General features: G+C 35.4%; 4 protein-coding genes across 4 annotated transcripts; 3 read left to right on the top strand and 1 right to left on the bottom strand.

The window, feature by feature from the left end:
• The first annotated feature begins 33,029 nt into the window (after window positions 1-33,029).
• Window positions 33,030-34,129, top strand: LOC127098409 (early light-induced protein, chloroplastic-like). The gene is made up of 3 exons (XM_051037000.1): window positions 33,030-33,309; window positions 33,421-33,516; window positions 33,635-34,129. Exons 1-3 carry the CDS (start codon window positions 33,160-33,162, stop codon window positions 33,977-33,979), a joined length of 591 nt encoding a protein of 196 aa, XP_050892957.1. The 5' UTR covers window positions 33,030-33,159; the 3' UTR covers window positions 33,980-34,129.
• Window positions 34,130-39,759: 5,630 nt separating this feature from the next.
• On the top strand, window positions 39,760-40,941 carry LOC127098410 (early light-induced protein, chloroplastic-like). Its single transcript, XM_051037001.1, has 3 exons — window positions 39,760-40,070; window positions 40,182-40,277; window positions 40,397-40,941. The coding sequence occupies exons 1-3, from the start codon at window positions 39,921-39,923 to the stop codon at window positions 40,739-40,741; spliced, it is 591 nt and encodes a 196-aa protein (XP_050892958.1). The 5' UTR covers window positions 39,760-39,920; the 3' UTR covers window positions 40,742-40,941.
• A 2,922-nt stretch (window positions 40,942-43,863) lies between these two features.
• LOC127098406 (caffeoylshikimate esterase) lies at window positions 43,864-45,154 on the bottom strand. The gene has a single exon (XM_051036998.1). The coding sequence runs from the start codon at window positions 45,028-45,030 to the stop codon at window positions 44,068-44,070; it is 963 nt and encodes a 320-aa protein (XP_050892955.1). The 5' UTR covers window positions 45,031-45,154; the 3' UTR covers window positions 43,864-44,067.
• Window positions 45,155-52,448: 7,294 nt separating this feature from the next.
• LOC127096162 (uncharacterized) lies at window positions 52,449-53,694 on the top strand. Its single transcript, XM_051034772.1, has 2 exons — window positions 52,449-53,052; window positions 53,282-53,694. Exons 1-2 carry the CDS (start codon window positions 52,449-52,451, stop codon window positions 53,692-53,694), a joined length of 1,017 nt encoding a protein of 338 aa, XP_050890729.1.
• Window positions 53,695-72,089: the final 18,395 nt, after the last annotated feature.

The following is a 72,089-nucleotide window of genomic DNA, read 5'->3' as shown; positions in this document are numbered from 1 at the left end:
CTCAAAATGGTCTGATTTTTTGCATGAACATAATTATGGATGTTAAGAATACATGTGAATTTGTCTGGAATTTTGGAATGCATTTTCTATTTGATTGATAATTTCTCTCCTGTTTGACCAAAATGTTGACTTTTGTGACACATGATGCCATATGATTTGTGAAATTCTCATACATTATTGGATGGACTTGAAACTTGACATGGGCATTGTAGACATCTTAAGGTACATCATGGCTTTGGCCCCATTCATTTATCATGTGTTGGTTCTATTTTATGATTAATTGAAGTTGGTGCATGTTTTGATGCTTTGTATGAGGATGTTTGAACTTGCTTTGACTTTCTGATTTTCATTGACCTACTTCCTTTGATCCAAATGAGCTGAAATTTGGTATGCCTATCATGTTGTGGATGATGTTTGATCATGATTTATTTGAGGATTTATTGAAATGTTTGTAATTGAATTTGAGTTGAGACATTCTGTTGACTTCTTTGAGGTTCTATATGCCATGCTTTGACCTAATTTGCTTGTGAAATGATAATGATGAATGATATGAATGTGAAACCACTTAGGTTTGCTTCTTGATTGATTTGTCTTGACTTTGGACACTTAATCCTTGCTGTTTTAAACTTTTTATCTCCTTTTGACCCTAGGCTTGTCCTAGTGGTCTTGTCACTCATGTTTAAGCTTGGTTTTTCAGGTTAAGCAACAAATGCTTCAAAGAGATCAATACAAGTTGAATGAGTTTGATTGTTTATCATGAACTAACTTGTTTGTTTTGTAGGTTGCCTAACTCACTTGTTATGAGCTTGTTGCTTTGCACATATGCTTGACTGTATTGTCTGTTGGCTTATGCTGTTTTGTTTTAACTTTGTGTCTGGTATACTAATTGTGCTTGACTGATTTCAGGTACTTTAGTTGCTATTAGTTCCTTGTGAACTTTGCTTTGCTTTGCTTGATAAGCAATTTGCATCGAGGTATAATTTTCTTACTCCATGTAGTCTGGAAGACCTGGCCTGTTACTTGGCCAGGCACCTGTCTGAAGTCCTCCTTAAGAGGCAATGTTTGTGTTTGTTTACATTTGTCCTTGTACATATTCAAAGACCTCCTAAGTGAAGAGACAATTGGCAGAACCCAAGGGATGTGCAATCCATCCCCTGCTATTCTGTGTGTCATCTGCTTTGCTCACACCACTGTGTTGATGCATTGCAGATACCAACCCAAGATCTTGTACAGTTGTACAGTTGAGTCAGTGTCGTATGTGTAGAAGGGTTCCCCCTTTCTGAACCCACACATTCTTGTCTTAAGCTCTCCCAGGCCAGGGATAAGAGCTGTGAAGTCTCATCTTCACTCACCTTTCATCAGCTTCACCCTAACTCTTAGTGTTAGGGTTAAGAGCTAACATTACCCAATTACAGTGGTTTGTTTGTTGAGGTTGATATGACCCCTCGACTAAAACCTAACCTTGATTGAGCCCATTGCTTGCATATAGTGTGTGCTACTTGTGCTTGTGTGTTTGCTTTAGCTTGCTTCCTGTGCAAGATAGGTTTAGTTTGGCTTGCTTCCTGTGCAAGTCATGGTTAGGATAGGCTTGCTTCCTGTGCAAGTTAGCTAGAAACCTTAACTTAGGGATAAATTTGCATGATAACATCTAGGCTCGAGTCGTAGTCTCCCTAGTTGTGTCTCCCTCTGTTATTTGGTTAGGCTAGTCCTATGTCCCTCCGTAGGGGAACTACGTTGCCCTGATCCTCATACCAGATGAGGTACGTAGGCAGGAGATGAGCTGATCTCTCCGGGCGCCCTTTTGTTTTGTTTGTGTGAGTTGTTTCTCCTTTTCTGGTTGGAGTCCGACGTAAGTCCAGCGATTGGCAGTTGGTTTCCTGTGTGTGTTTGTTGGTTCGGATGCTGATGTAAGTCCAGTGATTGGCATTCGGGCTCCACGTTTGCCTTTGCCTGTGTTTGTTTGTGTGCGTGTTAGCCGAGCTACGGATGCTCTGATTCTCCTTCGTCCAAAGGAGATACGTATGCATAGGATGCGATATCCTAGCGAGCATGTGTTTTCCCCAGTCCGAACTACTTCGACTCTGATGTCTATGCCTGATAGACTAAGTAGGCCCAGGATGCGATATTCTGTCGAGTCAGCCTTGTTTGTTTTTTTTTGCGTCTCTTTCAGCCAGTGTGTGTGTGTTTGAGCAGTGTTTTAGCAATCATTTCCCTTCCTTTAGTGTGTGGATCCCGTCGAGTACGACGGATGCGTAGGGGTGCTAACACCTTCCCTTCGCATAACCGACTCCCGATCCCATTCTCTTTGGTCGCGAGACCATGCTTTTTCCAGGTTTACTTCGAGCGTTTCCTTTCCCTCTTTTGGGATAAATAACGCACGGTGGCGGCTCTGTTGTTTCGTTTTCCCGTCGGTTTTTCGCGTAATGCGACAATGGTCACCAACAGAACAAGTCACCATCAGTACCTGTAAATGATCATTCCCGCCCCACTCACGGGTGTAATCTAGGCCAGGGTAAGGTCAAGAGAAACGCAGGATAAATAATCCTTTCAAGAATATCATCATATGCACACCAGGTGTATGCAACGATAATACCCCATCAGAATCTGAACTGCTCGTGATACCATGTTCCGCTAAGTGGCGCCATACCACCCGCTTCCCATGAATCACTCTATTTCTAGGTGTTCTAAAGTTCACTAATAGCCGGTGTATTGGGCCTTTTACCTCTTGTGATTCCCACCCAACAGTGAAACAGATACACAGCCAGCACAATATGCATGAGACAGTAAAGCGCACATAGGATGCAATGCAAGCAGATACGTATGCAAAGCAATAAATAAATAACACACAATAGACAATAAACAAACAAACGCTAGGAAAGGCCCACTAGGGAAAATGTGTCCCCAGCAGAGTCGCCAGCTGTCGCAACGTGAAAAAAGGAGATGCGAAAAAACAACCGGCGAGAAAAGAAAGGACAGAAGAGTCGCCACCGCGCGTTATTTATCCCAAAGGAGGGAAAGGAAACGCTCGAAGTAAACCTGAAAAAAGGAAAGGAAAAGACGAGGTCTCGCAACCAAATCTTGGGTTCGGGAGCCGATTATGCGAAGGGAAGGTATTAACACCCCTACGCATCCGTAGTACTCTACGGGATCCACTTTTGTTGTTCTTGTCTAAAGGGTGTGGGTTTATCTAATGTACTATTTACTAAAAGAGGGGTCAGAAGAAAATGACTCGCACGGATGTCGCATCCACTGCATACGTATCCCATATGAATATGAGAATCAGAGTCTTCGTAGCTCGGCTACCTATGGGTTAAAGAGGAGTGTGCTCGCTAAGACATCGCGTCTTATGCCTACGTATCTCATCTGGAATGAGAATCAGAGCAAGTCGTAGTTCGGCTACCTACGGGTTAAGGGTTGTGTTTTTGGGTGAACGATGTTACTATGCAATCTACCGGATGCTCGACCTTTGGAGACTTACTCGCCTGTAGTAGAAGGAGTTAACGTGTTCTTAGGAGAAGAAAAATCAATGAGTTATTGGTGTTTTAGGGATGCTCATGCAAAAAGGAAGTCCTAGACGAAGGAACAACGCTACCTTAATTGACATGCAAACGAGAGACTATACGAAGCCTAGCAATCCTATGGGGAGACGATCACACCATACAAAACAAACATGCATAAAGTAAAATGCCAACAAGGGGGCTTAAACATACATGGGTAGGGCTTTAGTCAAGAGGGGTCATATCAACCTCGACAAACAAGCCATGAAAAAGGTAATCAAATGGGCTCTTAACCACTGACATTGAACGTCAGGGTGAGCAGATCAAAAGGGTAATGAGGATAAGACCTCATAGCTCTTAACCCTTGACAGGGTGAGCTCATGACAAAGAGTGGGGATTCAGAAAGGTGGAACCTTCTCCACTGACTGACCGGACAAAAGATCTGGGGCTTTTGTTCTGAAGCATCGACAAGTAGTGCGAGCTTAAAGAACGACACACTGAATAACGGGGGATTGATTACTAATCCCTTTTATCCGTCAATTGCCTCTTCAGGGAGGTCTTTAGCACTGATGCCTCTTCTTGGAGGTCTTTGGGCAAAAAAGTAAACAAACAAAAGAAAACATTGCCTCCTACTGAGGTCTTCCATCTAAGAAAGCGGTAAAATGCGGGAAAGATAAAGTATCAAGAGATCTACCACACGGATAAAGATTCGAAGTAATAACAGCTAAGGAAATAAGAAACCCAAAGATCTCTCGAGCTGGCACCATCAAAGAAAGCAAGTCAATACAGGTAATCGGAATAAATCTCCAAATGGTATCCCACAAATAAAGTGGAATGCCAAGCAAGCTATCCTTTCAGGAGTCATGTGAGCCCTCACAAAAAACTCAACAAACAGGTTAGAGTGACAAGATGGGGCGCAATCAAGAGTTGCCCCAAATCAAAATGTAACCACATGAATCATGCCATTAAAATTCACAAAAAGAGCTCACAAATAGCAACCAAGTGTAGGAGGCCTAAACCTCTTGTCAAACACATGCATAAAAAGGGTATCAAAATTCAAAGGTTGAAAGTATAAAGTAGTGGAAATAGGGCAAACCTTATTGGAGAGATCGAATGAAATTGAATTGCCCGGTTGGGTTTGCAAAGCAATCTGAGGGTTTATATGAGAGGGAATTGGTTCTTTGCAGATGAGTTCCCTTCAGTCTCTGGAGGTTGCTCTGAACTCTGTTAGCTCTTCTCTCACTATCTTTTCCCCCAGGATGTTTTGGGAGATGGAAGTCTAGAATTTATAACCTGATTTTTGTGACTTTGTGGGCTCAAAAGAGAGAGGTCCAAGTCCAAGATTTTTCTGTTATATTTTATTTATTTATTTATTTATTTATTTCGTGTTTTTTTTAAAACGTGTGGGCTTCGCCTAGCGAGCATGACAGTTCAAGAAATTCCTTTGAGCGTAGGTGATTCTGGTGGCTTTTCTTGGGACTCGCTAGGCGACCCATTCTGCTCGCCTAGCGAGCATGACAGCTCATGAACAAACTTTTGCTCCTTCAAGATTAACGTTTTGACTGATGAATAGACCCCATTTGAACATGTTGGAAGTATCTCAAGCCATTCCCTTGTGTTGACTGATCACCCAGATAGGACCCACAAAGTGTCTTGGATGATATTCAAGCTTCTTGGATCTCATTCCGATTGACATGATGAAATGCAATGTTTAAATGACCTAAAAATAAATGCATGAATGAGGGGGCAAATTTTGAGGTATTACACCAATTTTTCCCATTTTGGTCCTTTATATAGTGCTCCTTTAGGTCTTGGTGGTTGAGATATTCAAGGAAGACTTGGTTTGAATGAGGAATCCGTGGGAGTAAGTTGTTGGAGGGAATTTAGGCACGTTTGGGTGCTTGTGGATGACTGTTTCAAAGCGCATATTGTGGCCGTGTGAGGCTCGTCATGGGCCTGTGACGGTTGTCACAGTCTGGGTCGTGACGAGCGTCATGAATCTGTGACGGTCGTCACATCAGCAAATTCTGCATAATCTGGTTTTCTTCTTTTTTGTGCTTTCTCATCTGTTTCTTCTTCTTTTTCTTCCTTTTCTTCATTTTTCTCTTTAATGCATGGAGATTTAAATACCTGTAAAAACAACACGAATACTTGCGCAATAATCAGGATATTAATCGAAATGGTGTGATCTTTGAGTGTAAATTAAGGCAATTATCTGATGTGTTTTCGCGTTATCAGTCAACAAAACAATGTTGATCATCTTGACCAACTACTTATTCAATACCTTGAACTTCATTTTATAGGACCGAGAAAATAGCCGTTGGAGTTAGCTTGTTTGAAGAGATGAAGAACTAGTTCTAAGGCAGATTTAAAGTTGTTGCATAATAGATGTTTTAATCATATTTTGAAACCACTCTATTCGAAATGGTAACTATAACGGTTGGAACTAGGTAGGCATGAATATGAGTGAACATCTCAGGCAACATGATGATAAATCAACTTTCTTGAACCATGCACTTTTAATGCAGAGTTGACAAGTCTAAAATATGGGGCTTTGATAAGACAAAACTGCTTTGGTACAATGTACAAATTCAGATGCATTCCATGCCTTCAGAATTTGAGCTGTCATTAGAAGCTAGGTCATGAGAACAGAGTCTGGTGCCTTTAGAGGCGATGAATAAGTTCAGATTCTGATCAATTAAAATCAGACTTAAAAATACTTTTCCATATATTCTTTCAATCAGGACAGATTCTATGCTTGTGATCATGCACACTTGAACAACTATTAGCAAACCCTATTATTCTTTATATACATTATTATCATCAAAACCTTTAAGGGCATAAACAAATCTTGTTCAACACAAGTAAGAGACTTCTTTGCTCAAACACACATGCAAGAGACTTCCTTTTCTTAAACACACAAGTAAGAGACTTACTTTTCTCAACCACACAGGCAAGAGACTTCCTTTTCTCAAACACGGAAGCAAGAGACTTCCTTTGCTCAAGAACACAAGCAAGAGACTTCAAATGATAAGACACTTAGTAAGAGACTTCTAAAAATCTACTTAGCAGGTAAATGGTTGTTGGGTGAATACACTTGATATATAATCAGAGGTGTATCAATAATACAATACAATAAGACTCTTTTAAGACATAATGATTTCTAAGATATACAAGGATGAGAAATCCTAGGTTTTAGGTTGTGCTTTTACTTTGACAGAGTAACTTCTCTTTTTTCTTAATTGATGTTCATTAATTTTTCTTCAAGTCTTTTAGCTCCTTAAATAGAGAAGAAAAAGAGTCATTAAAGATGCAACACAATAGAGTACTTTGAGAAGCTTTAAAAGAGACATTGGGATGTTTCACCAAATTGTCAGGTTAGGTGAAGGCTGGTTTGAAAACCCTTTGCTATAAAAGGATCTAGTAGTTGTATCCCAACAGACTCTAAGAAGAAAATAGAGCTTAAGTCTTCACGTGAAAAAGTATGTTCAAAGATGAACAATGACCTATCATTGTCACCTTGGTCCTTGTGCTTTGACTTAAAAGTAGGCTTCTCCCAAGTTTGGTCTTCAAAGGCTGACTCTTTTTGTCTATGATCTTCGGACGTTGACCTCTTCAGAAGTTGACTTCTTCAGAGTGTGGTCTTCAGCTTTTGATCTATCAAATTTTGATCTTAAGCTTCTCTTTGATTGTTCATAGTCAGAACCAATACTTGTATTCTATATGAAATTTTAGTTTATGGCCCTGCATACTTGAACAAACATTAGTATACCCAATTGTTCTTGAAATACGTTGTTCCAAAAATCCTCACTTTTTGATGATGACAAACATAAGTATTTAAGAACATTGGTTGATAATTTAATTAACTTATTGACTTCAGGGTATGCGGTTTGTAAGTTCCCCATAAGTCATATCCAAGTTAATTAAATTTAAACAATTAAAAAACATATATAATCCTTCAAAGTTTAAGCAAGATAATAATTGTCATGTTTCAGTTGTTTAAATACTTTTATATTTACTCCCCTTTTGTGATCAACAAAAAAAAGGAAATAGAAATGATACTTGAAAAAAAATATTTCATATAACCAAAGAAGATTTGAGTAAATACTAGTCAGAAAAAAATGTTTGGAATTTTACCAAATTTGGATAAAAATAATTTAAAGTCATATTTGATTTCCCTTTTTGAAAAAAATTTATAAAGAGATCCAAAATAGGTTATAATGGTTGGGAAATAACTTCTTTAATTCTCAAGATGGTCAAAATAGGTTCCGTCACCTAAGCTTTGAGAGAAATAAGGCAGTCGAGGCTAGGGAGACGTACTTGAAGTCCAAGAATATATCTCTTTCAAATGTCCATGGGGGCACAATAATCAACACTGATTTTGCTTCATCCTAAACTCTCTATAAAACCTATCTTCCCAAACCATGAAGATCACATATAGTTTCGGCTATCTCTTCTCATAATAGAAAACATGAGTAAGATGTCTAAGAATTCAAAGGATGAAAATTCCAAAGAGATTGACAGAGATGTCATTGAAGATGCATGAAGAAAACTCAAAGATATGTCTAAAAAGGCTGAAGGTTCAAGATAAAAAAAACTGGATCATCTTTAGGAGCTTCTAAAGTGGGAAGAACATCAATTGCAAAGATGAAGAAGCTCAAGAAGAGCCAGGATCCATCTTTTGACTTTGATTCTGATGCTGACAAGGACTGGTTAAACTTCCTTATATGACGTGCTTATTTCCCTTAATAATTTGGAGATGAGTAGGTTATGTAGTGCATCTTGTTCCTCATTATTTGTAACAATTTCATATTAATGATAACCAGTCCTTTTCCTTTTGCATCTATTTCTTTTGATCACTTGCATCCATTTTAGTTGACCCATCAAGAGGAATGTTTTATAGAAGTTTTTTTAATCATTTCAAACAATTTTATGTTGTGTGAGTTTTAAAGAGTTTTAAAAGAAACTATAATCACACAACTATAAAAGAAAAGTTTTAAGGGGAAGCAAAACAAAATTTAAATTTTATCCAAAAACACTGATTTTCAAAGGTAACACAACCATTTTTGTTAAGAGAATGAAAAAGTATGATATAAGTCACACTCCTTTGCTTACACAAACATGATTGGTGAGATCCATTATTATAACACAAAGAATAGTATACAAAAAATTCTCAGAATAATTTTGAATTGGTACCTTCTGACCCAAAAAATCTGATTTTTCAAGTAATTGAATGATTCAGAGTCTAATAACTTAGAAACACATATAACACAAATATGAAAAACAAAGAAATTAGATAGTAACAAACTACATGGTAATGATAGATGGGGATAAGACAAAGTACTCAAAAACACCTGCATCATAAACCACCAGTCATTATCCAACAGCTGAGAAACCAAGTGTCCGAAATCCTTTCAGATTCATGACACATAAGTGCGCAATTGTCAAAAATATTTTTTCCCACTTATATGCTATCAGAGGTAACCAATAAAATTATGAGTATTAGAGGTTGGGTTGCTCATATACTACTACTCATCAGAAGCTTGTTCATAGCTTCTGACCACAGTAGCTTCTGATCATCATCAAACTCCGATCCTCTATTTTACAAGCAAGCACCAATCTTTAATAAAATGCATGTTTAGATTCTTTTTTTATAAAATTAAATCTTTCTATAGTAAGAGGCTTGGTAAATATATCGGCCCATTGATGATTTGTATCAATGAACTGAATATCTATCACACCATTCTGAATATAGTCTATATTAAAATGATGTTTTGTTTCTACGTGCTTGGTTCTAGAATGTTGAATACAATTCTTTGTCAAAAAGATAGCATCCGCATTATCACAAAATATTGGAATACTGCTTCCACTTAGCTGATAGTCTTTCAACTGATATTTCATCCATAGTAACAACTTACAGCTGAGATGTATTCTACTTCTGATGTAGACAAAACAATAGTTTCTTGTCTTTTTCTAGCCTAGGGTATTAGGTTTTCACCTATGAATTGACATGTTACACTAGTGGATTTTCTCTCAATTCTATCCCCCAACATAGTCAGCATCGCATAATCCAACTAACTTATAATCTAGGGATTTTGTATAAAGTAACCCTAGATTGGTCGTTCCCTTCAGATATCTAAAGATTATCTTAACAACTGTTAAGAGAATCTCTCTGGGATTTGAGTGAAATCTTGCACATAGACATACACTAAATAAAATATTTGGTTTGGAAGTTGTTAAAAATAAAGAAGATAACTAATCATACCTCTATACAACTTTTGGCAGACCTTGATGTTGCTTTCTTTGTTGCTCATGTTGTAGGTTAGATGCATATGAGTGCTCATGATCTTGCAATAGTCAAGCTTAAATTGATTGGTTTGTATACAAAGTAAGAACTTCAGCTTTCCCATCATACTCATTTCAAATCCAGCCTACATTGTCTTAAAAAACTCTTGGCAAAGAAAATCATTACTTGAACCAAATATAATATCATAAACACAGACTTGGATAATTAAAATATCATTATTAAGTGTCTTTCTGAAGAGTGTAGTGTCAACTTTCCCTTTCTGAAACCCATATTCTAAAATAAAATTACTTAGTCTCACATACCAAGCTCTAGGAGCATGTTTGAGTCCATAAAGTGATTTCTTTAATTTGAAAACACAATCTAGGTGAACTGAGTCCTCAAACCCAGGTGGCTATTTGACATACACTTCTTCAGAAATGAATCCATTTAAGAATGCACTTTTAACATCCATTTGGTATAAAGTAATGTCATGATTAATAACATAAGAGAAAAGTAACATGTTTGCCTCTAACATTGCAACACGTGCAAAGGTTTCAGAGAAATATATACATTTTTGCTGACTGTAGCCTTGAGCTACAAGTCTAGCCTTATTTCTTACCACTTATCTTTGCTTATTGAACTTGCTTCTGAATACCCATTTTGTTCCAACAATTTTCTTCTGCAGAGGTTTGGTTACCGGATTCTAGACTTCATTTCTTTGAAACTGATTCAACTCTTCTTGCATAGCCACAATCCAACCATCATCAGAAAGCGCTTCATCAACAGAAGTAGGTTCAGTCATGAAGAGTAGTCCTAGCATTGAATGCCTTTCCCTGAAGGTAAACACTGTAGTTTTAGGATTATCTTTGTTTCCAAGAATTAACTCTTCTGGATGAGAAGACTTGTACTTGAAGGTATTCTTGGATTGTGATGTTTATACGAAACCATATTGTGCTTCTTCAGATTATTCATCATCTGGATGAGCTTCTACAGTAGGATCAACTTCTAGGTTACCAACTTTTGAAGTTCTGATAGCATCTTAGAATCCAGCTATTGATGGATTGCTAGCTTCTGAACTTCCAACTTCCTGATTTCTAGCTCCTGATGTGTCTTCAGATACACAAATTTCTGAAAAAATTTGAACTAGCTCTGACATTCTACCGTCAGGCTATTTTTCATCAAATTTAATGTGTATTGACTCTTCAACCATATTGGTTTCAAAGTTATACACCATGTATCCTTTTGAGAATTCAGAGTATCCCAAAAAGATACCCTTCTGAGCTTTAACATCAAATTTCTTCAGATATACTTTATTATTTAGAATGTAACAAATACAACCAAACTGATGAAAATAAGAAATGCATGGCTTTCTTCCATTTAAAAACTCATATGACGTTTTATTCATAATAGGTATAATATAGATTCTATTCTGAATATAACATGTTGTGTTTACAACTTCTGCCCACAAGTACTTTGGTAAGTTGTTTTCATGGATCATGGTTTCTGGCCATTTCTTGTAAATATCTGTTCTATTTTGTTGTGGAGTTCTTGGAGAAGAGAACTCACAGAGAATTCCATATTTTCCACAAAAAATTTCAAATGGCTCATTTTAAAATTCACCACCATGATCACTTCTGACCTTTAAAAATTTAGATTCTTTTTCAGTTTGTACTTGTATGCAGAAGATGCTGAACACATCATATGATTCATCCTTGGTTCTAAGGAATTTAACCCAAGTTCATCAGCTATAGTCATCAACAATGACTAGATCATATTTCTCCTCATTGATTGATACAGTACTAACAAGACCAAACAAGTCAATGTGAATAAGTTCTAAGGGTCTAGAAGTAGAGATAATGTTTTTAGATTTGAAAGAAGTTTTACTGATTTTTCCTACTTGGCATACTCCACAAAAAGCATTTGATTGATAGTTGAGGTCTGGAAATCCTTTGACAAGTTTCAACTTGTTAAGTTTAGAGATCAATCTCTAGTTATCATGGCTTAACCTTCTGTTCCAGATCCATTTCTCATCACTCACTGATAGAAGGCAAAATATCTTATGATCAACCAATTCAGAAAAAATAATTTTATAAACATTTCCCTTTCTCTTACCTTTGAACACTGTCATACCCCAAAATTTGCCCATTAATCTTGCAAGACATTTTTCAAGGCACTCTAACTCATTTTTCAAGGCATTGATCTTAAAAGAACAAAGGCCCAACACACAGGTGGCCCAATCCAGAAAATGGCTCAAACTGGCATGCTCGCTAGGCGAGCAAATCCTTTGCCTAGCGAACCCTTCGCTATACCATTCGCCTAGCGAAGCTTACGAATACGAGAAAATTATGGGCTTCATTCTGAGCCCATTAGGTCACAAAAATTCATTATAAATACCTCAACTTCAATCAGAACCAGGGACGAAAGGAGAGAGATAGAAAGAAGGCACAACAAACCCTGGAGGTTAACCTAGAGAATTCAGAGCAACCCTAAAGGAAACCCTGAAGGAAAACTCATCTGCACAAAGGTTACCTCCGCCCAACTCAATCTGGCGCCAACCCTAAGAGTGACTTGCCAATTCAAGGTTGCAATTCAATTGCAAACAGGTTTGCATTACTATTACCGCTTTATGGGCTTAATTTACATATGATATCATAATCGAATTCATAAATATATTTGAGGTTTTGCCTGTAGATTTAAATATGCCTGAATATCTTGAATGTTTACCCATGTAATTTCTGTAATGGATGCCATATGGTTTGAAGCTTGCTGAAATCGTACCGTTCTAAAATCCAAAACCCGCAGCCGTTCGCTAGCACATCGCTAAGCGAACATGTAGCGAGTGTTCGCCAAGCCCTCGCTAGGCGAGGCAGCAGCGAGCATGACAGTCGCTGATTTTTCCGTTCTGATTTTTGCTTATCTGACATGTTTTATTATAACCATGCATTGTTTACCTAACACTATTTCTGTTATGATGCCTTTTGTTTGGTGCAACTCTCGATTGCACCCTGTTTTGGTATTCTGACCTGTTTGCTGAATGTTGTAAGGGTTCACATATTCCCAGAAAAAATAGCTTGCTAGGTATTCCACTTTATTTGTGGGATACCCTTGTGGAAATTCATCATAATTACCTAATTGATTATAATGTGGACCTAATTACTTAATTGACTACAACTACCTAATTGATTGTAAAATACTGCCTTTGAATATGTGATCTTGGACCTCTCTTTGTTGCCTTACGGTATTACGGTATTATGGTCATGTCCCGCGAATGTGAGGATACACTTAGCAAAGACCCTTCGATTAAATCATCATGTCCCTATAAAATAAATCATTGTCCCTCGGATGTTGCTTGCGAATATATGATTTTTGTCCCTCGATGACCCGTCGTTGTAGCCTACGGTTAAATGATGATCGTCCCTTCGAATGCTAAGGTATCCTTACAAATGTTGCCTTCAATGGCCAATCGATGACCCTACGATGACCCTTTTACATCCAAAGGATAAAACTACTTACTTCTCAATAGTAAGGACAGTTTTACCCTCATAAGGATAGGAAATGCCCATAAAGACCTTGGGTAGGTATAACTCTTAATTGCTGGCTAACAACCTAAAACATTTTTCATACATCACACTTTGCAGAACATCTACTAGAAAATCACCACTTGGTATACATTCATACTAGAATCATTGCCAAGTTATATTTTTCTAAACAGTTTTCAAAATTAAACGAGATACACACTTTGTATACATTCGTACAAGAATCATTACAAAGTTAAACTCTCTTTTCAAAACATTTTTAAGCAATTCACAAACATTTTTTTCAGACAAACATAAGTGATCAAGCAATTAAGAGCCCATGGATAACCATGGATACAAAGGGTGCTAACACCTTCCCTTTGTATAATGTACCTCCCGAACCCAAAATCTAATCAAGGTCTTTCCTGTTCTTTTCCGCCTTTCCTTATTGGATAAAAGAAAAGTCGGTGGCGACTCTTGCTAACCGCGACATTTGCTTTCCAAAGCAAAAACACAAAGTCCAGTTCACCGTATGACAGAACTGGCGACTCTGCTGGGGAGTCAGAGATGAGAAGTTGCCTTAAAAAACAAGATCGCTTATTTGAACTGTCTGATTTAATTTTAAGGGGTTGCTTGGGTATGTTGTGCTTGAGTGAATGATCCTACACCCGGATCTAGTGTACCCTAGGTAAGTAGCAATAGATCATCGCGACTATCCGGCGTATACTAGAATGGTTAAAATGATGGCTACGGTTAATGTGACACTTTGGATGTCCTGATGTTCCTCATGTTTACTTGAGGAAAAATTTGGCATCCGCGTGGTGTCATCCAAGCATTAACCAGACCTTTAGAACCTTAATTGACTCATCCTAGCCATTAGAAAGTAGTGAGATAACTGGCTTCGGTTCCGACTAGGGTTGGTTGAGACTCGATACTACACTCTTTGAGATTGGACTTTAGGGAAGCTTTGGTCAACCACTTGGTGTTGCACTGAAGTGGACTTAAAGGAAGGTCTATGATTGGAGATCCTTTTAGAACCCGGTTACTATTCTAGGACAGGTTGAACCAACCAAACTTCAGTGGGGAGGGTATTTACCTATGGAACTCATGCAAGCCTTAAAACTTAGGAATGATTGTTGTGTGACTGGCTTGTGCTTGTTATTTATTTAACGTCATAACATCATAACATCATGACATCATGGCATTGTACTGACCATTTCAAGGACTTTAAACAGTGGGAACATTTTATACATTGCATAGCATAACATAACATTGCATAACAGGTATTCTAAAGGATCAATGTTCTCACGGTCGTCCTTCTAAACAGAAAAATGGCCCTCGAACAAATTGTCAAAGATCTCCAGGCTCAGAATGCTCAGTTCCAGGAGATGATCTTGAACTTATCCAAGGGGCAGGAGGAACTGAAGGCTCTCTTGCTCGAGAAGAAAAAAAGACAAGAAACCTGTGAGTTACATTAACCCGGGAAGAAGGCTTAAAGGACAGGCTTCAGGAGTCAAGATTAGAATTCCGAAGGATCAAGAAGAGGGGACAGATTCAGAAGATGAGAATGTTGATCCTTTCAGCCAGGAGGATGAAGATGAAGATTATGAGAATGAACAGTACTCTCCAAGAGATGATAAGTACACGTTGCTGGAAGAACGTATGCTAGCTATGGAAGGTCAGAAGGTGCCCGGTCTGGACTTCGAAAGCTTGGGTCTAGTCTCTGATGTGGTCATTCCCCGCAAATTCAAGGTCCCCGCTTTCACTAAGTATGATGGGGCATCTTGTCCTCAGATGCATCTGAGAGCTTACGTGAGAAAGATTCAGCCGTATACCACTGATAGGAAACTATGGATCCATTTCTTCCAAGAGAGTCTGTCTGGCACACAGCTGGAGTGGTATTATCAGCTCGAGAGCTCTAACATCCATACATGGACTGATTTAGCGACAGCTTTCTACAAGCACTACCAATATAATTCTGAATTAGCGCCTACTCGGCTACAGTTGCAGAATATGACTATGGGCTCTAAAGAAAGCTTCAAAGAATATGCTCAGAAATGGAGAGATTTGGCTGGCAGAGTCAAACCCCCTATGACTGATCAAGAATTAGTGGACATGTTCATGAACACACTGACTGGCCCATTCTACAGCCATCTATTGAGGAGTTCCTCGTCGGGTTTCACTGAGCTTATATTAACAGGTGAACATGTTGAAAGCGGCATTCGAAGTGGAAAGATACAGGCGGCCACCTCTGATCCTCCGGAGACTCCTAATGTCATCACTGCTCCTCTGCCTAATCTTGACAAGACTGTCAATGCTGTGGAAGATGCTGATAACAATTGTGACTTGGATAGCTGGGTTTTCCTAACAATTGGTGACGAACTCGACAATTGGAAGGCTGAGGACACTATCTTGATTTCCTTTAGTCAGGAGTAATTGTTATTGCTATTTTAATGTTTCAAAAGCATTGTGTCTATACCCGGGGCACAATAGCTAATTTTTCAAAGGGTTTTGTCATTTTCATAAGCATATTCACATTCAATAAATCAATGGACCTTTTTGCATTCAAATATTGCGCTCTTTATCTTTCCTGTCATCTTTCAAATAAGCTATGTTTTCTTACACACACTCACGTAACAAATAACAGATCCATATCCACTCTGGATCCTGTTGATAATAGTTCTACTACTGTTCATTATGACTTTGAAAATCCGATCTACCAAGCCGAGGATGGAAGTGAGGAAGATTGTGAAGTACCTGGATAGCTCGCCAGACTGTTACTGAAAGAAGAAAAGACTATACAGCCGCATGAGGAGTCAATTGAAACTGTAGATCTGGGTACTAGGGTGGACAAGAAAGAAGTCAGAAGCTTCTTGGGACACTTGAATTACATTGCCCGATTTATCTCCCATTTGACTGCTACTTGCAAACCCATCTTCAAATTACTGAGAACAGTCAAGAGATGATGAATGTCAGGAAGCTTTTGACAAAATCAAGAAGTATCTCCAGGAACCTCCAATTCTGATACCACCAGTTGAAGGAAGACCTCTAATCATGTATTTGACCGTGTTAGAAAGATCAATGGGGTGCGTGTTGGGGCAACATGACGAGTCTGGTCGAAAAGAGCATGCAATATACTACCTTAGCAAAAGGTACCGACTGTGAAACAAGATACTCACAGCTCGAGAAAGCTTGTTATGCTTTGGCTTAGGCTGCTCGCCGACTAAGACAATATATGTTGAATCATACCACTTTATTGATTTCTAAGATGGATCTTATCAAATATACATCTGAGAAACCTGCTCTCTCCGGAAGAACAACAAGATGATTACTGAACTCTGCACGCAGTTCAAAATAAAACACCATAACTCTTCTTCGTACCGGCCAAAGATGAATGGCACCGTAGAAGCTGCTAATAAGAATATCAAGAAGATCATACAAAAGATGACGGTAACATACAAATACTGGCATGAGATGTTACCCTTTGCTCTTCATGGTTATCGCACGTCAGTGCGCACTTCGACGGGGGCAACTCCTTTCTCTTTAGTCTACGGAATGGAAGCCGTCTTACCAGTGGAAGTTCAGATTCCCTCTCTAAGAATCATGAAAGAGGCAGGTTTAGACGAAGATGAATGGATTCAGACTCGACTCGATCAGATAAGTTTGATTGATGAGAAGAGACTTGCGGCTGTTTGTCATGGGCAAATATATCAGAAGCGCATGACCCAGGCATTTAATAAAAGAGTCAAGAGACAGGTGTATCAAATTGGCAACTTGGTAATAAAACATATCATTCTACCACAAGGTGATTCTAGGGGCAAATGGACTCCCACATACGAAGGGCCATTTGTAGTTAAGAAGGTATTCTCTGGTGGAGCCATGATACTTGCTACAATGGATGGCGAATATTTCCCGCATCCTGTGAACGCAGACATAGTTAAAAAATACTACGCATAAAAGAGACCCGCTAGGTCGACGTATCTAGGCAAAAGTAAGGGCATCCCGGCGAACCAAAAGGGTTCGGGCAAAAATTAGGGATAAACATATAAAAATGTACACCCGGCAAGTCGAAAACCTGAAAAGGCGGCTTGGGCAAAAAAGGGTATCCTGGTGGACTGAAAACCTGAAAAGGCGGTCCAGGCAAAAATTAGGGATTAAAGCGTATGACTATGTCCCGTTCTCGGTCAGCTTCACACAAGCCAAAGGGACTGAGCAAGCCAATCACTTCTATCCGACAGCAAGGGATGAGATGCTTGAAGACATAATGACAGTAGTGGAATTAAAATCAATAGGACTTTTTCTGCATAGTTTTCTCCTTGTTTTCCTGACAATTTCCTCTTACTAGGATTTCTGTCTCCTTGAACTCAAATTGCCTGTTTATAGGCCCTCTTTCAAAATCAATGCAATGTTGTTTCCAAAAAATGCTTTTGTTTTACTTTCTCTGTTTTGTTTGCGTAAACTTCCATTGATTTAGTTTGAATTGATATATGCATTTGAATATGATTGATGTTTATCGAAAATACATGCATAAAATAGCAATAGCAATTACTAAAAGACTTTAGGGTCGAGGATAGGGTCTAACCATGCTTTCCAACAAGTCCGGTTACAAATCCTTTCCCTAGTAAAAAACCAGCTATTTCCCAGAAGAGGTCGGCATCACCAGACAGACTGGTCATCTCTTCCATCCCCAGCCAGGCTCTGTTGGATATTTCCACCATCAGACAGAAATCAAGTATCCCCAGCTAAGAAAGGGTCATCAATACAAGTATCTCCAACCAGAATATTGGGATTTATTTTCCCCTGGAAGAACTTTTCCGACGCATAATTCATTCATTACATCATTTCACAGCATACGCACGCATACATTGTTCGCATTTATTTTCAGAAGCATAAAACATCTCATGCATCATGACATGGCATGAAGCTAACTTTATTTTTCAGGTTAATTATCCTCCTGATACAGTCAAGGTAAAGATCCAGTCAGACGGATACTCCTATTGATTACATTCAAGGTTCAGATACATCTTTCAGATATACTCCATGTCAACATTCATTCTGACATCCTCCTAATGATGGCATCTCTAAGCCCATCCCAGACATTTATTGCAAATACAACATATACAAATATCATCGGATATAGCCTAGCGTACGGCTCATTCTGATTCAGCCCAACATATGATTCCTTCAACTATTTCAGAGACGGTCTAGCGTACGACCCATTCGGATGTTCATCTCCTCAGATGCTACCTAGCGTACGGTACATTTTGAAGTGTAGTCTGGCGTACGACTACCCCTTTCATCATCAGATTCAGCCTAACGGACGGCTCATTCTGCTGCTCAGAGACGGTCTAGCATACGGATGTTCATCTCCTCAGATGCTACCTAGCGTACGATATATTTTGACGTGTAGTCTAGCGTACGACTACCCCTTTCATAATCAGATTCAGCCTAACGGACAGCTCATTTTGCTACTCAGATACGATCTAGCGTACGATCCGGTCTGACCTTTATTTCTCCAGATACAGCCTAACGGACGACTCATTCTGCTACTCAGATACGATCTAGCGTACGATCCATTCTGATCTTTCATCCTCAATGAAGTCACCCGCCTAAGGGACAACTCACTCTGCTATTCAGATACGATCTAGCATGTGATCCATTCTGATCCCTTATCCCCAGCAACGTATGACACACTCTGACTCCCCAGCGAAGTCGACAGCCTAATGGATGACTCACTACACGGCCTAGCGTACGACCCGGTGTGGCACCCATGTCCTCAAATTGGTCTGATATTCGATGCACTCTGAAGCTCTCCTCATCAAACCTCCTGGATGGCATCTGCAAGCCCATCTCCGTCAAGACTAATTAACAAGTGCAAATTTTTAGGGCATTCTAAGTGTTCAATAATCTTCCACCTCCAGGCCACGAATGGCATACATACCATTCTAACTCTCTCGGTTCAAGAAAATTGAACAGGGGCAGCTGTCATACCCCCAAATTTGCCCATTAATCTTGCAAGACATTTTTCAAGGCACTCTAACTCATTTTTCAAGGCATTGATCTTAAAAGAACAAAGGCCCAGCACACAGGTGGCCCAATCCAGAAAATGGCTCAAACTGGCATGCTCGATAGGCGAGCAAATCCTTCGCCTAGCGAACCCTTCGCTATACCATTCGCCTAGCGAAGCTTGCGAATACCAGAAAATTCTGAGCTTCATTCTGAGCCCATTAGGTCACAAAAATTCATTATAAATACCTCAACTTCAGTCAGAACCAGGGACGAAAGGAGAGAGATAGAAAGAAGGCACAGCAAACCCTGGAGGCTAACCCAGAGAATTCAGAGCAACCCTAAAGGAAACCCTGAAGGAAAACTCATCTGCACAAAGGTTACCTCCGCCCAACTCAATCCGGCGCCAACCCTAAGAGTGACTTGCCAATTCAAGGTTGCAATTCAATTGCAAACAGGTTTGCATTACTATTATCGCTTTATGGGCTTAATTTACATATGATATCATAATCGAATTCATAAATATATTTGAGGTTTTGCCTGTAGATTTAAATATGCCTGAATATCTTGAATGTTTACCCATGTAATTTCTGTAATGGATGCCATATGGTTTGAAGCTTGCTGAAATCGTACCGTTCTAAAATCCAAAACCCGCAGCCGTTCGCTAGCACATCGCTAAGCGAACATGTAGCGAGTGTTCGCCAAGCCCTCTCTAGGCGAGGCAGCAGCGAGCATGACAGTCGCTGATTTTTGCTTATCTGACATGTTTTATTATAACCATGCATTGTTTACCTAACACTATTTCTGTTATGATGCCTTTTGTTTGGTGCAACTCTTGATTGCACCCTGTTTTGGTATTCTGACCTGTTTGCTGAATGTTGTAAGGGTTCACATATTCCCAGAAAAAATAGCTTGCTAGGTATTCCACTTTATTTGTGGGATACCCTTGTGGAAATTCATCATAATTACCTAATTGATTATAATGTGGACCTAATTACTTAATTGACTACAACTACCTAATTGATTGTAAAATACTGCCTTTGAATATGTGATCTTGGACCTCTCTTTGTTGCCTTACGATATTACGGTATTATGGTCATGTCCCGCGAATGTGAGGATACACTTAGCAAAGACCCTTCGATTAAATCATCATGTCCCTATAAAATAAATCATTGTCCCTCGGATGTTGCTTGCGAATATATGATTTTTGTCCCTCGATGACCCGTCGTTGTAGCCTACGGTTAAATGATGATCGTCCCTTCGAATGCTAAGGTATCCTTACAAATGTTGCCTTCAATGGCCAATCGATGACCCTACGATGACCCTTTTACATCCAAAGGATAAAACTACTTACTTCTCAATAGTAAGGACAGTTTTACCCTCATAAGGATAGGAAATGCCCATAAAGACCTTGGGTAGGTATAACTCTTAATTGCTGGCTCACAACCTAAAACATTTTTCATACATCACACTTTGCAGAACATCTACTAGAAAATCACCACTTGGTATACATTCATACTAGAATCATTGCCAAGTTATATTTTTCTAAACAGTTTTCAAAATTAAACGAGATAAACACTTTGTATACATTCGTACAAGAATCATTACAAAGTTAAACTCTCTTTTCAAAACATTTTTAAGCAATTCACAAACACTTTTTTCAGACAAACATAAGTGATCAAGCAATTAAGAGCCCATGGATAACCATGGATACAAAGGGTGCTAACACCTTCCCTTTGTATAATGTACCTCCCGAACCCAAAATCTAATCAAGGTCTTTCCTGTTCTTTTCCGCCTTTCCTTATTGGATAAAAGAAAAGTCGGTGGCGACTCTTGCTAACCGCGACATTTGCTTTCCAAAGCAAAAACACAAAGTCCAGTTCACCGTATGACAAACACTATGGACTTGTCAAATTCATTCATGATTATGCATTTGTTATTATTAAATATGACTTCATAATCACAGTCACAAAATTGACTAATGCTTAGTAGGTTATGTTTAAGTCCATCTACAAGCTAAACATTATTAATTGAAATAGAGGTGTTACCAATAATACACATACCAGTGAGCTTTCCTTCCTGGTTTCCTCCAAATCCCACAATTCATCCCTCTTTTAGAGTTAGGGTTTGGAGCATACGCCTTTATCCTGTCATATGTCATGAGTGTCGCTACTGGGATTTCATGATAACGAAATCAGGACTAAAGAGATGCCAAAGAGAGGAAAAATCAGAAGAGTCTCCACCGAATTATATTTGTGTGCCCTTATTGAAGGGGCGAGGGGAAATAATCGATAAAACCCTCAAAAAGGTACGCACACGGGAAGTGCTAAATGGGGATATGGAATCGGTACCGCAACCGAGATTTAGGTTCGGAAGTCGATTACGCAAGGGGGAGGTATTAGCACCTCTCACGTCCATGGTACTGCATGGGAACCATTTGGGTTGTTTTACATACATGGGGACTTATCTATCATGATTGTTTTATTTTTCAATAGAAGAATGTGTGAAAGAGAGGGTATTTTTTATATTTATAGTGCTCGCCAAGGATTGGGATCCTTGTGCCTACATATCACTCATTCGGGGATGAGGAATCAGAGTTCCGTAGTTTGGAGTAGAAAATATTTATGTGTTGGTTGATTTTACCTTTGAGAAAAAGGTTTTCAGGATGATGCCCTAAGGCACAAAAATGAGTTTGATGAGTTGTATTATTTTTACCTTGAATAATGGTTTTTATGAAAAGAATGTTTGTGATTATATTGTACTAAATTCTATGGGTGGAGGTGATTATTCTAGACAACAAGTCAAGTGTATCGCGTCCAAAATAATCAGAGTAAGGGTAGGAATGCTCCATTCTTACTCATTCTCCACCACTTAAGGCTCGTGGTGCACAATAATAATCGTAATTTTATTGTATTTTTGAATTTGATTATGAAAATGCCACTTGATATTGAATCAAGGGTTTATTTATTTGATTATAAAATTTGGGTAATGCAATATGCATGCAAAGTAACCAACAAGAAAATAAAGGGTCTCATTATAAGGTAGCTCAAGAGAAAGCCTTGTGTGTGCAAAAGTGACATAATATAAACAATGGATGATGGTCTTATAAACATGTCCCCCTAAGGTGGTGCCATGATGTCATTCTTACAACATGAATGTAAGTTATAAATGAAAATCTAACATTCACAAAGTATCACAAAGATAATGGAAAAAAAGCCTCCAAGCAAAGGTCCTAGGATGAGATCCTCTAAGTCCAAGATGATTAAGTGGAATGATTTGTTTTTGGTCTTATCATTTTATGATGTTTTTTGTTTTATTTTTAATGTATGATGACAGTAAAGATAAATGACAATAATAAACATGCATGATGGGTTTATACAATGAAGATGATAGTGATCATGAATACTTGAATGTAAATTACAAGGTAACGGCATAAAAGTAAATTACAAGATAATAACAATATCACAATAGCAATGGTTAGTGAATACAAATGACATGAAATAAACCATAAGTCAATGGTAACAAGATCACAATAATAAAGATTAATAATAAACAAAGTTAGTGAAGTATAATTAGTGGTTAGTAATATGTGCAAAATGAACATTTTGAGGATTATCTATCCATAGGTCAAAAACTCAAAATATGACACATCAAGGGATAACTTATAATTGATGCAAAGTATTGAAGATGACTAATAATCACCTAACAATAGATTTGTAACAAAGAAATTATACAACCCTAAGTCCATCTATCAATATTTTGATAAATAGAAGATTATATCACTCAAATAATTATGATTTGTTTTTTTTCTTTTGTTTTTACTCCTTTTTATTTAGCAACATAGTAAGATAGCAAATAAATTAGCATAATGTAAATTATATATGGTTAGATAATAATGGACATAAACATAAAGTACTTGAAATAAAATGAACAATAAAATAAATTGTGAGCAAATAAATAGCAAAGGAAATAAAGTGCAATTAATATAAATGTTAGAAGTTAGTAGTTAGTGGTTAGTGGAATAATAATAAGCAAATGGATTAGCAAGTTATCATAAAGAATATGGTTTCATCTATGCATCAAATAACTCAAGTATGTGTTACCACAAGAAATTAGTAAGGCATGTTGAAGGCGTAATTAATGAAAGCGCCTTATGGATTTAAGGATTATACCCCACCAAGGGGAGGTTTGAAAGAAAAGCTGAGCCCAAGATAAGCAAGAGCTGGGAAAACCACAAGTTACCAGAAGATGAAATCGACGGAAGAAGCAAGTTTGGTCGAAATCCATTATGTCGACTGAACCAGAGATTGGGACTTAAGAAATTTTTGATTGTACCAAGCACATAGGGGATGGTGTCGACATAAAAACCTGAGCGGGATAAGTTTGAAATTCAAAATGATTAGCAGTTACAAGGAGAACAAGCGCCAAAGATATGTAGCAGTTTTAAGATCGTGTAGCACGACGTCTGTCTACAGACAGTTAGTTTTTGAGTAGTTTTGCTTGTAGGCAGTTTCTTTAGTTCATTATAAATAAGGGATCCCACAGAGGACTCCGGGTGTTCACTTTGTGCCAAAATCACTCATAAAAAACTTCACATTCCCAGCGCGAGGAGGCAAGAGTTTTCAAGAGTGCTATGTACGTGAATCACCACATTTACTTCAATGCAACTTCCTTATTTTTCAATTGTTCCCGTTGAACACTTTATTTTAATTTCGTTTACGTTTTAATTATCCTTTTATGTTGTCGTCTATGCTGTCGACACTAATTCTATTACGATAATAGAATTCACCAAAAGCGTGTTCATTGTGTATGTCTTTTGAATGTTATAGTGTTGTCGGTCACGAGTCACCCATAGTCTATAGTATCATCATTTTGTATGGAAAAACCTTTGCTTGTTCAATATTTTGTCAGAAGCCGTTTCTCACAAAGTTAATAGTCTGTCGAATTGAACGAGTTACCCTGTTACATTAGCACATGTCTTAGGATCAACTGGTCGATCCTGGAAGTAACCCTTAGTTTTAAGGCTTAGGGAGGACCAACGATTGTTTACCAATTTCCACAGTAAACAGTATGGTTGAAATAGAGGTAACATATCAATGCCTCAAAGTATCATGAATGATCCATTGATCAATCATTAATAGGTTTGAAACATTGATGATTTTATCAACTCTAAACAACCATAGTCATGACCTAATAGATTTCATGAACTAAACAAAAATAGAAATAAGTCAATAATAGAAAGAAAATGACAACAATAACAAAGTTTGACTAAAAATGGTGAATAAAAAAGGTAGTAAGAGCAAAAATCCCAAGAAAAGGTGTGTAAATCAAACTTAATCATTTTTTACAAACTTGGATTTAAAATCTCTCAAAAAACAACCCAAGAAAAACCAATTATTCCAACACAAAAAATAGAACCAGAAAATGTTAAAAAAGTTTAAGCTACAATCATTACCAAAAATGTGAAACAAACTAGGTTGTTGTGATGTTGAGCTTGAATGTGAAGCAAGAGGTTTGGTATGGAAGTGCCTAAGGTGGATAGTTAGTGAAGAGACTGAGTTGTGAGTGTTAGAGAATGAAAGGTTTTGAGGAAAAAAAAGTGAAGTAGGAAAAAAGTTGATGGGAGGTGATTTTGAGAGGTGATGATTTTTTTTTGTTTTGACTTAGGTTTAAGGAAGAGAGTTTGATTGATGTTTGGACATAACTTTTGGGGCTGTAAGCATGGTCTAAATGAGGGGGAAATATTGTCCTATTTATAGGAAAAACAAGTGGGTATGTGAGTGAAAAAGGAATCACTTTGTGTAAAAAAATTAAATACTGCTGCTGTCCGCGTAGGTCTAATCAGTTAGCATAATCTGGCTAACCGATTACACAAGCCAAAAGTGGCCTGAGGAACCTGTGTACCATCTGTGTAATTGGTTAGCATGATTTGGTTAACCGATTACACAGACCAAAAAGTGACCTTTTCCTTTTTTTTTTGCACATTTTTCTCTTGAAGCTTTATCTGAAAAAACCTCAATTTTTTAGATGTGAACACCATGCCTTGAGTCCGTGTAATATGTCTTTGCGTATGAATGTTTATGCAATTATGGTGATGGAACAATAAATGCATGTATGTGTAATAGGGCCATGGATCAGATGAAAGTTGTATGGGATATAGTGAATTTTGGGGTATAACAATGAACGATCACTATCTAGGTACCATGACTGATGCTTTGCTTCTCCCTTGAAGCAAATTTGGAGCAAAGAAAATTTGTGATTTAGGTACCCATAATCTTATGGGTCCTTTATGGTTAGCTCTGATAGGTTTCTTCTTATTTTATACCTTTTCTCTCATATGATAAGGTTTATGATCATTCAAGAGTTTTGATTTAAAAGTTTGTTATCTTGAATAGACCTTGTTCAAGCAATTGATGTGATTGAGGTATAGTTATAGTTCACCAATGATCGATCACCTGAACACTTTCCAAAGAATTCTAAATCAATTTCTGGTGATGAATCTTACTTTTGATGAGGAAAGTCAAGGTTTGTGACTTCTTGGTACTTTGCTTAATTCTTGGGAGACTTTTAGGACATCCTTGTCTAACTCCTCTTCGAATGGTATCATCTTGATGGACTTGGCTAAAAGTAGTGTGTTGAATAAGGAGTTGAGGCGTAAGTTAGAAGGTTCTTCTTCACATTCTGAGGTGTTGGTTACCGAATCGAGGGAGAGATATAAAGTAGAGGTTCAAGTAATTGTGGGGCATCACGTGGTAAGTCACAAGAAGGCTATAACAAATTCTCTAATATTTAGTGTTATCATGCGGGAAAAAGGGATATATAAAAAGGTATTGTTGAAAGTTGAAAAGAGAAAACAAGAAGAAGAACTACAACAACGACAAAAAAGAAGGTAACAATAATGAAGATGTTGCTAGTGTTGATGATTTCTTTGTTGTTTGTGATAGTTGTATAGAGAATGACAATCTATCATGTGATGAGATGGATATGGTGGTTGATGGGGATGACAATTAGCAGTGTTTGGGTAGGATACTATATTACCCATCCCCATACACGTGATTTGTAAAAATCCTCGTGCCCGAGTCCATACCCGCTTGAGTGCAAAAGTTAGCACCCATACTCGTGCTCTATGGGTATGTAAGCACCCATACCCGTGCCCTATGGGTATGTAAGTACCCATACCCGTACCCGTGACCCGCATTCTTATTAAAAATAAATAGATCAATTATAAAATATCATTTAATTTTAATTTTTTAAAAACATTAAAAAGTTTTTAAATAATTTATTGTTGAAATAAATGAACAATTGTATTAAATACATAATGGTTTAACATTTATATACGTCTTATAATTGATAGACATAAATTTTATATAATAATATAAATTAAAATTAAAATACATAAATATATAGTATGCGGGTATGGGGTGGGGTGGGTACCAAGGTGCTCATACCCACACTCATACCCGCTTATTTTTGTGGGTAATTACCTGAGCCCATTCCCATATCCATTTTTGCGGGTTTTTACCCTACCCGTTGTGGGTAAGTTAGCGGGTGCCCATTGGGGATGAGTCAAATTTCCATCCCTAGTGGTTGATAGTGATTGTCATACCCCAAAAATTACTCATCATTTTTCCTAAAAAAAAAAAAAAAAAAAAAAAAAAAAACGAAAAAAAAAAACGAAAAAAGAAAAAAAAGAAAAAAAGAAAAAAAAAGAGAAATTTTTTTTTTAATTAATTAATTAAATAATTAAAATAAATAAATAAATAAAATATAACAAATTATTTTGGACTTGGGTCTCCCTCATTCCAAGCCCATTACCCACGAAATTAGTCTATAAATACTGAAGTTTCAGTAGGGGGAGTTAGACTTGGAGTTTACACTGGGAGATTCACTAGAGAAAGAAGGAAGAGAAGCAAAACACTCTGAGGTTTCCTTGGAACAAAACCTTGAGGAAAAAGAAAGAGAGAGAACAGAGAAGGACGGATAGAAACTTTGGCATAGGAACCCTGCCTACCCGGAGAATTCAGAGTAAAGAAACCCTGAAGGCAGCCCATCTGCACCGAAGCCATCGCCGTCTGCACCGAAGCCATCGCCGTCCAATTCCCGCTGCCTAACTTATTCCGATACTACAAGTGGTCAATCCCTTCAACCTTGAATTGGCAAACAGGTTTGCGTATCTCTATTGTTTATACTTTCAATTGGCCATATCTACATATATAATGCATCATGATTAAATGTTGATATATAATTTGCTTTCGTATGGGAATTTAAATATGCCTGAATACCCTGAATGTTTGACCATGTTATTCCTGTGATAAAATGCCATAAAATTCAAAGTTCCTAACATGGGGTTGTTTTCAAATTCAAAATCCGTGGCCTTCGCTAGGCGAGGCAGAGGCGAACGAGACAGTACCTGATTCTTCTAGTCTGTTTTTTTTTATGTTTTTATCATAGCCATGCATTATTCATCCTATCCTATTTATTGTTGTGATATTTCTCCGGTGTAATCTTCGATTGCACCCTGATTTGGTGTTCTAACATGTTTCTTTTTTTGAGTTTCGTAAAGGTTCACATATCCCAGGAAAAGGTTATTGGCTAGGTATTCCACTTTATTTGTGGGATACCCTTGTGGAGTTTCACCCTAAATTAATTTTTTAATGTATTAATTTCTAATGTATTAATTTTTTAATATATTATTTTTAATAATTTTAATGTGGAGTTTCATCCTAATTATATAATTAATTGTAAAACTTTGCCTTTGAATAAGTGATCTTGGACCTCTCTTTGTTGCCTTACGATTACGATATTACGGTCATGTCCCGCGAACGTGGGGATACCCTTAGCAAAGACCCTTCGGTTAAATCATCATAAAATAAATTATAGTCCCTCGGATGTTGCCTTCGAATATACAACTTTGTCCCTCGATGACCCTCCGATGTTGCCTACGGTTAAATGATGATAGTCCCTTCGAATGCTAAGGTATCCTCATAACTGTTGCCTTCAATGGCCAATCGATGACCCTACGATGACCCTTTTACATCCAAAGGATAAAACTACTTGTTTCTCAATAATAAGGACAGTTTTACCCTCATAAGGATAGGAAATGCCCGTAAAGACCTTGGGTCGGTATAACTCTTAATTGCTGGCTCACAACTTAAAACATTTTTTTTTGCACCTCACACCTTTCAAAATGCCTTTAGAAAATCACCACTTGGTATACATTCATACTAGAATCATTACCGAGTTATATTTTTCTAAACAATTTTCAAAACTAAACGAGATAATCACTTTGTATACATTCATACAAGAATCATTACAAAGTTAAATTCTCTTTTCAAAACAATTTTTCTAAACAATTCACAAATATTTTTTTTCAGACAAAAATAATATAAGTGATCGAGCAATTAAGAGCCCATGGATAACCATGGATACAAAGGGTGCTAACACCTTCCCTTTGTATAATGTACCTCCCGAACCCAAAATCTAAATTAAGGTCTTTCCTGTTCTTTTCCACCTTTCCTTATTGGATAAAAGAAAAGTCGGTGGCGACTCTTGCTAACCGCGACATTGCGATTAAAACCACAAAAAAGTCCAGTTCACCGTATGACAGTGATGCTTCTACTCATGGAATCTCTAGACATGATCTTTTTTCAACTTACAAGACATGTGACTTTGGGGTTGTTTATATGGGAAATAATGGGAAAGCTAATGTCATCGGAATATGAGATATTTGTGTCGAAACTAACAATGAGACTACTCTAGTTCTCAAAGGCGTGAAACACATTCTGAAACTTCGATTTAATTTTTTATCCATTGGAAAGTTGGATAATGAATGATATGATAATTCTTTTTCGGCCAATCAATGGAAGTCAAAGAAAGGCCCAATGGTGGTTGCTAAAGGAAAAAAGGAATTAAAACTTGTATATTGTCCAACTTGGGGTTTCGAAGTGCTACATCAATAATTTTGACAATGATAGCTCATCCGAAATATGACACAAGTGTTTAGGTCATATGAGTGAAAAATGTTTGAGCATTTTGGCAAAGAAGAATGTGTTGTATTTTCTTTCCGATGCAAAGTTGAGAAAGTGTTCGCATTGCTTGGTGGGTAAGAAAAGGCGAGTTTCCTTTATGTCGTATGAACCAAAGAGGAAATTGGAAGTGTTTGATTTAGTACATTCCGATGTGTGTGGTTCGATGAAGACACTGTCACTTGGCGGTGCATATTACATTGTGACTTTCATTGATGATTATTCTCAGAAAACATGGGCTTATACTTTGAAGACAAAAGATCAAGTGTTAAATACCTTCAAGTCATTTCAAGCATCAATTGAAAGAGAAACGGGGAAAAATCTCAAGTGTATCTAAACCGATAACGGGGGAAAGTATGTTGGACCTTTCAACAAGTATTGTTAAGATCAAGCTATACGTCATCAAAAGTATCCTCCAAAGACACCACAATTGAATGAGTTAGCTGAAATAATGAATATAACTTTGGTGGAAAGGGGGAGATGTTTACTTTCTTAACCAAAGTTGTTGAAATACTTTAGGGAGAAGGATTGAGTACGGTTGTACATCTTTTAAACCTTACTACATGTGTTATGTTAAAGTTTGACATTCCAAATCATGTTTGGAGTGGTAAAGATGTTTCCTATGACCATCTTCGGGTGTTAGGGTGCATGGTTTATTGCATATTCTGAAGGATAAGAGATCGAAATTGGATTAGAAGTCAAAGAATGTGTGTTTGTTGGGTATCGATTATTTGATTCGGCTCAACGAAAGATTATTCGTAGTTGTGATGTCGTATTCATGGAGGATTATACTATTGAGGACATCGACAAAGTTGAGAATAAAGATCCGATTTTTGAAGATGAATAAATGGTTGATACGGACTTAACTACTATTACTCCTACCCCTATCACTTTCAAAGATGTTCCAATTGAAAATCAAGACATGGATTTGAATGTTGATAATGTTTTAAATTCTAATGCTATTGTTGATGTAGGTTCTACGTAAGACATTGTTGTAAATGAGGTTGATCAAGAGGTTGAAAGTGTTAAGTAACCGATTGCTTCTAATGAGTTAAGGTGGTCTAGTCGTGATAAAAGGCCTTTCGTTCGATACCCCTCGAACGAGTATGTTTTTCTTACCGTGGAGAACCCAAAAGCTTTGAAGAAGTTTAGGAGGATGAGAACAAAAATGGATGAATACCATGGAGGGTGACATGCAATCACTTTGTGAGAATAATACCTTTGTTAGTGAAGTTGCCAAAGGGTAAGAGAGCATTGAAGAATATATGGGTTTATTGAGTAAAGCAAGATATGTGTACTTCTGAAAAAAGATACAAGGTTCGCTTGGTGGTAAAATGTTTTAAACAACAAAAAGGTGTTGATTTTGGCGATATTTTTTCTCATGTTGTGAAGATGCAATCTATTTGAGTGGTTCTTAGGCTAGCCGCTAGTCTTTATTTGGAAGTATAGCAAATGGACGTGAAAACAACTTTCCTTCATGGTGATCTACATGAAGAAATTTACATAGAGCAACCAGATGGATTCCAAAAGAAAAGAAAAGAAGAATATGTTTGCAAATTGGTAAAGAGTTTTATGGTTTGAAACAAGCACCTCGTCAATGGTATCAAAAGATCAACTCGGTGATGATTGAACATGGGTACAAGATGACCAAGACCGATCATTGTGTGTTTTTCCGGATTTTCTCCGAAGATGACTTAATTATTCTCTTACTTTATGTGGATGACATGCTAATTGTTGGAAAGGATATTTCAAGAATTAAAGAGTTGAAGAAAACTTTGAGTGAATCTTTTGCTATGAAGTATTTAGGAGAGGCTCGAAAAATTCTTGGTATTGAAATTGTTCGAGATCGAAATGAGAAGAAGTTGTACTTGTCAAAGGAAATGTGTGGGGAGAAAGTCCTTCGGCGTTTTAGTATGGATAAGCCTAAAGCGGTGAACAGCCTACTTGCTTCTCATTTCAAGTTTAGTCATAAGCTATGTTCATCTATGGATGAAGAAAAGTTGAGTATGAAGAACATTCTGTACTCGTCGACCGTTGGTAGTTTGATGTATGATATGGTTTATACAAGACCCGATATTGCTCATGTCGTGGAAATGGTGAATCGTTATCTCTCAAATCTGAGAAAAGATCATTGAGAGGCCATGAAGTGGGTGATGAGATATTTGCGTGGCTCGTCAATTTTGAAGCTAACCTTGGGATGCAAGAAGCCTATGTTGGTTGGGTATACGAATTCTAATCTAGCCGGAAGCTTTTATGATCAAAAATCTACTTCGGGGTATATGGTGACTTTTGACGGAGGAGTCGTGGCTTGTCAATCGAAGTTAAAAAGGTTTGCATTCTCTAATACTGAAGTCAAGTTTATAGCCGTTGTGGAAGCGTTAAAAAAGTTGTTATGGTTGAGGAAATTTGCAATGGAACTTGGTGTGAAATAAGAAAAACATGTCTTGTTTTGTGATGATCAAAGTGTCATTCACTTATCGAAAAATTCCTTATTTCACTCGAGGTCGAAGCATATTGATGTACGTTATTATTGGATTCGTGATGCATTAGATTCCAAGTTGATAGAGCTTTATAAGATTCACACCGATGACAATTGTTTGGATATGTTGATGAAGGTGTTGCCTATGGGAAGTTTGAGTTTTATGGCACGGTAGTCGGATTGGTGTTGCCCTCAAACTAGTCGATCGTGGGAGTTTGTTGGGTTATTCCTCCTATTTGGAGTGGCCCAAATAAATGTGGATTAGTAGCATGTGTGTGTAAGCCTTTGTTATTATAAAACAAATAAACTTAGTTCAATAATTCACAAGGTGAGAAACAACAACAAAAAAACAAAATTGAGATAAAAGTGAAATTCCCGCAACCCCAATTCAACACAGAACGATCCACGAGATTAGAATTTTCTCACCATCTAACCGTTGGATCATCCTGAAATTTTGATACAATGCCCTTCACTCACATGAGTAAATTCTGAACGGTGGAGATCAAATTTTGAGCATTCTATTCCTGTATTATACTCATTGTTTGATTAAATTGGAGATTTAAATGATCTGATCTTGTAGTTTTTTACTCCTAATTAACGGAGGTGTTTCCACGCTAAAATTATGTTATGATATTTGGTGTATTTTGTTGATTGGCGTTGCGTTTAATATTTGAGAGAAATTATGTTATTGAATTATTCCTCTGTGTGCGGAGGGTTTCCTCCTATCATAAATAATAATACAAACAATTAAAGCAGGACTGGTTAAATCCTAAACAAAATATATTATCTTAAACTTAAAGTAAATGCATGTCATCATAGTTGCAAGAAAGAATCAGCTAGAGAAAAAATAATCTTAAAATTAAAGAGTTTTAGGTTCTGGGTTAGCTAAGCATCATTCAGAACCACCAGTTGTTTTATTATGTAATGTATAGAGCAATAGAATACTCGAGACTATGCCAAAGTATTACTAATAAAACAGTATAAGCAACAATTGAGGTCCTGAAAGTTCCAAGTTTACAACCCCCTCTTTTAACCTCAAATTCCGAGTGCATCACTTTGTGGTTGTAACTAGAGCCACGTCTGTTGCTTTTAGCATGTGTGGACAAATGAAGCCACGTGAATGAATTACCTTTCAGGATCTTTTTACACACTACGTGGAACTTATATATCCCTCACAATATGCTTTCCATTCTATTCTATATAAACAACCTTCTTCATTTCTACAATTACCAAACCTTTACCATCTAAGGTGTTAGAGTTTACAAAGCCATTCTTATCCTTAGTAAAGACTTTGTTCTATCTCTTTGTTCTTGAGTTTTGCATTGCAACATTAAGGAACTATTTATTATCAATGGCTGTTTCATCTTGTCAATCTATCATGTCAAGTTCTATGACCAACATTTCTAGCAGGTCTAGAGTTAATCAGTTTACCAACATCCCTTCTGTCTACATTCCAAGCCTCAGGAGGAATGTTTGCCTCAAAGTTCGATCTATGGCTGAGGTAATTATGTTTTTTTCAAACATATTATAACCTGTAGTATTTGCTTATGTATATGTAACATGTTTATGATTTAAGATTGATTAGTTGCTAATTACTTATTAAATTATTCAGGGAGAGCCGAAAGAGCAATCAAAGGTGCCTGTAGACCCAACTACACCAATTGCATCAACACCAACACCACAACCAGCCTATACTCGTCCACCAAAGGTGACCATAGTAACATAAAGTGCTATTGTTTTTTCTGTTAGCTTATTAATATGAAGCATAATTTTGGTCTATATTAAAATGACTTTTTTAACATATATAAATTATGATGAAATGGCAGATGAGCACAAAGTTTTCAGATTTGATGGCATTTAGTGGGCCAGCACCCGAAAGGATCAATGGAAGATTGGCTATGATTGGTTTTGTAGCAGCAATGGGGGTGGAGATAGCAAAAGGGCAGGGTTTGTCAGAACAATTATCTGGTGGTGGAGTTGCATGGTTCTTGGGGACAAGTGTGTTGTTATCACTTGCTTCATTGATTCCATTTTCTCAAGGGGTTAGTGTGGAGTCTAAATCTAAGAGTATTATGTCCTCAGATGCAGAGCTTTGGAATGGAAGAATTGCAATGTTAGGTTTAGTTGCTTTAGCTTTCACAGAATTTGTTAAGGGTACATCCCTTGTGTAATAGATTTCTTCAGGGACAAAGTTACGGTCTATAGGATGGATTTGTGGTTAGAAGCCAATCTTGGAATTGATTCTGTATATTCTTATGTAGTTACTCCTTGAGGTATTCTTATTCCATGTTACAAGAGAGTGTAGTTGAAATTTTGTTATACTTAAAAGGACTTCTCTAATTTCTTCATAAAAGAGTATAATATAGTGTCTTGTTTAATACATCATCATCACCATCCGTCAATATATACAAAGTACAAGGCTCCGATTTAAGAATTCTTTTCGATTACTAATAAAACCTATTCAATAAAAAGTAATAAACATTCTTACATAATAAGATTCAAATTAATACTATTAAAAAAATATTAAGAATACTCCATCCCCTGTTACAACCATGTCGAATCGGGAACATCACGAATGCATAGATGGTTCTTGAAGTCTTCAAAAAAAATTAAGGAGCAATCCTTAGGAATGATGTGCGCTATCCGATAACGAGAAAGGACATGAGAAACACAAAGTTTTCATCATCTAATTTTTTCTTGGACAAAATGAATATTCATTTTAATACGCTTTGTACGCACGTGTTAAACGAGGTTTCTGGAGACAAAAATGACTCTTACATTGTCACAATAAACTAATGTAGCTTTCCTAATAAAAGAATGCAGTTCCAAAAGAAGATGGTTACTCTTACATGACTTGTAAACAACATTTACCACCCCTTTACATAAGGCAATAGAACGAGATAAAATAGGCTAACTTTTTGACGACCACACAATCAGGTTGTCTTCGAGAAACACACAATATTCAAATGTGGATTGTCTCATATCTAGACATCCTCCCCATCAATATCAGTATAAGAGATAAGATCTGCAATGAGGAATGATACATGTGTAAACTAAAATGACGAGTGCCCTAAACATGGTGTATGATACGCTTTAGAACGTTCACATGTTCATCACATTACATGGGTCATGTATATGAAGACAAATATGTTGGACATCATAAAAAATATAGGGTCGTGTAAATGTAAGATATTGTAAAACACCTACAAGACGACAATAGTTTTTTGGATCCTGATACATATTACCCATTTTAGCATTGATTTTCAATTTAGTGTCAACAGGAATTTCACCACTAGAAAAATGCATTTTAGCCTCCTACTTTAGTGTCGGTCACCGACACTAACGCTAAATAGTGTCGACTAAGCCCACACTACAAGGTATTTTAACATAATATATAATTAAAATAGTATTAGAGTCGGCCGACTCAGCAGTCTTTCGTTTGACGTTGGCTAGTTCTTTAAGACTAATCTTCGACTGCCCTGTGTAAAATTGTTCATAGAAAAATCTCTCCAATTACGTCCACGTTTGGATCGATTGTGGAGGTAGCGTTGTGAACCATGTGAACGCGTTTTTTTGTAAGAGAACTTGAGAAGTATCTGAACTTTAAATCCTCATTATTCGATATGTCGCCAACCTCAGTCTGATACCTGGCAACATGTTCGACGGTAGACTCCTCAGTATCCCCAACGAACTTGGTGAATTTCGAGACTTTCCACCCCCTAGGAAGTTCTGTCTATAAGATAAAGTCTGGAAAGGGTGAAGAGTAAGTCGGCCGATGTAGGCCTGGGCTTATTCCATTTCATACTATGATCCGTTCGACGATAGCCTCTAAGTTCTGTTCCTCAATGCCTGCCTCATGTCGAATCTGCCTGACCATATGGTCGGGATCCTGGTTTCTGTTGACCAAAACCACGAGAGGCCTTCGAGCCACCCTAGGAATTTGTTCGAACTCTTGATATTCTTGTTCGACCTGTCGTCCTTCATTTCCTCTTGTCAGATTGGGGTTTCTATTCGAGGAGGAGGAGTGGGATTCTGACGAACTGGAGCCCCTAAAAAGTCTCCTATTCTCGCCATTTGAGTTGCCAGTTACTGGTAACTTTGTGTTGAATCTTGGATCAAAGGCCTGAGTATGGCGCCCATTTGCTGAGTTAACATATGAATCATTTCATGATTACTTTCGTCCATCATCTGTTGTCTCATGATGGAGACAGAACTCGATGTGAAAGTTGGGACTGACTGAGACGACAATCCAAAGCCCGGGGGTCGACCAAATTGAGTTGCCAAAGGTCCTAAATCCTGGTAACGTGGGGATGACGATGATGGTGCTTCGCCAAAAGTCAAACCAAGATTGTGCATACTTGCCATAAACTCAGCCAACATTCCCAACGTCCTGCGTATGAGGATTGTAAAGTTGGGCATGTATTGCCCAGAAGTTTCCATTGTTGTTGGCATCAGCGTTTGTGGTTGAAGCGATGTTAGAATTGGCCCCACAAATGCAGTCGAAACCGCTGACACTGCGCTGGAACCAACATCGGCCATTTGTGACGCAGTTGTGTCTCTCGTCGAAGACGTATCTTCGTGTGGTCGAGGTGACACCATTTTTCCATTGCGTAGTTGCATATACAAAACACCTTGTGTCCCACCAGGTGTGCCAATTTGTTTTGCGCCAACAATCTCTAGCCTTCCTATCAGAGGTTTACTTGCAGAACCGGCTACAAAGTCCTAGACTTGGTGTTGAGTATATGGCTATTTTGTTGGTAAAGTATTTGGAATGTTTAAGAGGAGTGAAAGTAATTTTTAGCAAGTTTAAAAATACAGTAAAGTAATGCAATAAAAGACAAAAGTCTGGTGGAAATAAAAGAAATAAACAAAGACAATTTGGTAAGTTAAATGACTGGTAAATATAAGTGGAAGCAAAAGTACACTTTTGTAGGGAGATGATTGTTTTCTCGTAAACGCTTTGATACTTCAAGTGTACTCCTACTGCAATGCTAAAAATGACACCCCCTAAAATAACCATTACAATTTGTTTAAATACGGGTAGAAAATAACCGTTGGGAGGTTACAACCTACTTACAGATGACACGTGTCGGAGCACCTCCCCCACGTCTTTTGGACGAAATTTGTCAGCTAACAGATACAATCACAAATGCTTGGTGATCTCTCCCAATACAAACCCAATGAATGATAGGTGAGGAGGATGCCAATGCAAATATGATGAGATGACATGAGAGATCTTAAGGTCAAAATTGAGGTCTTACATTTTCTATAACAAATTCAATATAAAGGTGAACTAGTGGGATGTTGCGGGTTCAAACCCGCGCCCCTAACTTTGATGTCCTTGCGTAACTACCAACTGAGCTGATTTAACGGGACAGAGGTAAAATAGTTTGTGTTTGAATAATTTTATACAAAATTGAATTAAACAACAAATTTTTATATAAAAATCACATTTAAAATAAAAAAAACTACAAATTCTATCTTCAATTATAACCAATTATGAAGACAAAATCAATTTTACTTAAAAAAAAACCAAACACCTCAAAATTATTTTAAAATCAATTCTAATTTCTAAATTATTTTTTCCTTTTAAAAAAATTAAACCAAAGATACACTATACTTATACTTAAATTTATAATTAGATGCACCTTTAAAAATGTATTTTTCATGATAAAAAAAGATAATAATACTGCTCGCGTAATATTATACACATTTGATTTCAAAGCAAATAAATACAATACATGACATCTACTGTATAGATTTAAACTCCATAGTCAATTCAAAGATGGAAGCAAAACACTTAAAAAAATACATCTTATATTTGCCTTACAGCAAATAGATTTACAAGATACTCTTCCTCTTCATTAAGTTAAAAAAAAATGAAATTTTGAAGTGATTATCAGTGTATTTCGTTTGAAACAATTAAAACCACTCTTCCTCATTTTCATGATTATACATTTTGGTTGAGTCTCTCATTGATAAGTTCCACATCGGCAAGCTTGAAAGAATAACACTTTATAATAGTCTGACACAGTAGTTAACTCACCGAGTTGGATAGCTCCAACTGGTAACTCAATCAAGGGCATCAAGGTAATGGAACATGGTTAGTGATTCACTGGTATGGGCCTGAAGCTGCAAATGTAAGCCTGCCCGCTTCAAGTTGAGAGTTGATCAACGGGGCTTGAGCAAAAGCCCAAAACTTCATTATTGAGGTCGCGTTAGGCTAGCTTCACAATAGCGGCGACTACTCTCTCCTCTCAACAGGATGCTTTTGTGTCACAAATTCTATCTTCATTATTGAGGTTACTCATTCATATTTTTCCTTTTAATTACATCTTGTAATTACATAACTATTTGTAATAATTTGTTGAACTACGATTTCTAGGATTGATTATATTACCAAATGGCAAAGCAGTTTTGCACTTATCTGCTTGTCCTTTTATTTGTAATGCTATAGCTAAACATCATTAAACTACCACTTTGTGGTGCATGTATGCCCCCCCTTGTTAATGTTACAACTTAACTCTCACTATTTTCTTACTGGACAAAAATTGTCTGTTATTTGCATATTTATTAACACTAATGTTCAATAATGGTATTCATTTTTTACTACCTACTGATTTGTGATCTTTTACTAAATAAATTGATAGGTAGAGGCTTTGGACAATGATTGCAGGCAATAGCTCAATTGATTAGTTGGAAATTAGTATTTGTTCTCATAAATTCCAGTTAAACACTGCATTTTAAGAACTTTGATTGTTTTGGACTTTGGTAACAATTCAAAGATTTAAAAATCAGATTTCTCAGGTAAAAGAAAAAAAAATCACAGTTTTTCTTTTCAAAATGTACTAGGCAGGGGAAAATTCTGACTTAGTGTACTTGTGGTAAGTACAATAGTAGTATAGACCCGGCCTGCCGGTGATGAACCAAATGAGACCGTCCTTTTCCTAGTTATGGGATCATGTATTTATAGCCTTGGTCACTCAAGAGGGACCAATTTCTTGGTCTCCTACATATATACTGATTAGTGTGAAAAATGGGATGAGTCACTTCTTGAATCTGGGTAGTGTAGCAACGACAAAGAAATCCTTCTAATTTCTCTAAAACGTGTCTCAACACGTCACTGCTAAGTTGGGTTTGACCTTGCCCATGTTGGATTTGAGCTTGCCTATGTTGGGCTTAATCGCGCCTATGTCCTTTTGAGTAGCTTAGCGGATTCTAACCCTAAAAGGCCAAGGTGAGCTGTTGCCAAATGGACTTGGATCGTTACGAATATATACTTACACTTACTAATTTTAATAACTACTTATAAAAAATGATTTGATTATGCTAATCTATTTTAGTAACTCTTTGCTATTTTGTTTTGAAACTTAAAAGTCAGTTTGGGGTGAAGAAGTCTAATTACAAAATAATATTATCATTAATTAATAATACAAACAGTGAAATCAGGATTAGTTAATTCCAAAACAAAATATATCTTTGACTTCCTTTCAAAATTTGAAGAGATAGCTTATGTCCAACCAACCTTTAGATGCATGCCATCATAATTGTAATATAGATTAAGTAAATTCAGAACCATCTAATGTGATTTGGAAATAAAGCATCATTCATTGCTAGAGCAAAATTATTGTCTTAATATTAAAGAGTTTTAGGTTCTTGGTTAACTATAAGGATCATTCAGAACCACCAATTGTCTTATGTAATCTATATAACAATAGAATATTCTAGACTATACCAGAGTACTAATAAGCGGTAAAAACGGTATTTGAGGTCCTGAAAGTTCCAAGTTTACAACCCTGTGCACAACACTTTGTGGTTGTAACTAGAGCCACATCTGTTGCTGTTACCATGTGTGGACAAATGAAGCCACGTGAATGAATTGCCTTTTATAAGCTTTTTGCACACTACGTGGAACTTATATATCCCTCACAATATGCTTTCCATTTTATTCTATATAAACAACCTTCTTCAATGCTTTACCTACCAACTTAACAATCTAAGGTGTAAGCTTTCAGTTAGTGAGATTCACAAAGCTATTCATATCCTTTGAAAAGGCTTCAATCTATCTCATTGGTTCTTGAGTTTTGCATTAACATTAAGGAACTATTTACAATGGCTGTTTCATCTTGTCAATCTATCATGTCAAGTTCTATGACCAACATTTCTAGCAGATCTAGGGTTAACCAGTTTACCAACATCTCTTCTGTCTACATTCCAAGCATGAGAAGGAATGTCAGCCTCAAAGTTAGATCTATGGCTGAGGTAATTATGCTTTTTTCAAACATATTATAACCTGTAGTATTTGCTTATGCATATGTAATATGTTTGTGATTTAAGAATGATTAGTTGCTAATAACTTATTAAATTATTCAGGGAGAGCCGAAAGAGCAATCAAAGGTGCCTGTAGACCCAACTACACCAATTGCATCAACACCAACACCACAACCAGCCTATACTCGTCCACCAAAGGTGACCATAGTAACATATAAGTGCTATTGTTTTTTCTGTTAGCTTATTAATATGAAGCATAATTTTGGTCTATATTAAAATGACTTTTTTAACATATATAAATTATGATGAAATGGCAGATGAGCACAAAGTTTTCAGATTTGATGGCATTTAGTGGGCCAGCACCCGAAAGGATCAATGGAAGATTGGCTATGATTGGTTTTGTAGCAGCAATGGGGGTGGAGATAGCAAAAGGGCAGGGTTTGTCAGAACAATTATCTGGTGGTGGAGTTCCATGGTTCTTGGGGACAAGTGTGTTGTTGTCACTTGCTTCACTGATTCCATTTTCTCAAGGGGTTAGTGTGGAGTCTAAATCTAAGAGTATCATGTCCTCAGATGCAGAGTTGTGGAATGGAAGAATTGCAATGTTAGGTTTAGTTGCTTTGGCATTCACAGAATTTGTTAAGGGTACATCTCTTGTGTAATAGATTTCTTGAGGGACACATAAAAGGTCTATAAAATTAGTGGTTATTAGAAGGCAATCTAGGAATTATTTATGTATATCCTTTGAGGTACTTGTTATTGCCATGTACTACAAGAGAAAGTGTAATTGAACTCTCTTAATACTTGAAAAGAGTTCCTCTAATTTCTTCCACTGAATACATTTTTGTTCACTTTTGCTGTATGGTTGAAGGCATATCATGTAAATATTGTGTTTGATTCTTCTTTGCGTGTCATCCCTTATTGTAGTTCTGTCAAACTATTTTGTTCCTATAGTATCACTGCCATTGCTTCGTCATTGTCTTCTGCAGCAAATTGGCAAGTAGTTTCTTAATATGTTCTATTAGTGTTTTCCACGGCATAAGATTATCAATCTTCTAGTTCACCGCTCAAAAAGTTAGAATTTTAGATTTTAATATCAATGTTTTAAAAATTGAATTGTCATTACACAGGTAAGGTTTAATGTTCCACATCGAATTACATACGAGCATCTTTAATTAAACCATGACAATTGCAAAATTTCAAAATATTTTAATTTCACAAAATTATTTTTTAAATTCATAATCTATATTGTCATCAAGCATAACACAATAGTAAAAATAGAAATCCAAATAAATTTTGAATAAAGTTTAATTATAACATAAATTAAATAAAAAAGTAAATGGAAGGTTTAAGAAAATTATATATATATATATATATATATATATATATATATATATATATATATATATATATATATATATATATATATATATATATATATATATATATATATATATATATATATATATATATAAATGATAAAGCGGCGCTTTTTTGATTAACATTTAACCCGTCAATTTATTATAACCATTGTTTGACTGGTTTTGATCAATATAGTCTGTTTCTAGGAGTTCAATAGCTTACGCAATTCAATAATCAAATCAGATCAGGGAATTCTCCCTGGTTCGACTGACCGGTCTGGTGTGATTTTTAAAACATTGCTTAAAATTTGTATTTTGCTATAAGATCATTTATAATGGATAGTTGAAAAAATTATTAAGTAGTTGAATGGTTGTAATGGAGTGTTGAATGAAGTGTTGAAAGTGAGGTGAATTATTTTGTATTGAAAAGATTCAACCGGTTGAATGAGGAGAGAGTGGGGCCGTGTAAAGTATTTGGCAAAATCTTATTGCCTATGACCGATCTGGTGTGATTTTTAAAACATTGCTTAAAATTTGTATTTTGCTATAAGACCATTTATAATGGATAGTTGAAAAAATTATTAAGTAGTTGAATGGTTGTAATGGAGTGTTGAATGAAATGTTGAAAGTGAGGTGAATTATTTTGTGTTGAAAAGATTCAACCTGTTGAATGAGGAGAGAGTGGGGCCGCATAAAATTTTTGGCGAAATCTTATTACCTGTCCTGATTTTTTAGATTTTTATCTCATCTTAATTTTTTATGATCAATTATTTCATAGTAAATCAAATTTTTTTATTTGTTTTTTTTCACCAAAATTCATCATTTTTTGTCTATAAATAAAGATTTGATTCATTTGATTTAGAAACAGAAAAAAGATCAAATTTTCCTCCTCTAATTTTTTCTATTTAGAGGGAAAAATTTGATATTTTTTCTTGTTTGTAGCTCTAAACATCTTTTAAGTAAAATGGATACCAACAATAACCTTTTTAACACCCAAAATTCTACTAATTATCCTTTAAGATAAATTATTTAACTCTTAATTATTAATTTAATTTCAATCAATAATTGTTATTAATATATAATCACAAAAACAAAAACAGTGTGATTCATTTGTTGAATAAATTGCAAAGAACCTCCAACGGCCTTAGCCTCCAACAGCCCGATAAATCTATCTTCCCTCCATCTTTTACAGAAAAGGTCAATTTTAAGACACTTAATCACCTAGAATTTACAAGTGTTGGAAATGATTGGTATGCAGAAATAAGAGGAGTGAAAAACCATTCAAAGCTTATATCGTCTTCGTTTGGGAACTGAAATGTCAACTCGGCTTTGATAGTATAAATCTATATACTTGACATCAAGCTGCCTGAACATATATTTATGGACTCAGTTGTGAACATATATTTTATCAAATTATTATAATTTGCAAATCATACAAATGCTTATGTATTTTCAACACTCTGACTTACATTAAAAAAGATTTCTTCGATATTGGATAACATGTTACGTTACCAACCATGAATTTGTTATCAAGATTGTGTCCGTAGATCTCTGATGTATCCAAAACGGTAACCCCTCTAATGAATACTTCCTTAAGAATTGAGCATCCATTTTCATGTGAGAAGGATGCATTGTAAGTTCCAGATAAACCTCCACATCCAAATCCCAACCTAGACACCTGCATTGTCTTACAGAATGGAATTACACAAAATGAAATTACAGAATGGCCTATCTTATCACTATCCATAAATATTAAACCCCATATCAGATAAAAGTGAAAAAAGGGGCTGATATGTTAATTTATGTATCTTCTTATATTATATAGTTTTGTGTGGCGGATAATCCCATCTCTAATTCGTATGTGATGCGGTGCGAAGCAACAAAAAAAGACTTGAAACTTCAGAGACTACTCACAATGGAATTCTATAAATTTCTAACTTGACTGTGAAAACAGAAACAGCAAGATATGACAGATTTGTCAGGTTCTATTGAAACATTGAATGCGGCGGTAAAACAGGTATGCACTTCAACTAGCATCATATAGTCGTGGCCTAACCTCTGAACCTAAAGTGATCTAAATAGGAAAAGTAATTCAACATCATCAGTGTGTGCTTGAAAACAAAGCCCAAATTTTGATAGTAAAAGCTATCTATTATATGAAGTATCAGCAATAGCATGCCCAAAATGCGAGTTTTTTTTGTGTGTGTGCGACTAAAATGGATCTATGGCATTTCATGATGGTAAGTCAATATAAACATCAGAGGAAGCATAGGGAGTGGAGATAAAATTTGGAGAACAGAGTCCTATGTATGATTACAAATATATCTGAAGGATCCTTATCCATAAGCTTCCTCTAACATAAAGTTCTACAAGTCATTAAAACCAGATTTATTGTAGCTTTAGAAACAGAGAAGATTTTAGCATTTCATTTTAAATTGCAACTTCTCAATTTATATGTAATGCAAGCATTAGAATCTTACAATTGAGCTCATGAGAGTTTACCTCTAACCTTGGTTACCCAGATTGAATCTTGGCTATCAAAGTTATTCTTTTATAATCGCACACATTGTTATTTGATTTGATGGTTTACATCTACATTAGAAAATATATATCATAATTAAACAAGTTCAACCGCTTGGTGTGGCGCGTTTGCGAAGCCATTCCAAAATATCACCAAACACCAACTCCACACTCTCTTCAGGTTCTCCAACCAACTGGTGCCACATTCCATCGTATATCTTCAGCGTCTTATCTTTACTCGCAGCGCGTGCGTACAACTCCTCCACACAAGCTGCATCGCAAACGACGTCTTCCCTTCCGTGCACAACCAGAAACGGCACATCCACTTCCTCATACCTTCCCTGCAGCTCACGACAGATCCTCAACAATTCATATGCCGTCGAGGCGCGTGGACGCGCCACTGTTCTCTTAGGACTAGCAATCGCAAGCTTCCTCTTCCACTCCACCTTGAACGACACGTCCGGAATTGAGCCGCGCGTGGGAACCACGCGCCACGTCGGGATGATTGCTGCTGCGATCGAGAGGAAGTGTTCGAGCGGCCACGGTGGTTTGAACTTGTCACTGATGCCACACATGGCGCCGTTGAGGATTAACCCGTTCCACGGCAGTCCGGTACGGCGGAGTGTGATGAAAAGCGCGATAGCTCCACCGAGTGATTCTGAGTAGAGAAAGGAAGGCAACGAGGGATCGAAGCGAGAGCGGAAGGATTCGAAGAAGGTGATGCAGTCATCGACGACGGGATTGATGTCAGGGATATGAGCGATTAAACCGTCGGAGAAACCGTGGCCTTGGTGGTCGATGGCGCAAGTGGCGAAACCGGCTTTAGCAAAGTAAACGGCGGTTAGTTGGATTAGCCAGCTGGACTCGCCGGTGAAGCCGTGGACAATAGCGAGGGTTCCGATGAGGTTGGTTGGAGGGAGAGGGATCCACCACTGAGTGAAGAGTTTGAGGCCTCTAGGGTTAGTAACATACTCGGAGGAGTGAGTCACTGAGTGGCGAGTGTAGAACTCGTCGGGAGTGAGGGTGCCGAAAGGGCTGTGATCGTTTGCCTCTGCTACTGGGTGCACCATTCTGGCTACACAAGTCACTGAAATTGAAATATGGATTATGTTTTTCTATATCTTTATGTGTGGATATTTTGAGTTATAATAAGCGTGTCTCAACTACTTCTTCAGCTGTTTTTCCCTCTCATTTACTCCTCTACTTGTTTTTTTGCTCTTTTTTTAATGAAACTTGTTTTTTGTTAAATTATTTATGAATTAAAAATAAAATCTTGAATAATAAAATGTTAATATGCATTAATAAGAATTAATAAAAATATATGTTTTTTAATATTTTGATGATTTCGGTGAATCATAATGTCAAATTTTAAAAGTCATTATATCTTTCACTCAATCTCTATCATTTGATCCATCAAAAACCTTTAATTTGTTGATTTTCTAAACAAAATGTATTTGTTGATCATTCTATTGTCGGGTGGTTTAAGTGTCAAGATTTGAATTTTTACTGTACTACCCTGCTATTGCATTAAAAACACCAAAGTACCATTCATTTTACATTAAATACTAAAGTATCATGTTTTCAAAAAAAAAGTTTGTTATTGTTATCATATTTTGCATTGAATGGTCATAAACTTGTAAATAATGTGGGGATCGCTCATTGAATGGTGTTCAAATTTAAATAGAAACCGTCCATTGAATGGCGCATAGCTATAAGGTATTTTTCTTAATTGTAATTCAACTTTTTTTTTATATTTATATTAATAATTGAATTATAAATGAATTAATTATTTATATTAATCAAATGATTAATATTACTTAATTATAATTATTTATATTTAATTATGTGTTTAATAATTAAAATAAAAAAATTGTTATAATTAAAGTTATATTTAATTAATAAATAAAATAATAATAAAAACAAATAAATAATAATAGAAAGGAATATTTATTTATTTATGTAAAAAAAAGTACATTAAACCCCTATCTAGCCTTGATTTTGACTCGGTCGATGAAAGCGTTTGTGGGTCCCACATGCAGGAGGTTGCCCAATTCACGTAGACCGTCTACGATTTTCATCATTTGTTGGCTGGGTATAAGGTCTCGCGTCATTCCTAGGATTCATAAATTCAACGACCACATCATCATTAAACTCGTTTGTCATCGCTGCACTGCCATAACTTAATCTTGTTCCCTCGTTATTCCAATTTGGTTGGGTGGTAGGTGACATTGAGTTATTCATGCAGGGGTGTAGGGTTGTTGGTCTTGGGATGTATTAAGGGTGAATGTGTTGGGAGTGGTTAAAAGTAATTTGTGGTTGGGGTGTTTGGTAGTTGTGTTCTTGTGGGGTAGGCTGTGAGAATGAGTATTGGTTATAGTGGGTGGTGGATTATGTGTGTTGTTGGGTGAATGATGTTCATGGGGTAAATTTTGGGTTTTGTTGTTGGATGTTGTTGGGTGTTGTAGGGGGTTGGATTAAATGATGGATATGGTTGATGATAGTGTTGGCTTGGGGTATAAGGTAATGCGATACACTTACTTCTTTGTCTGTCACCCGTGCCTGCAATGGGCGGCAGAGCTAATTTCTTGTCTGACACCTGTTCATTGAATGAGCGACATCATTGAATTCGTCTTCCAACATGCAGGTTGACCGCCCATGCATTCGGCAGCATCCTTAAAGTTGTCTGACAACCGCTCCTTCAATGGGCATAACTATGTAATTCAATTTCTTGACCATTTGGCCAAGTTTTAGCATGCACATATGTGTGCAAACTGACAAAAAAAACTATCATTTTATAACTATCATTTGTTCATGAAAATTTACACCAACTCAAAACATTTTCATAACATTTGTGTGCATTAATTCCATCACAAATTGTTATATCATGTCTCACACTCAAAAATATAGTTAATGTTCATCACAAAGGAAATGTTATTGCATCTGATGAAGTGGGCTTGGTCTTTGAAAATACTGAAATTTATCGTTTCACTATTAGTAGAAGGTCGTCATTCCAACATTTGAAAGAAAGGATAGAGATGAAGCTTCAAGCAGGATCTATTTCACACATTACTTACAGAAATGTTGTTCATTTTGGGAACAACCAATTTAAATTTGTTCCATTGAAGGTTCGCGATGACGAAGATGTTGAAATGATGTTCATGAATCATGAATGTTATGGGTTTCCGTACATTGGTTTATATATAATATTTGAACAATGTCAATAAATCCAGATGTCACAGATAATCAATGCATCGAAAGAAGATGCACCAACTATAATGCCAAACAAAGATCTTGAATAAAAGGATGATGAAGAAGAAAATGAGGTACAAGTTGATCATTACTTTACTACTTTATTTGAAGAAGGCAGGAACGTTGAACAAGAAGCAATTGACGAAGACGACATTGATGAAAAACACATTCTAGTTAGGAATGTTTTATGCCCACCTTCCCATATAACAAATATGTCCTTAAGTGCAGATAAATCATTCTTTGAATGACCACGCATTCCTTGTCTTCCGGTGGAGGGTGACAAAGATGTGGGTAACCAATTTAGAAATAAAGTGGAATGTGTGCTTGCCATAAAGAAATATCACATGAAACACTTAGTGGATTTTAAGGTGAAAGATTCCGATAAGAAGAGATATCTAATATGTTGCAAAACAATACGTGCAAGATTCGTTTATTGGCGTCCTATAGAAAAAGAAGTGACTTGTGGGAGATAGCCATTATGAACCCCTCACATAGTTGTTAAACAACTATCTTTAATCAGGATCATCAAAAACTTAGCTCTCACCTGATATGTCAACGTTCAATGCCTTTTGTAGACAAGGATTCTTCTATCAAGGTGAGCATTTGTATCAATAAAGTTGTTTCTGAATACAATTTCAATATGTCATACAGGAAAACATGGATTGCAAGGAATAAAGCAATTGAACAAATATACGGTAACTGGGAGAATTCATACAAAGAACTTCCACATTACTTGTTAGCACTTAAAAAATTTATTCTAGGTACAGTGGTGGAAATGGAAAGACTACCCATATATACAGATGATGACACTATTGTTAAAAGGAAACATATCTTCCACTGACTATTTTGGGCATTCCAACCATACGTTAGAGGCTTTTCATATTGCAAGCCTATACTTCAAATTGATGGAACCGGGTTATATGATAAGTACAAAGGAATGTTGCTTATGGAGGTAGCATAGGATGGCAACAATAATATTTTCCCAGTTGCTTTTGCCCTTGTGGAAGGTGAGACGACTGGAGGTTAGGGGTTCTTTCTACAAAACCTGAGAAGGCATGTTGCTCCTCAACCTGACCTATATTTGATTTCAGGCAGGTATGCATCGATTGAAAGTGAATACAATAATCCAAATAATGGTTGACATAATCAACCATTTATGCATGTCTAATGTATCAGACACATTGCGCAAAATTTCATGAGAGAAATCAAGGACAGAAATCTCCAAAAAAAAGTTATTAACATGGGTAAATATCTATTTATTTGCTAACATTATATCTTAGTCAATTATATATTATAACATTAACCCCTTTTTTACATATAGGGTATGCTTTAAACTAACCAACTTTTAACTATTAACATAACGAAATTGGCATGGCTAATAGTGTTGCTTTAAGGTGGGTAGACAATAATCCAGTAGAAAAAAGGACGAGGGCATTTGACAAGGGTCGGTGTTGGGGTCACATGACAACGAACCTCGACGAGTCAATGAATTCAGTCTTTAAAGGCACGTGTAATCTGTCCATTATAGCATTGGTAAATGCAACATACTATAGACTGGGATCACTGTTTGCTGAAAGGGGTGCAAAGTGGAGTGCAATTTTAAGTTTTGGGCAAACATTTATAGACAATTGCGTTAAGGTGATGAAAGAAGAAATAGCAAAATCCAACACACATCAGGTAAGATTTTTTTACTACAATCAAAACACTTTCAGTGTGAAGGAGACAATGGACCATGGTGACGGGAAGCCTATGGGACATTATAAGGTCAACCTAATAAATGGTTGGTGTGACTGCGGAAAGTTTCAAGCATACCGTGTCCCTTGTTCACATGTTATCGTTGCATGTTCTATGGTGCGCCACGACGCATATGCTCTTTTGTTCAACGTTTACAAGGTTGCAAAGCTATTTGGGGTTTATAACACAAGTTTTCCAAATGAGTATTGGTCTATTTATGAAGGATATCAAATTTTCTATAATCCAAGAATGCGGAGGAACAAGAAAGGTTGCCCAGTTAGCACACGTATTAGAATAGAAATGGACACGACTGATAAGTTGGAGAGAAAATATTCCATATGTCATCTTCCTGGTCATAGTCGAACTCGGTGTCCCAATGTTTGAACTAGTAATAATTAATTTTTTATTTTGTTATCAAGTATCATTTTCAGATTGTCATCAAGTTTCTCAATTATTTGAACCATTACTCATTAAGTATCAAATATAAATAACAAGAAACCAAATATTACAAAACAAACCATAACAGGTCTAAATAAACAACACATATAACAGATATCAAAACAAATAAAAATATTTAACCACAACATTTCTAACTGATTACAACAATCAAACTGGTATCATTTGGTCCAAACATCATTGACCTCACATCCTTATCATTTTTAATTTGCACTCATCCACGCAGGACATCCTGTATCTTAATACTTCTAATTTTTTTCTCCTTCAGATATGTCTCTGTCTAACCAACGGGTCAACTCTCTTTATAGTTTCTCAAAACTACTGATGTTTCAAAAGAGCATCTTCATCGGAGGCTTGTCTATCGAAAATCACATTCCTTTTGCGACGATACATGTTAGATTTTATTCTCAAAGGATCCGTACACTGGTGTGATCTATTTTTCACATCTATTCTCATGTTAAATTTTTATTTAAATACAAAAGGCTTTGAGTTTCTTATAAGCCTATTTAGTTAAAAAAAAAACTAAGTCACAGACAATAAAAAAACGTTTAAGTCTAGACAAACATATTTAAATAAGTATGAATAATTTTTTTATTATTATTATTATTATATTATTTTTATATTTAAAATTAAAATATAAAAATAAAGCTTAGTCATTTTGAAAAACTTATAAAAATAAGTGTACTAAGTTGTTTTCATAGGTTCTCTCAAACAAATAATATCACAAAAGTTACGTTAATATATAAACATGAATAAGTCAATGCAAATAAACCGTTAGTCTCGTAGATCTTTTAATTTGTTAATCTATTTAATCATTAATTGAATTGCTTATTTATAAATGTCCAAATAAAATAGGCTTTTATGAAGGCTTATAGGCCAATCAGACTTTCGAAAAGGTCAGACTCAGACCTAAAAATAAGCTTATGATAAGTTGATTAGTGCATTTTGATGCATATTCTTCTATAATTATACTTAGGCATTTCTATAATTTATTCTATTGTTTTTACTATTTTAGTGTGTTTTTATATTTAAGTTTATTTTTGGCTTTATTTTATTTTCGTACTTTATTTTCAGCATAAATAGTTATTTGATATCTTGTCACTATTCAGATCATAACTTGGGCTATAGGACTCGGATTGACACGTTCTAATATACGTTGGAAAGCTAAGAGAAAGAACTACAACTTTCATGTTTAAGTCAAAAGAATATTCGGAATGAAGAATGGTCAAATAATTCGTTAAAGTCCCAGACTTAATTAAAATAGTTAATTTGAGCCGATTTTTGTAATTTTCGAGTCGGATCCCATAAGGGCCCGAATTTCCCTTTTATTATATTAGGTATTCCACTGTTACATGAATCTAATTCTGAATTTTGATGATACAATATTGATTAGAAGATTCCATGGAGAGCTAATTCCCAAAGAGCTGATTTGTTGTATTCAAATTCCACTTTGAGGTTTTTATTAATTTCAGTTTAATTTCAATCTCTTTTTAATTCTTCCTATAAACTCGTTTGCTTAATTCGATTACTTTCGTTTGCTTAATTTGATTGTTTCTTATAGGATATAGTTGATTAAATTTGATTGTTTGTATGATCCTTAACTATAATCACGTTAGCGTAGCTTTTTCGTTATCGTGTTTGATTAAGTCGTGTTTGCTTAATTCGCGTCTGCTTAAATCCGTTTGCTTAATTAGGAAATTAGGAACATACATCATATAATACCAATTTGCACTTATCAATGGGTATTGTAATCGAATGGGATTGAATCCGCTAGGGAATTGAAGTTATAAGAATCAATGATAAGTCGGAAATCAATACAATAGATTAGCTTATTTATCAATTTTGCCTTTACCTTTAATCATCTTCGATTTAAGTTTTGAACCTTAAAAACCCTTTCTTTCTATTCGTTTGGTTATAACATTCAAGAGTCCTTGTGATACGATATTCGAGTGTCACTTTCGTTTTACTACACTTTTAAACTCGTTGTTGATCCGTGTGCGACATCAGATCAAATTGGCGCCGTTGCCGGGGATTCTTGTAGATTTTAACCATTATTATAGCCTAACTATTATTATAGTCATAGGTGTTTTAACATTTTTTTGCCATAACTTTCTTGTGTTTTTGCCATAAAAAAATCTATTTTTTTTAAGAAAATTGTCTCAAATTATTCTGATTGTTTGTCGATTAACTAGGAAAAAATCAAGGATCAAAAGCCTCTATCTAGAGACTAAATAGTGGAAGTCATCCTAAAAACCTGAAATTCATTATTTTTCTATTTTTTATGATTTTTTTCTGTTTTGATAGTCTCATAAAATTCCGAAACAATTCTCAAAAAATTTAATTGACGTTATTAGATTAATTTTTATGTTTTTGTATTTTTTTCCCTTTTATTTTAATAGTTTTTTTTTACGTATTTCAATTGTTTGTTCTTAATAGGGACATTGTCGGTATTTTTCTATTTGTTGTTGCATTGCTGAATTAGTTATGTGTTTTCTCATTCTTTGTTGATTTGTTTTCTATTGAGTTTAATATGGCTGACCAAAGAACTCTGAGAGAACTTGCTGCTCCTGATATGAATTACAATGGTTTATGTATTGAATATGTTGATGTTACTGTTCCTTTTGAGTTGAAATCTGGTTTAATACACTTGTTGCCAAGGTTTAGTGGTCTTGCAGGTGAGGATCCGCATAAGCATCTTAAGGAATTTCAGGTTGTTTGCTCTATACCATTGAGACCTAAAGGAATCACCGAAGATCACATCAAGCTAAGAGCCTTCCCGTTTTCACTACAGGATGCTGCCAAGGATTGATTATATTATCTTGAATCAAATTCTATCACGACTTGGAATGATTTGAAGAGAGTCTTCCTAGAGAGATACTTTCCTGCCTCCAGGGCCGCATCAATCCGAAAAGATATATGTGATATTAGATAGGGAAATGAGTCATTGGCTGAGTATTGGGAGAGATTCAAACAATTAGTATCCAACTGCCCTCAACATCAAATTACCGAACAACTGCTTATTCAGTATTTCTATGAAGGATTGTTACCAATGGATAGAAACATTCTTGATGCTGCTAGTGGTGGAGCACTTGTCGATAAAACTCCAGTTGCTGCTAAAGCCCTGACTGAGAACATGTCACCCAACTCCCAACAATTCACAACCAAAAATAATTCTATGGTCCAAACAAAAGGTGTGAATGACATTCAGATCTCCTCTTCCAACAAGGCCTTAGAAACCAGAATTGAAGAGCTTACTTCTTTAGTGAAACAAATGGCAGTGAGTAAACCTCAAACATCAAAGTTGTGTGGTATTTGTACTTTTACTGAACATCCAACTGACACATGTCCTATTCTTCAAGATGAGTCGGTCACTCAGTTGCCTCAAGCATATGCAACTAACTTTTTCAAACAAAGCAACAATCAGAAAGGGTACAACATTCCTGACTTGTTCACCAACAAATATCACCCCAATTGGAGAAACCATCCAAACCTTCGATATGGAAACCAGCAGCCCACCCAACAACAATTAGTTGCACCCCTGCCACAGACCACTCCCCAAGTCTTCACCTCTGCACCTTCCGGACCTTCATTAGAGGATCTTGTCAAACTAATGGCTGTGAACAATCTCCAATTTCAGCAACGAACAGATTCCAGTATTCAGACTTTGCAGACACAGATTGGACAACTTGCCACTTCGATGAATGCCATGCAGCAAGCCCAAGGATCAAACCAACTTCCTACCCAAACAGTTGTGAATCCAAAAGGTCCTAATGCTAATGTGAGTGAAATTTTGTTGAGATCCGGGAAGGTAACAAAACCATCCCCAGAAAAAAATAAAAAAAATTCTTTAGGTAACACCTGAACCTTCTTCCGTTGAGATAGAAACTGAACCCTCTGTTGTGGTAGAAACTGAAAAGGAAAAAGAGAAGGAGTATGTGCCACCAGTTCCCTTCCCACATAGAATACTGAAAAATAAAAGGACTGGTGATGGAGATAATGAGAGAGAGATTTTAGATGTGTTCAGAAAAGTGGCGGTAAACATTCCGCTTCTTGATGTTATTAAGCAGGTTCCAAAGTATGCAAAATTTCTAAAAGACTTGTGCACAAGTAAGAAAAGGTTGAAGGGAAATGAGAGAGTAAATTTGGGACGAAACATTTCAGCCCTTATCCAGCCTAAACATTCACCTGAAAAAGCTATTGTTTCATCCCTCAATCAGGCCATACCCCAAAAGTGCAAGGATCCAAGAACTTTTGTTATTCTGTGTACCATTGAGGATAGTAAATTCGAAAATTGAATGCTTGATTTGGGAGCAGACATTAATGTTATGCCTACTTTTGTTTATAATAACCTTGATCTTGGTCCTTTACATCATACAGGTTTAATCAGTCAACTAGCGAACAGAAGTAGTGCTCGCCCTATTGGAGTAGTGGAAGATGTGCTTGTTCAAGTTAATGACTTGATTTTTCCTGCAGATTTCTACATTCTGGACATGTATGAAGAAACAAATTCAAGCAGATCGCCCATCATTTTAGGCAGACCATTCATGAAAACGGAGAAAACAAAAATTGATGTCGACGATGGAACCATGTCCATGGAATTTGGTGACATTGTCGCAAAATTTAACATTTTCGATGCCATGAAACATCCCTCGGAGGAGCATTCTATTTTTCATATTGAATTGATCTCTGAGTTGGTTGATGACACCTTTTCTGAATTGTTTTCACTTGATTTTCCATCTCTATCTGAGTTTGATGATGTTTATTCATGTGATGATTGTACTGACACTAACATTTGTGTTGTCTGTGCTGAGATTGATGATGCCTTGTAGGGTGATAGTATAAACGAAGTTGTTTATGTGGCTGAAGCTCTTGACATTCCGGCTGCCCCAAACATACCATCCATTGAACAACCACATTCTTTAGAGCCTAAACCACTTCCCAAGGATTCACATGATTCAGCAAAGCTTCAACTTAAGCAGAAATATAAGAAGGGAATTGGATGGACCTTGGCTGACACTTGTGATATTAGCTCATCCATATGTATGCATATGATCTCACTTAAAGATGAAACAAAAGTAGTGAGGCAGCCCCGTAATCCTTTAATTCTTGATGTTGTGAAAAAGGAGATCACTTTCACGTGCTCATTCAACACTTTTACTTATCGAAGATACTTTTTTGATCCTGGAATACAAGGAAAATGCACTAATCAAAATTTCAAGGTCAATTGACACTACCCAAAGCTACTCCATGAGAACCCGACTTTTGAAGAAGAGACTGTAGAAGAGCTCTCTTTGGGGAAGGCTGCTTATGCGATCATTTATCCGCCTTGACTCCTCGGGTGTGTTCTTTCCTTTCTCTCACTCTTATTTTATATTTATGCTCTTTCATTGAAGACAATGTATGTTTTAAGTGTGGGGGAGGGAACCATTATTTTTGTTTTATTTTCTTTTTTTTTTCTCTGTTTTGGTTTTGGTTTGCTTTCTTTAAAAAAATTGCATGTTTTTTCCTTTGGTTTTTGAGTTACAATTATGAGTATTTTTAGTATGATAGGTAAGACTAAACTCTAAATTGTACATCATTTGTGGTAGATCAATTAACCTTATGAGATTTTGAGCTTTATATGGATAACATATAAAAATGTATCTCTTTCTTTCTTGTGTGATTCTCATGTCTGTTAGTCTCTAGAACTTGAATTGACTCTTGTTGATGTTGTTGTTTACTTGTACACACTGGTATGATAAAGACAATTTTGTTTTCTTTTGTTTTTTTAGCCAGCTAGCCAAAAAGCCAACCCTAAAATAATTGCATCCCTTGTTTGAAACCCCCTTGAGCCTATTATCCTTTTTTTTATTCAAAACTCATTACAAGCCGAGAAGTGAAAAACAATGTTATCATCCTATTCAAAGGGTTGAAAGAGTCTTGTTTGGAGTGTATGGGGTTGAATAATTATGTTTATAATATTTCAAAAGTTAGCAGAAAAAGAAAAAAAATAGAAAAGAAAAAAAAGGAATGAAAAAATAGAAGGATAAGAGGAAGAAAAAATAGAAGGATAAGAGGAAGGTAAAAAAAGGCATTATGTTTGTAATATTTCAATACATGTCAATACATATTCCTTCCAAAAAAAGAATAAAAAGAGGAAAGAGAAGACAAAATAATTGCTATAGAATTGTTCAAGTGAATGAAATATTTTGTAAATTCAACTCCCGCAGTTTCTTTCAAGTGTCTTTTATCTCTTTGAATTTTAGCCTAGTACCCCTTAGGATTTATCTCACCCTTACCTTGACCATGTTACAACCAAATAAAAGTCCTTTTGATCTTTGTGTGCATGTATTTCAACTGTGGATGTTAGAGTCTTTTCAAGCTTATGATAATACTAATTTTCATGTTGTACTTTGAGTGTAAACAGTTAATCTAAACACTTGAGAGTTGAGTGAATAATACCCTGTGAGGATCTTATTGTTGTTGATGTACTTTTTGGTAATCTATTTTTCTATCTGCTTTGAATGTCACAAAAAGTTGCTCACTAACACCATATTCTTGAAGCTTAGACTTAGAATTATGCTTATACCTTGTATCTTGAAAATTTTTGGAAGTGCATGTTCTGTTTTCTTTCCTTTTATTTTGAAATTGTAATTTTGCTCGGAATGCAAAAGTTCAAGTGTGGGGGAATTTGATCAGTGCATTTTGATGCACATTCTTCTATAATTATACTTAGGCATTTCTATAATTTATTCTATTATTTTTACTATTTTAGTGTGTTTTTATATTTAAGTTTATTTTTGGCTTTATCTTATTTTCGTACTTTATTTTCAGCATAAATAGTTATTTGATACATTGTCACTATTCAGATCATAACTTGGGCTATAAGACTCGGATTGACGCGTTCTAATATACGTTGAAAAGCTAAGAGAAAGAACTACAAGTTTTATATTGAAGTCAAAAGCATAATCAAAATGAAGAATGGTCGAATAATTCGTTAAATTCCCAGACTTAATTAAAATAGTTAGTTTGGGCCGGTTTTTGTAATTTTCGGGTCGGATCCTATAAGGGTCCGAATTTCCCTTTTATTATATTAGGTCTTCCACTGTTACATGAATCTAATTCTGAATTTTGATGATACAATATTGATTAGAAGATTCCATGGAGAGCTAATTCCCAAAGAGCTGATTTGTTGTATTCGAATTCCATTTTGAGGTTTTTATTAATTTCAGTTTAATTTCAATCTCTTTTCAATTCTTCATATAAACTCGTTTGCTTAATTTGATTACTTTCGTTTGCTTAATTCGATTGTTTCTTATAGGATAAAGTTGATTAAATTTGATTGTTTGTATGATCCTTAACTATAATCACGTTAGCGTAGCTTTTTCGTTATTGTGTTTGATTAAGTCGTGTTTGCTTAATTCACGCCTGCTTAAATCCGTTTGCTTAATTCGGAAATTAGGAACATACATCATATAATACCAATTTGCGTTTGTCAGTGGGTATTGTAATCGAATGGGATTGAATTCGCTAGGGAATTAAAATTATAAGAATCAATGATAAGTCGGAAATCGATACAATAGATTAGCTTATTTATCAATTTTGCCTTTACCTTTAATCATCTTCGATTTAAGTTTTGAACCTTAAAAACCCCTTCTTTCTATTTGTTTGTTTATAACATTCAAGAGTCCTTGTGATACGATATTCGAGTGCCGCTTCCGTTTTACTACACTTTTAAACTCGTTTTTGACCCGTGTGCAACAACGGATCATAGGCCATAGGCCAGACTTAGGCTTTGGAATTTTTAGCAGTCCATGCTCAGGCTTGGCAAAGCCTAACTCAGCACAACCTATTCTCGATGGAAAATTAAGACACAATAACGGACAAATACACATCAAATATAAAATTTCCCACACTTGTAGGAACCTTGAGGATCAACAACAAATATAAGATGATAAATCGAACAAATAAAGACACAAAAGAACACCGATATTTTAACGTGAAAACTCTTGAATATGAGATTAAAAACCAAGAATCCTCGAGATCAAATAAATAGCTTTACTATAATCAATAAAGGTTAGAAGAGAGTCTTAAAGTGATTCATAAATTCGTGCTAACGACCACAAATCACAAAGCAAACTAGCTTACAAATAAGAATCAAAATGCTGAAAAAATTATCCAAATTTGCAGCTTCAATGCGAAGCAGATATCTCTCAGCTCATATCTTGTTTTAAAATTCTGAATGGTCAAAAGTTAGATACATGTATTACGAACCTGTCCTCTAAATTAGAGCTCGAACTGACAATTAACGAATCTGGGATCATTGATTTAATGAGTCAGATTACAGAAAATGGGAATATGTTTCTCTCCTTTTTTCTCTCTTTTGAATTCTTATTTTCTCTCTATCTCTCTCAACCCTAAATAGATCATCTCCACTAAAATATGTGAGACAAATGGGCTAATCATATTTGGGTCTTTCTCCACATAGGAAGGATCTCAAACCCAACAAACCTCCCCCTCACAATTATGTGGAGGAAATCGTTAAGCCGACGATATCACAACAAGTTTCAAATTTACCTCTTGGTAATGTTTTAGTCATCATAACAGAACCATTATCATCTGTATTAAATTTAGCTAACTCTAATAACTTAGCATCCAAAACATCATGTATCCAATGATATCTCACATTAATATGTTTGAACCTATTATGAAAAGTTAGATTGTTACCAAGATGAATAACACTTTGACTATCAACAAATAACACACACTACTACAAAATAGACTTTTTGTAACACTCATTTTACAATGGTTTTCCTGTTAACCATGATAATAATATCTTTGGACTTTTTTTTTGTATTTACTAAAATAAATTTCACAATGATCATAGGTGTCAACTGTGGTGAAAAGTGGTGTTTGATCATGCGTTTGAAGCCTAGCACCTACAATTTTATTTATTATTTATTTTTAAGTCACTTTTCGCCACGGTTGAAACTTCCAAACGTGTTGAAAAGTGGTGTCTGATCACGAGTTAATCCTAGCACCAACAATTTTGTTTTTATTTATTTATTAAAATAGATAACAACGGTTGTTTAAAGTAACTGTTGTGATAGGTTGAGACATACAACAATGATTGTTTAAAGTACCCATTGTGATAGGTTGGAACCTATAATTTTGTTTTTATTTATTTTTAAGCCACTCTATATAAGAGTGTTTATTGAGTTTCTTCATCGTTCTTAAACAAATCTTTTCCATCCATTTAGTGAGTATCAACGCTCAAGACACTATCATTAGTGATCCACGTGAAACCTAAAACTTAGATGAACTTCCAACTTAGACGAACTTCATCTTATACCTCCAAACATTTTCTTCCATTTATGACACTCTATTTCTCCATTAAACCAAGCTCGAAAACATCATTTCTTCCATAAACAAAACTCAAAAACATCATTTCTTTCATTAACAAATTTCAGAACTCCATCACCTCTTCTCCAACTTGAATGAGACAAGGAAAACATGGATTCAAGTTAGAAATGTTAGTTGTTTTTGTTCTTGTTGTTCTTTTTGTTATTGTTGTTGTTCTTGTTGTTGTTCTTGTTGTTATTCTTGTTGTTCTTGTTTTTGTTCTTATTATTGTTCTTATTGTTCTTATTGTTGTTCTTTTTGTTGTTTTTGTTCTTCTTCTTCTTATTATTATTGTTTTTTTGTTGTTATTGTTCTTGTTGTAGTTCTTGTTGTTTTTATTTTTGTTCTTTTTGTTCTTTTTGTTATTGTTCTTCTTGTTGTTGTTGTTGTTCTACTGCTGCATTTTTTATTTTATTAAAAGACATACAACAACGGTTGTTTAAACTAATCATTGTGATAAGTTGAAACATACAACAATAGTTATTTAAAGTAATCATTGTGGTAGGTGGTATACTACTTGACTTATAATTATGGTCGCATGATTGTGGTGGAAAGCGTCATACATATATAATCACACCCCTACCTCATAACGGTTGGTCCAACGTGGTGGTATCCATTTTCCAACCATTGTGATATGTGTTTTTCGTATTAGTGACATATTTGTCTTAAATAAAACCAATGTCTCCATCCATATCAGAGTCAGAGTATCCCACTAGATTAGTTTTATCTCCTTCAAAATAAAGCCTCACAAAAGTAGTACCGCAAAGATACCATAAAATCCATTTTACAATATTCTAATGCTCTCTACCTAGATTTGACAAAAATTAACTGACTATACCAACAACATGTGTTATATCTAGTCTTGTACACATCAAACTATCCACAACAAACTACCCACAACAAACACATAAGGTACATGTTTCATATCAAACATTTCATTTTCACTTGAAGGACTTTTATTAAAACTCAACTTGAAATGAGTAGCAAGAGTAGTGCTTACCACCTTAGAACTTTCCATTTTGAATCTTTTTAGCACTCTTTCTATATAATGTTCTTGTGACATTCAAAGTTTCTTCTCTTTTCTGTCATGCATGATTCTAATGCCAAGAATCTATTTAGCTGCTCACATGTCTTTCTTGGAAAATGACTCTCCCAATTGTTGCTTTAACTTGTTAATATTGGAAATAATTTTCTCTATAATAAGTATATCATTAATATATAACAACGGGATAATGAAGTCATCATTAGAAAATTTTCTAACAAATACGCAATGATCTAAAGTAGTCTTCTGGTATCCTTGATAACACATAATAAACTCAAACTTCTTGTACCACTTCCTTGGAGCTTGCTTCAACCCATATAAAGTCTTTATTAATCTACACACATGATCTTCTTTTCCTTTAACTTGAAAACCACTGGGTTGTTTCATATAGATCTCTTCCTCTAAATCACCATGAAGGAAAACCATTTTCACATCCATTTGCTCATCCTCTAAATCAAGAGTAGCAGCCAAACTCAACACAGTTCTAATTGGTGACATCTTTACAACATGCAAGAAAATATCATTAAAATCAACACCATTTCTTTGACAGAAACCTTTCCTCACTAATCTAGCTTTATATCTTGGAGACTTGGTATTGCTCTTATGTTTAACTCTATAAATCCACTTGTTTTCCAAAGCCCTTTCTCCTTTAGGAAACTTCACTAAATCATATGTGTGATTATCATACAATGATTTTATCTTATCATGTATTACATACAACCACTTTTTATTTTCATCACTTTCCATGGCCTCTTGAAAACACTCAGGTCCACCCTTATCAGTCAAGATCACATACTCATCAGAATTATACCTTATAAAAGGTTGTCTCTGCCTGTTAGACCTCCTAAGTTGAACTTGAGATGATCTTGGAGCTTCACCAAGATTATCATCACGTGACATATCTCTCTCCCCTTCACCATCATTATTTGTAATATTTACCTCATCTTCAAGTTTTTGATCATAAACATAATCATATGGCTCACCATTATAATCATCACCACCAATAACATCCAGATTATGACTAGGTAATCGAACTGGATCAATATTAGACAAACTGATATCTTTCTTGGATGTAGCCTTATCTACCTTATCAATGTATTCAATAGTTTGGCCTTTCATAAATACTACATCGCGACTTTAGATAAGCTTATTCCCTACAGGATCATACAATTTATAACCAAACTCATCGTGCCCATAACCGATGAAGATACATTATTTTTGTTAGACGATAGACAGCGATCTAAAGGGGGGTGAATAGATTCCAAGTTAAAAACTTGAACAAAAGTAGTTTTGAAATTTTTTATGGTGCAACAAAAGTGACCCGAATCAAATCGTCTAACTGAATCGCTATCAAAAAGCTCGGGTATGCGTAATTACAATCAAAGTATGATGATGAACACAAATTTGATCAAACTACTTTCAACAAAAACTAATTGAATTCTATTCTAAAAGTAGAGTCCATACTGAATGATAAAATACACAAAAATACTATTGAGACAAATTATCGAACATCTTGTATGCAATCGATTTCGTTTAGAAATTTGTATGGTTTTGTTGATCTTCAAATCCAACCAAATCTAATGGATTATGATCAAACCAACAAAACCTTTTTCAAATGATTTTCAAAAGGATTAACCAAATGTATTGATCACACTGTCGATGAATTCAATAATTTGTAAATGAAACGTAAAAGAGATAGAGAGAGAAAGAGTACACAAGGATTTTTTTAGGCAGTTCCCCAATCAGCCTCGCTATGGGTGCGTCTGCCTTCAATTCGAACTCGAATTGAGATAATGAAATTAACCTTAAATTACAAAAGTATTATATAATATAAATATAGAAATCCAACCCTACAAACCCTATGTGTGATGTTGATTCTAACACTTTCTCTTCCCTTGATCTGATCTTGATCAAGTAACCCAACAATGCCAATTTGATTCACTGTCTCACGCTACTCCTTTTCCAAAACCTTCTGTTCTTCAAAGCATTCACTTGATCGAATCCAAACTTTGAATTGTTGTAACCCAAGATTTGCCAATATGATCCACTGTCTCACGCTACTCCTTTGCAAGAACCTTTCGTTCTTCAAAGCCTTCACGTTATCGAATTCAAATTGTGTAATCTTGTCCAAAACCTTCAAATCCCTAACTGATCTTGAAGGAACATCCCAACTTGGTTTTCTTATTTTAAACCCTTAAAGATCTCAATCCAATTTACAATTAAACAACCTAAATTGGATGTTATCAACCGATTCTATATGGCATCCAAAACAAGAATGATTATGTGTACTTTGTTTGTGTGTATGCATAGATTTTAGTTTGAAGATGATGCGAACTCTTTGGAATTCCGATTTCGTGCAGGTTTACTCCAGAACCTTACTAGAAATGACGCATGAATGAAATGTTTATATGTATTCAAGTTGGAGGCAAAAGGAATGCAAAAGATTTGAAAAAATCATGAATTTTTAGAAAAATATGTTGCGTGTGTTGACATATGTAAGTCATGTGTCGACCTGTTCGATGCATGTGTTGACCTGTATATGTCACGTTCGACCTGTATAGGTTATGTGTCGACACATACAGTCAATACATCAAACATAGGTGACATGATTTAGAAATGAGGTACATGTTTTGACCTGTAACTCGTACGTGTTGACACATACAAAATTGTTTCTTGTATGTGTCGACCTATAGCATATATATGTCGACAAATAGACTATTTTCCCCATAAAAAACTATTTTTAATGCATGAAACCTTTTCTAAATCATTTAAAAATATTTTTATGCTTCCTAATGCTAAGACACGCATTAAGACTCAGAGGATACCGCCCAATATACATAAACGCTAAAGTATCCTAGTTTTGACATCATACAAAATACATATAATGGAAAGTTGCACTGATATAATCCCCCTTTTTTATGATGGCAAAACTTGAGACGATGAGTTTCATGTCTTCATTAAGGCTCCCCCTAAATGTATGCATCCCAACTTCATCTTACAGATTTGAAAAGGAATGCAAAAGGAATGCAAAAGATTTGAAAAATCATGAATTTTTGGAAAACTATGTTGCATGTGTCGACCTATGTAAGTCATGTGTCGACATGTTCGATACATGTGTCGACATGTTCGATACATGTGTCGACCTGTATGGATCACATGTCAACCTGTATAGGTCATGTGTAGACACATACAGTTGGCACATCAAACATAGGCTACAAGCTTTAAAAATGGGGTATATGTGTTGATTTGTAACTTGTATGTGTCGACACATAGGAAATATTTTCTTCTATGTGTCAACCTATAACACGTATGTGTCGACACATAAATAGTTTTTCCCATAAAAACCTGTTTTTAATGCATGGAACCATTTCTAAATCATTTCAAAATGTTTTTATGCTTCCTAATGCTAAGATGCACATTAAGAATCAGAGGATATCGTCTAATATACATAAACACTAAAGTATCCTAGTTTTAACATTATACAAAATACATCTAACGTAAAGTTGCACTCACAGTTTTGACTTTGCATCCAACTTGGATCTTTCATCCTTTGGAATATGCACAAAATTCTTACAACCAAAGACTTTCAAACGATCATGCTTGATATTCTTTCCAAACCAAATTTTGTCTAGAACTTCACTGTTCAAAGCAACAATAATGATTAGGCAACTTAGATTCAGAGAGCAGACACCTTACTCCGTCCATTAGTATGTGATTCATCATCTCTGTTAAACCATTCAATTGAGGAGTTTTAGGAGGAATATTTTCATGTACAATACCATGTTGATTGCAATAATAATCAAATGGTCCATAATAATTTCCACCATTGTATGAACGGACACATTTAAGCTTCTCACATATTTTCCTCTCAACCAAAGCATGGAATTCTTTGAAATTTTCTAACACTTGGTATTTTGTCTTCAAGGCATAAACCCATAGCTTCTTAGAGCAGTCATCAATAAAGGTAACAAAATAAAGTGCACCACTAAAGGATTTTACATTTAATGGACCACAAACATCATAATGTACCAATTGAAGCAACTTTAACTTCCTTAAGGGATGACGTCTATTAAAAGATACTCTAGTCTGCTTACCAGCCATGCAATGAGAACACTTCTCCAAATCTGCATTCTTTAATCCAGGAAGAACATCCTTTTTGGTCAAAACATTCATCCCCTTTTCACTAATATGACTAAGTCTTCGGTGCCACAAAGATTCTTCCGCGTCGATAGCATTCAAAATGTTCCTAGTAACCAAATCTTTTGTCCAATACAATTTAGAAATCTTTTCCCCTCTAGCCACAACCAAGTTATCTTGGTTGGGTTTCCATTTTCCATAACCAAAGTGATTGTCATAACCACAATTAATAAGCATATGCATATAAATCAAATTAAAGTGAATATTTGGAGCATGTGTGACACCTCTAAGCAACAATTGCATTCCCGTGTTGGTTTGCAACCAAACATCACCAACACCAATTACCTTAGATACACTATTATTACCCATCTTCAACACTCCAAAATCACCAGAAGTATAAGATGTGAATAAATATTTCCTTGGTGTAACATGCAATGTAGCACCATTGTCAACTATCCACATGCACTCTTCTGATACAAGACTAACAGACTCATGATCATGGAGAATAACAAGATCATCACTAGTAGTAGCAGTAACACGATCATCATCATAATATCTATGGTCTCTTTGTTTAGACTTACCCTTCTTGTCTTTGTTATCTCTTTTCCAATGATAGCAATACTTCTGCAAGTATCATATTTTGTGACAATAATAACACTCTTGATTCTTGTATTACGGTTTAAACTATCTTTTGCTATTCTCTCTACCATTCATCAGTTCCTTTTTATTACTTTTCCATCTGCTTTTAGTGACAAGTACTTCAGATTGAGATGAAGAACCTTGTGCCTTCCTTATCATCTCCTCGTTAAGAATACCATCATTAGCCGTTTTCAAAGAAATAACACCTTCTAGGAGTAGAACTTATAATAGAAACCCGAGACATCTCCCAAAACTCTAGTAAAGATATCAATAGAACTAGTCCCAAAAGTTCATCATCAAATTTGATACTCATTCATGACATTTGATCAAGGGCTAAATTCACTCAAGTGATATGTAATAGAAGTCTCTTCCTTATACTTCAAACTTATGAAGCTATTCAACAAGAACAATATATTATTCCTTGATTTAGAGGCATACAAGAACTCTATCTTATTCCACAAAGTTTTTGCATGTGTCTCATTAACAATATGATTATAAACATTATCTTTTACATATTGTTGCATAAAACCACATACATGTTGATGTTCTAACTCTTATTCTTCATCATACATAGAATCCGACTTTGCGGAACTAAAACCCGGTAAATGCAATTTCTTCACAAATAATAAGTATTTTATCTTGTCCTTCCATAAATTGTAATTAGAACCATTCGACAATACCATTTCCATCTTTGTATTTGACTTCATCATTCAAACAAGTAAAATAGCTCTTAATCAGGCTCTGATACCACTCTGATGGGAAATTAAGACATAATAACTGACCAATACGCAGTAGATATAAAACTCCCTACACTTGTAGGAATTTTGAGGATCAACAACAAATATAAGACGGAAAATTGAACAAATAAAGGCACAAAAGAACACTAATATTTTAACGTGGAAAATCCCTCAATATGAGAGTATAAGTCACAAAAGAACACTAATATTTTAACGTGGAAAATCCCTCAATATGAGAGTATAAGTCACTAGTCGTCAAGACCAAAGAAATAGCTCAACTATAATCAACAAAGGGTACAAGAGAATCTTAAAGTGATTCACAAACTAGTGTAAACAACCGCAAATCACAAAGCAAATTAACTTACAAATAGGAATAAAAAAGTTGAAAAATTATCCAAATCTGCAACTTCAGTGTGAAGTAGATATCTCATCTCAGACATTGTTTTGAAATTCTTGACAGTCAAAAGTTAGATACAGGTGTTACAAACTTGTCCTCCCAATTTGAGCTAGATGTGATGGTTAACGAATTTGGGATTGTCAATTTAGTAAAAGTGGTTGCAGAAAAACGGGAATAAATTTATCTCCTATTTTCTCTCTTTTGAATCCTTATTTTCTCTCTATCCCTCTCAACCATAAATTGATCATCTCCATTTAAATAAGATAGATAAATTGACTAATCATATTTGAATCTTTCTCTACATAGAGGAGACTCAACAATTTTCACCCCTAGTTACAAGGATTTTTTGTTAAATTCTTCAACGACCACAACACTAAACATATAAAAAAACTCTTATTTTTGTTCTCACCACCACAACTCTAATGAACCAATTGGATTGTCGCGTTATATGAAAGAAAAAAAAGATCGCTCATGTATGAGTGTGACTAAAAATTGGTTTTATTCTCAATTTTGAGTTAAAATTTGAGTTTGCCCTTTATGATATGTCAAGTGGATCTATCAATTGCTCTTGTAGTTTGTATTTAATCTTCCTAAGATGGGTTTTAAGGGAAAAAGATGCTCTTGAAGTCAAATACCAAATTTTGTATCACCATTCTTTTCATTGTATATTTCGAGTTACTCTGTTTAATTTAATCGTGATTGTTTTTCTACTATTCAATTTTAAAATTATTCAATCAGATTTTTATGTAAATATTTGATGTAATATCTTCAATCGTTGGATTATTTATAATTGTATGCAGCGTTATGATATTCTGAATGCAGCGTTATAATTGAATGGTGCCGCTGAAATGGATGAGGATAAAAGTACATACTAGGAACCAACGTCTTACACTATTGAAACTAGGGATGACAATTAGATCCATTAAGATAAAATCCATCCAATTCGTCCATCAAAAAATCCATCCAATCCATCCACTACATAAAAATTAAGTTAATGGATTGAAATAAATCAATCCATTTATAAGCATGGATGGATCCAGTCCATCCAACATATTTTAATGATCCAATGAATTTTTTTTATCTAATTTTAAAAAAATAAGTTTTTTCAAATATTAAGTTTTTTTTTGAAAATACAAAAAATCGATTTTTTCCAAAAGTTAAAAAATATTTTTTTTTGAAAAATACCAAAATTTTATTTTATTTTCGAAAAATTTATTTTTTTACGAATATAATTTTTTTTTCAAAAATAAAAAAAAAACGATTTTTAAATTATTTTTTTCGAAAATACAAAAATATTTTTTTTTTGAAAAAAAATGATTTTTCTCGAAAAAAAACTGATATTATTTTATTAAAAAAAATAAAAAACTTTTTGAAAAAAATAAGTGATTTTTTTTATAAAAAAATGGATGGATGAATATCCATCCACTAAAAATATGATAATTGGTGGATTGGATGAATTTTATTTTTAATGGATGGATTGAATTTGATATTTTTAAAAAGCTTTTAGTGGATTGTTAATGGACTAATGGATTGTTTTGATCCATCCATTAACGATCCAATCCATATTCATCCAATCCATCCATTTTGTCATCCCTAATTGAAACTATTGTTTTAGTTCTTTATCTCAGCAATTTTATTGTGATTTCATTTTGTTTTTTGGGTTTTAGATTTCTATCTTTAGAGACAATATTTTGCAAATATTTCATTCTATTTTGCATGCCTTGATTTGTCAGGTCACTAGTACAAAAACATAGAAATACTTGTCAAAAAAGACTTGATCCATGATTATTTAATTTGCAGTTAAATTCTAACTGTATGATAGTTGAAAATTATGTTCTTTTCCAATAATTTATATCTAGTAAATACTAAGTTCATGTACCAAATATGAAACATAAAATTATTTTGTGGTTAAATATTGTTTTTCGTATTTTAACTTTGAATATATATGTTGATATTGATACACAATTCTTTTACTTTATCAAATTATGTTTGTCTATATTATTTGTATTTGAAGGTTAGGTGCGGATTTTTTAATATGTTATTGATTAAGTTATTTCATACTGTATTTTTTCTAAGCATACAAGTTTTAGATCTTGTTGGTGCACAATGTGATAAAGATGAACAATAAATAAGATAGAGAAGAGAGAATAATAACAAACTTTAGGAAAAATACTAAAATACTCCCTGACAAACTTTTTCTACAAGTTTCTGCAAAATATGAATTAATTCTAACATCATGCCTTAATTCATATTCAGCTTAACTAAAACCAACAACACCAATTCCATCCCTCAAGTGGAAAATTGATTAGTCTTGATCGCCTTCGTCAGAATATTTGTCAGCTGCTTTTGTGTGCTACAATGCACAACTTCTAGCACTCCATTCTAAATTTGATTTCTCAGAAAGTGATACTTAGTCTCAATATGCTTACTTCTCTCATGCAACACTGGGTTCTTGGCAAGATTGATTGCAGACTTGTTATCGATCATCAGCTTCAGATGCTTGTTTACCTTGATCTCCAGATCCTGCAGTAGATTCAGAAGCCATAGAGCTTGACATGCAGTCACAACACCTGCAGTATATTCTATTTCACAGGTTGACAAAGCAGCAACTGGTTGTTTCTTGGAACACCAAGAAATAGGACTTCCCAAAAACTTAAATAAGTACCCAGAAGTACTTCTTCTGTCAACTCTGTCTCCACACCAATCAGAATCTGAGTAACTTAGAAGTTCTGAGTCAGTTTCAACACCAGAAGGGAACAAAACTCCATACTTCAGAGTTCCCTTTATATACCTCATAATTCTAACAACAACTTGGTAATGAGACCACTTCGGTTTAATCATAAACCTACTCACCATTCCAACTGCATAGCAAATATCAGATCTGGTATTACACAAATACCTCAGAGACCCTACCAACTGCTTGAACATTGTCGCATCTACATCATAACCATCAAATTTAGAATCCAATTTCTGATTTGTATCAGCAGGTGTGACAACAACTTTATAATTTAGCAGCTCAAACCTCTTCAGAAGCTCAAGTTCATATTTCAGCTGATATAAAATTATGCCTTTCTTAGAATACATAATCCCTAGAAAATAAACCATATTTCCAAGATCAGTCATCTCAAACTCATTCATCAGCTCCTTCTTGAACTTAGCTATCTCATATTCACAACTTCCTGTTAGTAATATGTTATCAACATACTGACATACCAAAATCATATTTCCTTCAGAAGTATGTTGAACATAGATGCCATACTCCATCTCACATTTCTGAAATCCCCGTTTCTTGACAAATCAATCAATTTTTAGATTCAAAGCTCTAGGGGCTTGCTTCAGTCCATATAAAGTTTTGTGTAATCTGTACACTATCCCTTCCTGATTCTTTTTCACAAATCCAGGAGGTTGTGACACACAAACCTCTTCTTCTAATGAACCGTTCAGAAATGCATATTTCATGTCTAAATGCATCAGATGCCAATTCCTGTTAGCAGATATCGCAATCACTAGCCTGATTGTTTGCAATAACTAGCCTGATTGTTTCATGTCTTGCTACAGGCGCAAACACTTCAAAGTAATTTAACCCTGGTTTCTACAGAAAACCTCTCACAACTAACCTTGCTTTGTGTTTGCCAATTGATCCATCTGACTTTAGCTTCACCTTATAAACCCATCTCACACTGATGGATTTCTTGTTCTTTGGAAGTTATGTCAGCTTCTAAGTCTTGTTTCTCTCTATGGCATCAAGTTCTTCTTTCATGGCCTTCAACCAGACTTTCTGCTTAAGAGCTTCTTATGTACTCACAGGTTCAGAGTCTACTGACATGGCACACTGAATAACTTCCCCTTCAAAATCTACTTTAGTATCTTGCAACATGTCAAACTCGGCAAACTTTCTCATAATGTTTCTGATTTTTTGTGGCCTCTGAACTTGTTCAAAACCTTTTGATTCTGGAACAGTATCAGATGCTGGAACTCCAGAAGTACCGACTTCAGAAGCATGACCACCTTTAGAATCTTGAATATTCCCAGAATCTGGACTACAACTAGAATCTGAATCACCATCAGAATCTAGATCAGGATCAAATTCTTCCTCAGAATCAATCTCACCTTTTGATTCTGACAAACTCTCAAAATCATTTCGAGGCTCTTACTCATCTTCAGAATCAGAATCAATATCTTCAGAAGTTAACTCTGCACCAGAGTATTGAGACTTGCTTCAATCCCATACTTCTGACTCTTTCACAACAACATCTCTGCTGACTTCAACCTTATTAGTGAATGGACAATAAAGCTTATAAGTCGTTGTATTGTGATATCCCACCAGTAACATCACCTTGCTTCTATCATCCAGCTTCTTTGTAGTAGCATCTGGAACGTGTTTATAACACATAGAACCAAATACTCTAAAATGAATCACACTTTGCTTATCTCTAGTCCACCTCTCAAAAGGATCAATTTACTTCATCTTCTTGGTTAGACAACTATTGAGCACATATGTTGCAATGGCAACAACTTTTCCCCACAAAGTGTTAAGAAGTTTCTTCTCCTCCAGCATGCTCCTTACCATATCAAGCAAAGTTCGGTTTCTCCTTGCAGCAAGACCATTGTGTTGAGAAGTATATGGAGCAGTCACTTCATCATTAATTCCATTCTCTTCACAGAACTTTCTAAATTCTGTAGAGTTATACTCACCTCCACCATCAGTTCTGAGAATTTTTAGAGTCTGACCACTTTCTTTCTCAGCCATGATTCTGAATTTCTTAAATTCAGCAAACACCTTGATCAGTGCATATTGATGCACCTTCTTATACCATTGTACTTAGGCAACTCTATAGTTTATTCTATTATTTTTACTATTTTAGTGTATTTTTATATTTAAGTTTATTTTTGGTTTTATTTTATTTTTATACTTTATTTTCAGCATAAATAGTTATTTCATACCTTATTACTATGCAGATCATAACTTGAGCTACGAGGATCGGATTGATGCGTTCTAATATGCGTTGGAAAGCTGAAGGATAAGCTAAAAGTTTCATGTTGAAGTGAAAAGCTGATTCTAAATGAAGGAGGGTCGAATAATTCGTTAAAGTTCCAGACTTAATTAAAATAGTTAGTTTGAGCCAGTTTTTGTAATTTTCGAGTTGGATCCTATAAGGGCCCGAATTTACCTTTTATTATATTAGGTCTTTCATTACTATAGAAATCAAAATTCTGAATTTTGATGATACAATATTGCTTAGAAGATTTCATGGAGAGCTAATTCCCAAAGAGTTGATCTGTTGTATTCGAATTTCACTTTGAGGTTTTTATTAATTTCAATTTAATTTCAATTTCTTTTCAATTCTTCCTATAAACTCGTTTGCTTAATTCGATTACTTTCGTTTGCTTAATTCGATTGTTTCTTATAGGATAAAGTTGATTAAATTTGATTGTTTGTATGATCCTTAACTATAATCACGTTAGCGTAGCTTTTTAGTTATCGTGTTTGATTAAGTCGTGTTTGCTTAATTCGCGTCTGCTTAAATCCGTTTGCTTAATTAGGAAATTAGGAACATACATCATATAATACCAATTTGCGCTTGTCAATGGGTATTGTAATCGAATGAGATTGAATCCGCTAGGGAATTGAAATTATAAGAATTGATGATAAGTCGGAAATCGATACAATAGATTAACTTATTTATCAATTTTGCTTTTACCTTTAATCATCTTCGATTTAAGTTTTGAATCTTAAAAACCCCCTTCTTTTTATTTGTTTGGTTATAACATTCAAGAGTCCTTGTGATACGATATTCGAGTGTCACTTCCGTTTTACTACACTTTTAAACTCGTTTTTGACCCGTGCGCAAAAACGGATCAAATTGGCGCCGTTGCCCGGGACTCTTGTAGATTTTAACTATTATTATAGTCTAACCATTGTTATTGTCATATGTGTTATGTTTTAGGATTTTTTTCCCTAACTTTCTTGCGTTTTACTCTTTTTGGGTTTTAGGATAAAAAAAATCTGTTTTTTTAGAAAATTGTCTCAAATTATTCTGATTCTTTGTCGATTGACTAGGAAAAAAATCAAGGATTAAAAACTTCTATTTAGGAACTAAATATTGGAATCCGTTCTAAAAATATGAAATTCCTTATTTTTCTATTTTTTATGATTTATTTTCTGTTTTGATAGTTTCAGAAAATTCTGCAAAAATTCTCAAAAATTTTAATTGACGTTATTAGATTAATTTTTGTGTTTTTGTATTTTTTGTATTTTATTTTAATCATTTTTTTCATATTTCAATTGTTTTTACTTAATAGGGACATCGTCGATATTTTCCTATTTATTGCTGCATTGCTGAATTAGTTGTGTTT

This window comes from Lathyrus oleraceus, chromosome 6, assembly GCF_024323335.1.
Source record: "Lathyrus oleraceus cultivar Zhongwan6 chromosome 6, CAAS_Psat_ZW6_1.0, whole genome shotgun sequence".
In the NCBI taxonomy this organism is placed as follows: domain Eukaryota; kingdom Viridiplantae; phylum Streptophyta; class Magnoliopsida; order Fabales; family Fabaceae; genus Lathyrus; species Lathyrus oleraceus.
Note: the sequence above shows the minus strand (reverse complement) of the source record. Positions and strands in the feature narration are given on the sequence as shown.

Coding starts and splice junctions, on each gene's coding strand:
- LOC127098410 (XM_051037001.1), top strand. CDS start 39,921: ATGGCTGTTTCATCTTGTCAATCTATCATGTCAAGTTCTATGACCAAC. Junction 40,071..40,181: donor AAGTTAGATCTATGGCTGAG/GTAATTATGCTT, acceptor TAAATTATTCAG/GGAGAGCCGAAAGAGCAATC. Junction 40,278..40,396: donor CCTATACTCGTCCACCAAAG/GTGACCATAGTA, acceptor ATGAAATGGCAG/ATGAGCACAAAGTTTTCAGA.
- LOC127096162 (XM_051034772.1), top strand. CDS start 52,449: ATGGATAGAAACATTCTTGATGCTGCTAGTGGTGGAGCACTTGTCGAT. Junction 53,053..53,281: donor TCAGCAACGAACAGATTCCA/GTATTCAGACTT, acceptor CCGTTGAGATAG/AAACTGAACCCTCTGTTGTG.
- LOC127098409 (XM_051037000.1), top strand. CDS start 33,160: ATGGCTGTTTCATCTTGTCAATCTATCATGTCAAGTTCTATGACCAAC. Junction 33,310..33,420: donor AAGTTCGATCTATGGCTGAG/GTAATTATGTTT, acceptor TAAATTATTCAG/GGAGAGCCGAAAGAGCAATC. Junction 33,517..33,634: donor CCTATACTCGTCCACCAAAG/GTGACCATAGTA, acceptor ATGAAATGGCAG/ATGAGCACAAAGTTTTCAGA.
- LOC127098406 (XM_051036998.1), bottom strand. CDS start 45,030: ATGGTGCACCCAGTAGCAGAGGCAAACGATCACAGCCCTTTCGGCACC.